Raw genomic sequence first — 61,089 nt, 5'->3', positions numbered from 1 at the left:
CTCTCTTCTGTCACCCTTCCCTAATCAGGCCCCCTCATCATCCTCATGACAGGTCAGAGCAGAGCAGACTGAGCCACCCAGAATTGCCACCTTGTGGTGGACCAGCCCCCTCTGGATTCACAGATATCTAGGTCTGGAAGGAACTTTATGCTGGCCCATGAGCTGGCTTTCCAGCCTCTCTCTCCAACAGCCTCAGTGGCCAGCAGTCACTACACTCCAACACATCTTATTTTATCTTTGGACAGTTCTTACTCAGAAAGTTCTTCCTTAGATTGCCTTGCTTTGACACCTAGTTCCCAGCAACATCTGTCCACTAGTGTGTGGGTGAGAGGGAGGGTTCTACACTGTCTTAAGTACCTTTATGGTAGCAGTATCGCTCAGGTCTCTTGTCTCTGGGTCTCAAGTCTCACCTCCCTTAACACAAACCCAGACTCTGTACCTTGAGGACCACAGTCAGTTCTGTGTCTTAGCCCTTTGCTCCTCAGGAATGATTGCAGGGTTCCTGAATATGATTTTGTTTTTATTGTCTGGTCCCCACTCCTCCGCCCCCAGCCCCCAGCTGAGTTCCTGGCACAGAAAAGGGCCTCAGTAAGGGAATGAATGGGTGGAAGGGAAGTGAGCAGGAAGGGGAGAGGGGAAACAGCTTTGCCAGTAGGAGAGCTGAATGTGTTCTACAGGAATTTCCCCCAGCCAGGGACCTCCACAGCCACATTTGGCACTGGCCCAACTTCTGTTCCCAGCCAAGTGTTCACCAGTGCCCTCTTTCCAGCCTGGGTCAGGACTGCCGGTTGAATTTGCCATCACACCCTGCATTTTTGTCCAGCCCATGGGACAGAGAGAGGGTTCCCAGGGAGGGGAAGCAGGATGGCCACTTCTCTTCCCTTCCTGAGTCTTTTCCATCCTAGCTTCCAGCACCTGTGTTGGCTTTCCTGCCCTGTCAGCAGAAGCTCAGGTCATCAGTGGAAACCTTATTTTCAAGGAAATACACACAACTTCTCTGTATGTTCTGAATTATTGGACAGATTTGGTTTGTTCCTGCTTGGGCTGGCAATCAACACCCTGAAACTGTGACTGGGCCCTTTATTAAATGTTGCCATGCTTTGAGATCTTCTAATGAAAAGGGCTACCGCAGTATGACATAGTATGTTTTATTACAGTTAATAAACTAAGAAACATCAGAACAGGAAGTGATGAAGAGTCCTTTGAAGAACCTTGGGAAAATGTCCCTTATCAAAAGATAAACTTTTGCCTCTTATACTATTTTGTCCAATCCCAACCGCACTAAAGTTAATGCAGAGGAATATTTCCTTAATACTTAAAAAATGAGATATTAGTTTGGCTGTAAGATTGTGAGTGCCGGTACTGCTTTTCCTTATATTTTAGAATAGTTGAACCACTTTATTCTTCACCATGGCCCAAAGATTTCCAAATGCCTCTAAGCAGAGCTCTCCTATGCCTCTGCTGAGATTTGCTCTTGTCGGCAGTCATCTGGACCAAACAGCCTGAGCACTGAATTTGGCTGTATTTATGTCATATTTCCTGCATGTTTAGGGTTTGGCTACCAAGACCTGGGTTGTGAATAAGACCTTCTATTCTGATTTCAGTTTTTGGAAGTAACTATTGAGCTGAAGGCAAATCATGTATTTAAAAATATATACATGTTAAGGAATATCTGGCAATTGTTTCTGTCCTCTTTTTGAAGATTTTATTCATCATGGTTGCCTGATCCAACCTAACATTTGGGAGGGGAAGAGAAGACACTTTTAATGTACCTCCCTATGTGGCTGAGCCAATTTGCTCTCTGTTCATTGGAATAACTACTAAGGCCACGCCACTGGGTTTCCCTTGAGAACAGAATTCCAAAGCTAGCAGTAGCTTCCATTGGCTGGTTCCACTCAGTCTGCCTAAGTAATCAACCAGGTTCCCAAAATAATGGGTAATGCTCCCACACCAACCTCTGGAAAAGCACCTAAGGGTTGTGACGTCATGTGACCACTGAGTCAGCAGCCACTCTTTCTTGCCAAGAATAGCATATTCTTTTTCTTTTCAGGTAATCCCTCCATGGGACAGAAAGATTACAGATTTTGTACTACACAGTAGAAATTCATGGTACAGAGCAAGATTATTTAAACAATGCAAAAAGTATGAGACAGAGAACTAAAATGATCATTTTCTGCTTAAAAAATGGCTTTGATTTGCAACCATGGAACACTCCACTGTTTCTCTTCTCTTCAAAAACATCTATGAAAAGGATTCCTTAACCTCACTACAAAAGCCTCCAACTGACCAAAATGTTTTTCTGAGAAGACTCACAGCATATGCACCCCTCTGATACACAAAGGTTTTGTTAGTTCTTGGATGTTTCTTGACCCTTTAAAAACTAGTTAAATCCAGAGAATCTAGACAAGTACTGTTTAAAAAACCTGTGAGACACAAACTAGAGAAAAAGAAGGCAGATCACTAGTATGATAAGGCTTTAAATGGTAAGTAAGAAATATGAATTATTTTCTTAGCTAAGCCATGACTGTATCTTGTGCCTGCCAGAAATCACTCAGTTTTTCATGACTATAAAATTTCCATTAAGTATTAACTGGTTTTGTTTGTAAATTGCTGCAAGAAGTAAGCAAGCAATGGAATATTTTGTAATTTCTTTGTGTCAGTTTTGCCAAATTCTATTGCATCTTATAATTCTATGAACTCATGATGGCATAAGGCATGTAGACTTTGATTCAGAATACATGTGATATTGGTATGAACACTTCAAACCAAAATATATTTAGAGTTCATGGAGAAGTCTAAGTAGTCAAAAATCACAACAGGAAGCCTTTTCTTTTGAACTTTAATACTGTATTTATGCTCATCAGAACTTGTCCTAGTTTCAAATTTCTGAACTATATAATTTTATCACTTTTCTTTGTTGTGACAATCTCCGGATTGGTCTACAGACCTCCATTTTCCTCACTATCCATTCATCTTAATACTGTTCTTATATTTTAAAAAATGGGCTATGCAATGATCCTTAATTTATAAATTCAACTCTGCTTTCTCACTCACAGTGTTAGGCATGAGGCAAATAATAGACCCCTTTTGTTGTTTTTTACTGAAGGAACTCAGTCTGCAGTGACTGCTCTTGCATAGGACAAAGTTCAGTTTCTGCAGACCTTCACAATCGGGCCCCATCTGTTGTTCTAGGCTCCTTTTCTCTTCATGTCCACTTCCTTTCCCATGTTCTTCACACCAGCCACACTGTTCTTCTGATGGTGCCAGCACCCTTCCTTTTTTGTACCTTTACTAATCTGTGTGAAATACTGTCCCTATTTTTCCCCTTACATGACCCTAATTCAAAGGCCACCTCCTTTTCTGACTCCACATAGGCAGAGCTGATCTTCGCCTCCCTGAGATCTCACACAACTGTTTGCATTTCTCTGTCTTATAGCATCATCATTCTCTGTCTGTGACCCCCACTGTGGCCTCTTTGGGAGCAGGCACAAGTCTTTCTCCTCTTACAACAGCATAGCTTAATGAATGCGGTGTCTGCCATAAGAAGCCTTCGATAAGTGCTGGCTGTATCAATGAATAAATGAATAAACTCTTTGGAAATCCCCCCTTCCTTCATAATGGTGCCCATAAAAATATCAATGTTGGACAGCAGTCTGATTATCTATCTTGCTCTACATGGCAGAGTGAGGTTATCAACAGCTATAATTCTGGAAAAGAAATAATAGAGACCACGAAGACTGCTGAGTAGAGAGAGAAGGCATTAGAAGGAGGATGCTGTCCTGTCAACAGTCAGAAATTTCCATTGAGGGCTGTTATGTGCCAGGCCCTTTTCTATTGTTTATTTATTTATTCATTTTGCGGGGTATGCCCTGCCCAGTCATACAGAACCAGGCCCTTTATCTAAGTACTGTCTATTGCTTGCCTTATTAAACCACGTTTGGGGTAGTATTTCTCTTCATTTTAGGTTCAAAACCCTTTCTTAAAAACATTCTTCATTATTAGACCCCCACTCCCACACCCACTCACGGATACACACACACCCTAGCTTTCTGTGTCTCCCCCACCGCTGGTGCTGTGTTCCGGGAGAGCACAGATGTTGCTTTCACCAAGTGTATCTTCCTCTCTGTGCCAGTCAGGGGTCCTTACCAAGTGTCCTGTGTTCTAGCTGTGATTCAAGATCCTCTGAGTTTTCCTGTGGCTAAGACAGTGGTGGGAGAGAGCCCTCAATAGGAACCACAGAGCTCTTGCTAGAGAAACTGGTGTCTAGTTGCTTTCTTCCCCAGAGACTCTGCGGGAAGGAATTAGTGCTGAGGGGGACTGCGGAGGAAGGCTCAGGCTTGGGAAACCAGCAGTCGGGACCACACAGGCTGGTGGTTTCTGTGCACACGTCTGATCTGTCACACACAAAGCAAGAAGTGCTGGAGGCTTCCAGTACTCCTTTATTATATCTCCTACCAAGAACGTTCTAGGGCACAGAAGAGTTTGCATTCCCTATTACTCATTTATAGAGATTTTCTAGCCAGTGCCTTGAATATAATTCAACAAAAAAAAATGAAGCCAAAGCAAAAACTAGCTTTGTTCCTATATTCTTTTTTTTTTTTTTACTGTGGCATCTATACTATTACCTATCTAGAATATTCTAACTGCCTATCACTAATGGTTCACCTCCTTGGAAGCCCAGCTCTGTCCAAGACAGACCTAATCAAGACTAATTTTATCTTAATTTTATGAAAGTCTACTGTACTCCTAAAATTCTGACATTTTAAATACACGGCTCAGCTGTGCTTTCCAAATACAATTTCTTTTTCGATTTTCTTTTTTTGTGCACCAAAACCACACACTTTTTATTTTTATTTATTTGATTTAGTTTTTTGTCAGAGGCAATTCTATCTGCCACATTTCAGAAGAGAATCAGAGCGTGTTTGACTCTGTTAAGAAGGCCTACAGGAGGAAGATTGTGGAGCTGAAACTCACTTTGATCTTGCTAGATTCTTCCATAAAAGAAACAGTTAACTAAGGTTGCAGAGTAAGTGACCTTGGGGTTTTTCAAGGTCAAAGGGAATGCATAAAAACATTAACTGCTTTTGTTTCGTATTTTTTCTGCCTCCACAGAGGGACATAGAAATCAAGAAAATTTATACAGAGTGAGCAGGAACAAAATCTTCTGGTTAATCAAGTCAGCATACTTATTACGTGTGAGATTATACTTCTTGAAGGAATAGACCATAGTGCAAGTAAGTAAATGCTATAATAGCTCTAAGCAGAATTGAAAACAAATGCTTTTTTGCTCCCCCCACAAGCATTGAACTTTTCTTTCAATTTTTTTAGCTTTGGGATCTGGCCAAGCCCTTTTCTCCTGGGACAGCTGCTTTCAGGAGCCAACTAGGCTAGTCCAGCCAGTTCTCAGGGAATCAGATGGCATGGTGGACAAGCCTTTCACACCCAAGGCCAGTCTGCACTCTGGGCCTCCCATGATTGTCATCGCCAGTCTCCTAGATGTGTAGCCTGTTTCCCTACTGTCACATTCAGACATCTCAGCCCAACTTCCCCTCCACAGCCCAGTGGCCGGGCACTCCAGCTTCCATTCCACACAAAAGAACTCCTTACATTCAGAGGGATGTTCAAAATAACATAAATGGTAACAAAAATGGTGTGGGCTGGTCCCCCTAAACAGAAAGGAAAATGGCCACCGTGCAGGCATGGTTTTATGGAATTCATAGAGGCCTCTGTTGTACCACGTGTTACTTCTTCCACTTATTGGGGAGAACCAGGGCTGGTCGCACTTACTGGGAATTAGGACCTCAATGTGTCTTTCAGGGGACACCGTTCAACTCATACCAACTGGATAGGAAGGAACGCAAAGGAGCAAGCAGGGAAGGCTAGCTAGACAGACTTGGTGAGCCGGCCAGGTAGCGCGGGGGAGGAGAGCAGTGTCGCGTCATCTGGCACGATGTGTCCAAACAACTGAGGCCTGAGAGCATGACGCCTCTGGAAACTGAAAGCAATTCAATCTGTCAGGCATCCAGGGTCCACACCGGGGTGCAGCAGCAGCCAGGCCATGCGTCTGGCCATCTCCGCACACAAACATGCCTGCACTCCCTTCCTCCCCCTTGTAGGCTGACAGCAAGCAGACATCTTAGACCGCTATGTTCCCATCACTTCCCACACCCAAATGGTCCCTAAATGCCCATAATTCTGCCTCCTAAAACTGTCCTAAATCTACCTTCACCTTTCTAGCCTCTCTGCCTAGTTCAGGCCCCCATCATCACACACATTAGTACACCATTGCCCCAGGGGTCTTCCTACTTTCAGGCCCACCCATCCCTAAAGCATCTTCCTCAGCTTCCAGAGCCATCGCTCAATACTCAGGACAGTGCCCTTCCCTGGGAGGAGGTGCCAGGCAGGTGGTAAGGGAATCCCCATCATGTCAGGAGTGAAGTTGCTGCCTGTGTATCACTAGCCCCTTCCTCATCAGACCCTGGCAAGGTAGAGCATTTGCTTCCCAGAGGACTCTAGCCTCTGTTCTTTAGGGACTTACTCTCCATCGTGAATTACTAAATTGGTATTCTGATTTCATTTTTTAAATGCGAGTTAAGGGCCAGGCCCAGTGGTTCATACGTACAATCCTGGCACTCTGAGAGACGAGGTGGGAGGATAGTTTGAACTCAGGAAGTCAAGACCAGCCTCAGCAAGAGTGAGACTCAGTCTCTATGAAAAATAGGAAAACTTGTTAGGAATTTGGGAATTGTGCTGCTTACTTATAGTCGCAGTTACTCAGGAAACTGAGGCAGGAGGATCGCTTGAGCCCAGGAGTTTGAGGGTGTTGCACTGGTGCTCTGAGCTATGGTGATGCCACAGTACTCTTCCCAGAGCAACAGAGTGAGACTCTGTCTCAAAAAAGCGAGAGAGAGAGAGAGAAAAGAGAAAGCGAGAAAGAAAAAGAAAAATCCCAGATTACCAGCTCCTTATCATGGTTTGCAAAACTGTCAGTGACTGACCTTGGACCACCCATCTAGCCTCATATTCTGCTGCTCTGCCACAGGACCCTGGACCCTAAATGCTACTGAATTATTTGAGTTCCTACTGGGGCAGTCCTCCCCCTGGGATGTTTTCTCCCCTCCCCTCCAGCCCTTCCTATTTCTGGCTAACTCCAGCTTGTTTTTCCTAATGCAGCTCAGGATTTGCTCCTGAATGAAGCCTTCCCCACATCTTCCAGGTGGGGTCAGGTAGCCCCCCACCCCACCCCGTGACCCCTAATCCCCATTCCATCCTGATGACAGCTTCCTACTCCTATGTGATCTCTAAATCTAAACGGTTAGTTTTCTTGTTAATCTTTCCCTCAAGAATGAGAGCAACTCCAGCAGGCTCTAGGCCAGTTTTGCCCAAAATAGTGTAGTGAAATCACTGTTTAATCACTGTGTTTTGGCATCTGTGCCTTTTTTTTTTTTAATTTTTGCCTAATTTTGGGCATTTTTATTTTGCTTTTGCTCTATGAAATTGCTGGATTTCTACAGACATTGGTTGTGGACTCTAAGGCACCCCCCCTTCAAGAGACAGTGTTTGTACCTATAATGGTTGCTGAGCCACAAAGACTGAACGGGGCAGTGAGCGGGCAGCTGGGTGCGCTGCTGTGGGTGAGATCTGAGGTTATGCTGAGAATCTCAAAACCAGTCTCTGGGCAGGTTCTCAACTGCAAATGCTTGAAATAAGCTGCTATCAGCCACCCAAAATATTGAGTACAAATTAGGATTTATAATTTATAGTATTTATAATTAATGTTTCAGAATTAGCATATTATTTTGTGATTTTTGAGATTTTGATTAACAAATAAAATAACACCCTCAAGGGGGCTAAACAACATCATCATTCATAATACGTTGCAAATCTGTTATGAACTAATTTGAAATATGACATCTGAGGTACTTTGCATCAAATTATTTTTTTTCTTTTTTTTAATTGTTAAATCATAGCTGTGTACATTAGTGCAATGCATCAAATTATTTTTAACCCTCTTTGAAATACCAAAAAGATAGTAACAGAGACAATAATGTATTAAAAAAAAAGTACTCAAAATAGGGTTAAATAAGCCAAGCCCCACCCCCAACTGGGTTTTAATTTCATTTGTATATTAACTTCATTCTTCTGTATAGAAGTAGGGAATACAAAGATAAGTGACATAGATTCCTACCCACCACCTAGTGGGAGAGACAGGCTGGCAACCCAACAGTTAAGAATCAAGAAGGTAATGTAGGTAAATAATTTAGAGTTGATGAGTTGGATTTATTTTTGGAAGCAGTAATTCTAAGAACAAGAACTAGCTGCCTTCTTGCCAAAGCTAGTATGTGAGGGCTGGAGTTCTTAGGCATAATCCAAATAATGAGTCAAGGCTGGGCGCAGTGATTCAGGCCTATAATCCCAGCATCTTGGGCAGCCCAGGTGGGAGGATGGCTTGAGGCCCAGAGCTCGGGACCAGCCTGGGCAACATAGTGAGATCCTATCACTACAGAAAATTAAAAAATTAACCAAGTGTGGTGGCATATTGCCTATGGTCCCAGCTACTTGGGAGGTTGAGGCAAGGAGGCTTGCTTGAGCCCAGGAGTTTGAAGCTTCAGTGAGCTATAATTGGGCCACTGTACTCTAGCCTGGGTGACAAAGAAAAGACCCTGTCTCAGAAAACGTCTCCCAAGACCCCCAAAACACATAATGAGTCAAACCAGTCCTCAAAGCAAATAATGAAAACATTGCACAGGCTACCAATCTTTGTCCCTTGGGCAGAAAGTTCCCATATTTTTCCCCCCTGCTGGTATTGGATTTGGAGAGCTACTGTAAATATTCTTTGTGATGTTCTATGGGTTCTGTTTCTAGAGAGCTGCTCTGTTACCTGAATAGTTTCCTTTGAATTTTCTTTTATTGTTCACACATAATTATTCTTCATTTTGAATTATTTTGCTCCATCTTTTTTAGTTTGGTGTTAAACTTCTAGGTTGCCATCATTCTGTGTTGAAATTGTCTCTTGGGAAATCACCCATTGTTTGCTCTTTGTGACTTTAAAGGGAGATGCTTTTCTAGGTGTTGGTGTGTTGCTACTATACTAGATCCAATTAATGAATAATAATAAAGAGGTTTATTTATTTTTTTTTTTTTGGCCGGGGCTGGGTTTGAACCCGCCACCTCCGGCATATGGGACCAGCGCCCTACTCCTTGAGCCACAGGCGCCACCCATAAAGAGGTTTATTTTAAAGCTGGGAAAGAGTCTCTAAGGTTATTCTTTGGTAAACAATTCATCTTCATAGATTCCCCCCCTTGCTGTGGGTAATTCTTTTGCTATTGGTCAGCAATGAACTTACTTATGAGAAGATACGATACCTCAGGGCTTTTACTTGTTTGAAATAAAAAGAATTATTTCTCCTTTCAAAACCCGTTTTGGCACTCAAAACAGGTTTCAGAATGTTTGAAATGAAAAAAAAAAATTCTTTCTCCTTTCAATAACATGACAGTGGCACTCAAAACAGGTTTCCGAATGGGGAACATTTTCAAAGAGAAAGAAGTGAGAAAGGATGAATGAATGAGCTGGGGTGCACTTTCTATAACACACAAAGGGAAAGTGATAACTGAACATAGACAAAATATTCACACTTATTGAGAAAATAATATTTTTCAATTCTTATATTAAATGCTATCAGTGTTTGCATCTCAAATCAGAGAGAGGCAGCATAGTCTCATGTGAGGAGGGGGAAGTAGACGTTCAGAGCTTCTATTCTTCATGCTTCCTGTCCTGTCCTTGTCCAGGAGCTGGGGAGGTTTCATGAAGTCATTCAGTTCCCCTGCTTCCTGGAGGAGTTTATCCCTTAACCACGTGAAACAATATCTCTCTTATGCTAAAAATAACCAGCGTCTGAGTCCAAGACTTCCATGCTGACTATCTCATGTACTTGGGGAGCAGGATGTTCTCATAATGACAGAATACCATCAAGACTAGCCAAAGTTACTTCCTTAATAATTAGTCCTGGAATAGAACCACCTAGGTAGTGGTTATTGACTTGGCAGATGTCACACTGACTTTACACCATAGTCTTTTATTTTTTGTAGAGATGGGGGTCTTGCTGTGTTGCCCAGGCTGGGCTTGAACTACTGGCCTCAAGTGATCCTCCAAACTCAAAATGTTGGGATTACAGGTGTAAGCCACTACACCCAGCCTTATACCGTAGTCAATTTTTTGTCTCCTGGAAACAAAAACACTTTTCTCATAGGATGTGTTTTGTTTTGTTTATAGAAGAACGGAACAAAATGAGGTAAAACCCCAAATCATCCAGTGTGCTAATACTTCTCTGATAGAAATCAGGGTCTTTAGTTCAACTAGCTTTGTAGTTTTGTTCAAGTATGGCTCCCCTTTGCTGGGCTTCAGTTCCCCCATTTGGAAAATGAATATGCACAGAAGGGGGATGATATTCCAGTGGGAAGTTGTGGGAACATACCAGACACAGCAGATTGGGAAGCAATCGTAGCCAAATATGTTGAAGCACATGAATATAAGAAACTTATACCTGGGTTCTGTTTTCACTTCTATGACCAATTCCTTCTGGGTCCTGGGACATTTTCTTATCCTCTGCATTTATTCATTTGTTCATTCATTCATTCATTTATTCAAAAAGTATTTATTGTCTCAATATGTGCCAGACACTGTCCTCAACTCTGAGGATACAAGAGTATACACTAAGGGCAGGATTCTCGCTTTCGGAGAACCTACATTCTAGTGGGAGAGAGGGATAATAACATGTAAGCAAACAAATAAAATCATCGCAGATTATGAAAAGAGATCAGAAAGAAAGAAAAAGGTGACATGATGGAAGGTAACTGAGGCATTCAGTTTTATATAGATGCCTCTAGAGATGCCCTCTGAGCTGAGACTTGACAAATGAAATGCCAACAACCTCAGGTTATAAACCTGCCAAGAAAGGTTCTTCTTCTTTTTTTTTTTTTTTGCAGTTTTTGGCCATGGCCAGGTTTGAACCTGCCACCTCTGGCATATGGGGCCGGTGCCCTACTCCTTTGAGCCACAGGCACCAGCCAAAAGGTTATTCTTATTAATAATTTGTAGATGCAAAATGACCCATCTAGACTGTTCCCAATGCACAATGTATTTTATTGAGCAAAATGTCACAGATGTCAACTTCATTGTGGTGGCTTTCCAGAGCATCTTCCAGTCAGATAGATCCTAATAATTATCAGCCACTCTCTCACTTGGGGAGGGAGGACGCGGGGAGTCCTCTGCCTCTGTGGCATGGACATCAGCTCTCACCAGTCCCACTCAGACTAGGCTACAGGCAAAGAACAAACATCCACTTAATCACAGCTGAACTGTGCCGACAAGGGAGTGGCCACCTGCTTCCTCCAGCCCTGCCCATGCCAACTAGGAGTTCCTGAACCCATTTGTTACCTCCTGGGGACAGAGCTGACTCACAGAGCACTGGCAGCAATTTTGGCTTGGGAGGGGTGGGGCATTCCATTAAAAGCAGGTGGGGCTGGTGGCTGCCTTGGTAACATGACTGGAATTTTTCTTCACTGACCTGTCCACAATACTTGAAATTCCACTGCTAGAGGTTAGCATCCAATCCACTCAGTTTTGAAAGTTTTTTATTTGGTTTTTGATCTTCAAGCTTCCCATTAATGTGAATTTTTGGAGGAAAGACACTCTTTAAACATAACTTGACATCTTAAAAAAGACAAAAAATTCTAAAAATGGCAAGAGTCAACTTATAGTTGCCATGCCCTGAGTCTCATCCAGAATTGCTGCCTGTCCGAAATGACAAATATATACACCCTGTTCTTGAGGCATGACTCCTTGTCTTCTAACCTTCCCATGGAGTTACCCTCACTGCATCGTTCTTCAGACTCCTGCAAACCTCTTGCTCACAGTGTGTGATTGATGTAAGACCCATTCATAGAGAACTGTGACTTTGGGTACAGGGCCATATTGATGGGTACAGGGGTGTGTGTGTGTGGGTGTGCAATTTCTCATTCATACTATCTATAAATTTTTGAAATTATGACAAGTCCATGGGTAATCAATATATAGAGCTTGTTTGGTGAATCTTCATTCTTATGTTTTCTGCACAACTGCACATGGGTACAGGATGGAACAGTCCTTATTCGTTTGGCCTACACTGTCAGTGTGCACATCTGGAGCCCTCATCTCCTTCATAGCAGAGTTCTGGATCTCTCCAAGGGCCTGAGAAGCACAGTTCTTGAAGCCCCCTTCGTGGATGCAGGTGTGAGTGTTGATGGCATAGTCTCAGGCCACCACCTCGTTGATGGCAGAATGGCCCTCTCTTCTGGCCACACTATTTGCAGAGGCCATTCTACCAGGCCCAAATTGGAAGCCCATAATTGCTATTACCTACCATTCACCCTAAGAAATGAAACATTGCTGGGTGTGATGACTCATGCCTGTAATCCTAGCACTCTGGGAGGCCAGGGTGGGTGAATTGCTTGAGCTCATGAGTTCAAGACCAGCCTGAGCAAGAGCAAGACCCCATGTCTAAAAATAGCTGAGCATTGAGGCGGGTACCTGTAATCCCAGCTACTTGGGAGGCTAAGGCAAGAGAATCACCTGAGCCCAAGAGTTTGAGGTTGCTGTGAACTGTGATGCCATGGCACTCTACCGAGGGTGATAAAGTGAGACTCTATCTCAAAGAAAAAAAAAAAAAAAGAAAAGAAAAAAATGAAACATTATTGGGATACACTGAAAAATATCCCTCTGCATATATCAGGTCCTGATCCCAGAAACCTATAAATGGTAAATTTGGAAAAAGGGTCTTTGGACATGGGATTAAGTTAAATATCTTGAGATGGTGAGATTAACCTTGATTATCCAGGTGGACCCTGAAGGCAATCACATGTATCTGGTATAAAAGGGAGGCAGGAGGGTGGAGCCTGTGGCTCAGTGAGTAGGGTGCTGGACCAACATGCCGAGGGTGGTGGGTTCAAACTCAGCCCTGGCCAAACTGCAACAAGCAATAGCTGGGTGTTGTGGCGGGCACCTGTAGTCCTAGCTACTCAGGAGGCTGAGGCAAGAGAATCGCCTAAGCCCAAGAGCTGGAGGTTGCTGTGAGCTGTGACACCAGAGCACTCTACTGAGGGCAACGAAATGAGACTCTGTCTCTAAAAAAAAAAAAAGGGAGGCAGGAGATTACATACACACACATGCACACACACATATGCACATGCACATACACATGTACACACACCCCATACACATGCACATACATGCATATACACATACATGCAAACACCACACACAGGCACACACATGCATGTGCACAGACATAGGCACACACATGCACAAGTGCATACACATCACATACACATACACTGCACACACACGCACTTATATACATGCATCTGCACACACATGCACTTACACACATACATGCACACACACATCTGCACACAGACACCTGCACATACACATACACACTCACCTGCACACACATATACATGCATGTGCACACACGCATACACAATCACATGCACTTACATATACGCGCACACACATGGGAGAAGGACCTGTGAAGACAGTACAGATTTAAATATTGGAATGATGTGGCCATAAACCAAGGAATGCTGGCAGCCACCATAACTGGAAGAGCTAAGGAACAGTTTCTCCCAAGAGCCTCCAGAGGCAGCATGGCCCTATTTCCCCCTTCATTTTGTCCCAATGATATTGATTTTGGACTTCTGGCCTCCAGAACCATGAGAGAATAAATTTCTGGTCTTCTAAGTCACCAACTTTGTGGTAGTCTGTAACAGCAGCCACAGAAACTAATACAATTGCCAAAGCAATGAAAGCCTCCTGTGTTCCCCTACCCAGTTGCAACCCTCTCCCTCTACTCTTTGGAGGTAACTAGGACCTTGAATTTGGTGTTTATTATTCCCCAAATTTCATTTTACTTTTAGCACATATGCATGTATTCTGAAATAATATAATTATATATATATCACACTGTTTCCTTCTATATATTGCTTTTTGCTCAACATACTTTATATATATATTGATATATGTAGCTCTAGTTTTCACTGTCACATAGTATTCCTCTTTGTGTATGTATGTGTGTGCACATGCGTGTGCATTTTACCACAATTTTTAAATACATTCTTCTATTGATGGAAATTTAGATTATTTCGGTTTTTCAGTCTTTCAAACAGTGCTACAAAGAACATTTTTGTTTGCATCTCCTTGTGCTCATGTGCAGAAGTGTTTTTAGAATATCTACCAGAGGAGAGAATTACCAGATCATTGTCAATTTTACTAGATATTGCCAAATTGCTCTGCAAAAGAACTGATGGCTTGGTAGGTCAGATTTTGACAGAGGAACATTTCAATTTAAGAAGAATGATGTGTACTAAAGGGACAGAGAGGGGAGACATGGGAAGTGGTAAACAGCCAGCTCTCTTTGAAAAAGCAATGGGTCTCAGTCAAGGCATGGAAGCAAATATGAATCATTTGGGGGATTTTTCTGCAATCTTTTGCCCTCTCTTTCCCTATTCTGGGATGTCTTACCAAGGAACCAATACGTTTCCCCGAGGTGACCATGACACACCTTGGTTGAGAACCAGTAGGCTTCATGCATGAGAAGGAACCGAGGGAGAAGAGGCAGGCGAGCTGGGCTGGGAGGATGTTTGGCCAGGTGGGCACATGCTGGCCAGGGCCACAGAAAGTCTCTGAGAAGCTGAGCACCTTCCCCATCACAGAACTCCAGAGGCATCAGTAAGGCTGCAGTAGCCGTAGATGAAGGGATTTGGGGTAACATTTGTGTTTTTGGCCACATGTGTCCAGCTTTAGCCTCTGACAGCTCTTGTCTCAAGTCTCCTTCCAACCTTATTCACTGAGTCATTTTATAATTCAATTAGCTGTTGCTCCTCCTGGGTATCTGTGTGTACTGAAGATGCCAGTGGTTGGCATTTTTATATTTTAATTATAATTAGCAGACTAAAAAGATTCAGAAGAAAAATGTAGTTCTTCCAATACATTTATAGAACATAACATGTAATATGAGTAAAATGTATGCATCCCCATGAAACAATATATACATAAAAGTAATTAAGTGGGGGTATCAATCAAGGATAGAGCATTTGATTGCAAAATAACATATACATTGATCAGGTTTATAAGACACAAAATGGGCTAGATGAAACAGCCCATGACTATAATCCTAGTACTCTGGAAGGCCAAGGCAGGAGGATCGAGACCAGCCTGAGCAAAAGCAAGACCCCTGTCTCTATTATAGAAAAATTGAGTGTTGTGACTCATGCCTGTGGTCTCAGCTACTTGGAAGGCTGAGGCAGGAGGCTTGCTTGAGCCCAGGAGTTTGAGCAGTGAGCTAGGATGAACCACTGCACTCTAGCCTGGACAACAGAGAGAGACCCTATCTCAAAAAAATAATAAGGATAATAAAAATGAAAAAGACAACAAAACAATATAAAGGGACCTTGTTGTCCCCACAAAAGGTTTAGATACTCCTTCCTTCTGAGCAGAAGTTCACTTTATTATTTGTGTACAAAATCATAACACTATAAATATTTGGCTTGTTTGCAGCAGTTCTCAACCTGTGGGTCGCGACCCCTTTGGGGGTCAAATGATTGTTTCACAGGGGTTGCCTAAAACCATCACATACACCCTGTACAAATACAGGTGTATGTAAATAATTTTATGGTTGTGGGTCACCACAACATGAGGAACTGTATTAAAGGGTCGCAGCAGTAGGAAGGTTGAGAACCGCTGTGTCAGAGTCCTTAGAAAGATCTCCTAGCGTGGAGTGCCTGACAGGGATCAGGACTAAGCTGGTCCTTCTCAGGGCTCCCCACACACTATTTAGCATTTCCCTTCTTCTGCTGGAGAACATTAGGGGACTCTTTAGTCTATTTGAATTTCATATTCAGTCCAAATATTGATTTTAGCATTAAAGTTCACTCTACTTAACAAATATTAAAATGTCGTTAGTTTCTCATTATCAAGGTAAAAATGGTTGCTTTTGTGAGAAAATCGGTTATGAAATAAAACAATGCTTAGACAATTGTGAAAATAAAAACTTGCTAAATTACTTGATGGCTCCCTTCATGTCCCCTGGAAAATTATACAAGGATCTCATTGGTAGTAAATAAAGACGGCTTCAATAGAGGAGCTTTAAACTACAACTACAAGCTTAAAACTACAACACCTCCTGTGTTCTGCCAGTGTGCCAGATGTATTATGGACATTGTGGGATAGGAGAATAATCCAGAAAGGTCTCAAAGTCTGGGGTAGTTACTGGGAGAAGAGACCCATTTCTTTGGGGCTTGGCATTAGATTTACCAGAGGGTCAGGTTAAACCAGAAGGAAGTTTTAGGGTCTGAAGTTTTAAGGTTTCCACTACAAACATCAGTAGCAAAAATAAGAACAGAAAAGAAAATCACACGTAATTCCACCGCGCTGACACATTAATTGCCTTCATTTTCTCTGTTCACATTTAGTCCTTGATTTTATGCCATCATTTGATGTAGCTATAAATACAGGCTAGTTAAAATGCTGCATTCTTCTTTTCACTCAACATTACATTGTGAACACTTTTGTCTTAGGACTATTTTGGTTACAAGGAACACTTAGTCAAGTTAAATTATCTCAGAAAAAAAGGTGTGTGACTGTGTGCATGTGCATATGCGTTTGTGTGTGTGCCCATATGTGTGTGCACATCTAATCTTACAGAAATCCAAGGACAGGAAATCAAGGCAGCTCAACTTATAGAAATTGGGGCTTGGACTTGGAAACCCATCAGCTACTGAAGCTGCTTTGTCAGGGGCTTAGCATGGGTGGGTGGGATCTCCGCTTATTTCTGCATTTCTGCTCTGCCCTTACAACTTCAGCTGTGTATTGCCAATGACAGCCATCACAAACCACCCGATTTTAATAGTTTCAGCATTTTCTTTCTAGATTGCCTAATGCAATACTGATTGCAGTACAATACAGTATTGCCTAGTGCAATACTGATTTTTTAAAGACAGTCTTTCTCTGTCATCTAGGCCAGGGGGCCGTGGTGCAGTTATTACTCATTGCAGCCTCGATCTCCTGGGCTCAAGCATTCTTCCTGCCTCAGCCTCCCAGGTAGCTGGGACTAAAGGTGCCACTACCACACCCAGCTAATTCAAATACAGATTTGATCCTTCCAGTTTATCTTTTCCATTCAGTAAGGCAACAAAGGTCACTAGTTGGCTATCACTAGTTGAGGTGCACACACCTTGGTCTAATCAGGTGTAGCTAGGAAGGCAGAGTCCCTGAGGGGTAGAGGCCAGTAGGAATGTGTGCTGGGACTGTTTCAGTAGTGAGTGTGGCTTCACAGTCCTCACAACTGCAAAGTTGAATGAATGCATCACATTACCTAAAGCTATTTCATAATTTATAACACATACTGTTAATTTTGGTTTAGCGTCTTTCAATTTGGGGGCTGCTACAAGTGAAACTATGAATATTTTTGTGCATATATCATCCCTTTCATCTGGATCGGTGATTTTCAACAAGTGAGCCATGAGAGGATGTTAGGGTGTGCCATGAAAATTTTTAAAGATCATTAATTACATTATTTTCGAAAGAAGTTCAAAGCACAGTAAGTATATTCTTTCCTTTTGCCTTTTTTTTTAGTCAATGTAGTTTATTTTATTTATTTATTCATTTATTTATTTTTGAGACAGAGTCTTACTCTGTTACCCTCAGTAGAGTGCAGTGGCATCATAACTCACAGCAACCTCAAACTCAGGCTTGGTGCCTGTAGCACAGTGGTTACGGTGCCAGCTATATACAATGAAGGTGGCGGGCTTGAACCTGGCCTGGGCCAGCTAACCAACAATGACCACTGTAACAAAAAATAGCCAGGTGTTATGGGGGGGTGGGGCGCCTCTAGTCCTAGCTACTTGGGAGGCTGAGGCAAGAGAATCACTTAGCCCAAGAGTTTGAGTTTCCTGTGAGCTGTGACACCATGGCACTCTACCGAGGGTGAAATAGTGAGATTCTTGTCTCAAAAACAAAAACAAACAAACAAAAAAATACCTCGAACTCAAGCAATCCTCTCACTTCTGATCAACACAATATAAGGGTGCCACAGAAGTGTAACTTTAAGTTCAAGTGTGCTGTGAGATTAAAAGGTTAAACAACATTGGTAGACACTCTTTACCCACATGCTGCCCTCTGGATTTCCAAAGATTTCTCTGAGGTTTGATTACCCCTGATACCTGCTTTATTCATTCCTTTTGCTTTTTTATATTAAAACTCAAGTCCATCCATCTATCTGTCCAGACAGTAATTAATTCACATAAGAAATAAATTGAGCCTATGTTGAGTAGGGCACTAAAAATCATGCAAAGTGTAGTCACTTTCATTCTTTCAGATCTTACCAGACAGCTGTTAAGAGGAACAGAATCATACCTTGATACCAAGAGATGAAAGACAGCCAGCCAGGCCTGGCACAGTAGCTCACGCCTGTAATCCTAGCACTCTGGGAGGCTGAAGTGGATGAGTCCAGGAGTTTGACTGCTTGAGTCCAGGAGTTTGAAACCAGTCTGAGCAAGAGTGACATCCCATTTTTAAAAATAGCTGGGTGTTGTGGCTGGCGCCTGTAATCCCACCTACTCGGGAGGCTGAGGCAAGAGGATCGCTTGAGCCCAGGAGTGTGAGGTGGCTGTGAGCTAGGCCACCACCGCACTCTAGCCTGGGGTAACAAAGCAAGACTTTATCTCAAAAAAAAAAAAAGAAAGAAAAGAAAACAGACAGCTTAACACCCTCAGGAATAATCGTATTTTAGCAAAGGAGCCACAAGTTGTTCAGTGGTGTGGGCAGCGTGACGGGACACAAAGTGCCACAGCAGGCCTGGCCCGGGAATGCCTCTTCTTCAGAGAGAAGGAGAACTCCTTTTTGCCTAGCAGTTTTCAGCCTTTTAGAATTTCCAACCGGAAGCTGCATTCTGAGGGCATATTTATTGTGTTAAATGAAAATTGTATATATTAAGATACTTAGAATTTAGGCTGGGCGTGGTGGCTCATGGTTGTAATCCTAGCACTCTGGGAGGCTGAAGGGGATTGATTGCCTGAGCTCAAAAGTTCTAGCCTTGCCTGAGCAAGAGTAAGACCCCCATCTCTAAAAATAGTTGGGTGTTGTGGTAGGCAACTATAGTCTCAGCCACTTGGGAGGCTGAGGCAAGGGGATCGCTTGAGCCCAAGAGTTGGAGGTCGTTGTGAGCTATGATGCCAAGGCACTCTAACAAGAGTGACAAAGTAAGACTCTGTCTCAAAAAAAAAAAAAAGGAAAGGAAAAAAAGTAATGTTTGTGACTTTGAATAGAAAGCATTAAAGAGTCCCAGATGCACAAGGAAATTAAAATTTTATATTTATGCTTTAAAAAGCAAAAATATAATCAAATAGCTTAGTTTTCTATTCATTTCCCAAAGCATTAGTAAATTATAAATGTTTATGTAAACTAAGTGAAATGGAAAAGGGATGATTTTGAGGTCTCTCTCAATACAAAAAACAAAACAAACAAACAAACAAACACAAAACCCCTACTGGACTCAAGGTTCTTGGCTCTCTGTTGGGATGGGGAAGTTAGAACACCCAGAGGTGTAACTGCCTGGGCCTTGTGCTTGCCTGTGTTTGGCAGGGAGTAGGACTTTCTCAGAGTTCCCACAGCACATCCCTGCACCTCTACTGTTGCCTGTCCCATCTTGGATCGTAGTTGCATCTTTACTTGTTTGTCTCCCTCAGGAGACTGTGAGCTTCTGTGGAAACAGGGATTCTGTATTTTTCAATGTCTGAAATGCAGCCGGACTTCACTAACTATCCATTGAAAAAAGGACACATACACACATCTTCTGCCTCATGGATTCTCTTCTTCCTTGCACAGACCCCAGGATGGTCTTTAGTCTGACTCTAAAGATTTCTGATAATAAAGCAAAAGTTTCAAGGAAACTGCCCAACAGATACTTGAAAATCACAAATAATTCCCCGTTAAGGAGAATCTACTGGAATGGGGGCACCAGGATTCAGGTCACTGAAACTATGTCTTCGCTATCAGTTTTCTCCTTCTAGAAACAGGATTGTTACCTTTAAACTAGAACAGTTTAGTGCTTAGTTTTTTTCAACATAACAGCTTAAGGATTTTTAAGCATAAGCTTATAATGAAAAAAAAAACCCACAATAATTGATCCAATTTGGAATCTACTGTGAGCCCAGCAGGTTAGCGACACGTTTATTATTGGGCTAGCACGGTAACAGGGTAGGGCATGACTGTGTTGGGCCAACATTCCTCCAGCTCCCCTCCACGGGCTTCTGTGGTCCCATCTCCCTCTGGTATTTGGGATGGTTTGTTGCGTTTGGTGGGTTTGTCTTTATGAGGTTGGGTGGGGGAAAGCAAAGCAGAAGAAATAACATGGAGTGGATGCAGCCTGCTTACAGGAAATCAGGGCAGTTCACCTGGTCTGTGACAGTCATTTTCTCATTCTCGATGTTATTGGAAGTCAAGATATCCTTTAGATAGGTCACCGTTTCTGGGGGGAGATAAGGGTTTCTTCCCAAGATCCAGGCATGGTCCATGTGAAAAAGCCAGATAATCGTGGTGCAGGAGTACACAAGGGCATAGTTCTCGTAGTCAGTGGCCAGGACCCAGTATGGTGCTGATGGCATCCCTGAGGGGCAAAGGAAGGCAGCATTAGGAGGGACCAGGGCAAGAGAAAACTCACTTGTGGATCAGTGGTTCTCAACTTTAGCTTCACATGGGAAGCATACAGAGGCTTTGAAAAACATTAGGCCCCCTTCTCCTCACTCTCCCCTAGATTGGAATTTGGAGGTGGTTAGTACTTTTCTAAGCTCCCTAGTGATTCTAATACATGACCAGAGTTCAGAGCCATCATTATAGTCCTCCTCCCTGGTAGCAGGTGGTCTCCTGGGCTAACTGGGGGGTTTTGCTGGCCCCCCTGGACTGACAGGTTGCACTTAACACCAAAGCACATGGAGGTACCACTGAGCTAAGTGGAGGCAAGAACATAGGGTCAGGTGCCCCCAGCTTTCCAAGACTATTCCACCCAACTTCTTTTAGACTTTGCCTAAGGTAGGAGGCAGAGACCAACTTATTTTTGTTTTTGTATTTTTCTTCCTGTATGATCTTCAAAAATTCTTCTACTTTTAAAAATATGGTAAGCCAGTCGGTAACAGGTGGTAAGTGTTTCCTCACAAAGTGCCTATAAAGATTCATTGATTGATATCTATAAAGTGTAGAAAACCCAAGATTAAAGGGGTCCTTAAGAGAAGGGATAGAAGATTTACTCTCTTCCTGTGGATTTAGAAATTTCTTCTGTGAATTTGACCTCCACACTCAAGGCCCAAGCCAAGGAAAACTCATAGCCCAGCTCATTACAGTTAAGTGGAAGATGGACCCAAGTGGAAGAAAACTGGGTACTGACCCCACTTGGACACATATTCAGTCAGGGGTGATTTGCTTTCCTGGGTCTCAAGCACTCCATTTCTTCCCCTCAAAACTAATCCTGGGAGGGGCAGGCATAGTGGCTCACACCTGTAATCCCGATCCTTGGGGAGGCCTATGTGGGCAGATTCCTTGAGCCCAAGAATTTGAGGCTGCAGTGAGCTGTAATTGTGCCACTGTACTCCTGCCTGAGCAACAGAGCAAGATCCTATCTCTAAAAAAATTAAAAATAAATTAAAAATCATCCCGTGTGCCAAATCGAAAATCAGAAAATCAGAACTCAGGACACCAAGAGTGCCCCGAGACACTATTGGACAAAGGAGAAGAACCCAAGAGGGCTGGTCCAGATGACCACCCACCAAGTCCCCACTACCTCGACTTTGTTAATGAAGCTGGAAGCAGAAGAACCCCTGGAAGAAGTCTGGAGGGAAGCCTAGACTGAGTGTTGTTTCTGACTTACCTTTCTAGCACTGTTGTTGCCCTGCCTGCCTGCCTCACTCATCCCGGGGGTGTGAGTGGGACTGTCCTCATCCATCTGCTCTCTGTACATTTCGCCTGCTCTGCATACACCTAGACAGACTGACCACTCTTCAGCAGAAAATAAGTTTCCTGCCTCTTCTGGTGGCCGCAGCATGTCCCACCTGCACACATGCAGGCATCCACATTCTGTCTCCCTCTCACGGGGTCTAGCTCTTTAATTAATTAAATAATTAATTTACCCAGATATTTCCTCTTAGTACAGAAAATTTCCATCTTTCTCTCCTTATTAGAAAACTTGGACAATCTCTTATTGCTTACAGAAGAAACTCCAAAACAAACACAGAATCCCTCCAACCAGAATAAATCTCTCCCTCTTCACCTTCCCCAGGCTGCAGCTCCTGCTTCTCTTGGCTCTTGCCTCAGGTTTCCTTAGGAAGATTGTGCTCATAATATTTAACCTTCACTCCCATCCCTATCCCTGATCTGTGTTCTGGGAAAAATACTCAGTTGAGAGTCTGGAGATCTAAGATTAGGTCCCCAGCTTTCTCTCTAATTAGTTCAGCGACTGCCTACATCACCCAGGCCTCCTGCACTTCAGTTTCCTTCTTTGTACAAATAACAAGAGAAATTAACATGTACAAAGCCCTTTGCAGTTATAGAGCATGTGTTATCTAGTTTATCTTTCTAATGCTGGCTGTTATCTCCGGTTTGTACCTATAGTTATATGCGTGGGAAGAGCTGTTTTCTCCTCCCAGCATTCCTTTCTTAGTCTGTGAAGTAAGAATTTCTCTTTGCCCCACTCTAGGGACTGACTGGTATGGGGTGGAGGACTGACCAAGGTAGGGGAATAACGATATGTTTGGCAACTACTGACTTTAGTGTCTGCCCTCCAGGTGGGGAGAGGGGCACTCACGCACTTTCAGTGCTAGGAAGCCTCACAGTTCTGAGCTGAATTCTCAGAAATTATCTACATCACATCTAGATAAAAATAAATAAATAAATAGAAATCAGCAAATAAAACTAACATTTGCTGATTTCTCTGCTGACTGTGTCCATTCTTCAGTTAGTTGAGAACTCAGAGGGCAAGTGTCTGTGATTAAATATCTCAAGGTTCATAACAATGTGGCTAGAAAGTGGCTGAGCCCAGACTTGAACTCAGAAGCCTGGACGCTTGCCGTCTCACACTTCCAAGCTTTCACACATCCAGCTAGTTGCTATGCTAACATCTGCTAATTTGGGGGGCCTCAGTTTCCTCTGGGAAAAAAAACTGGATTGGGTTTTCTATGGCTCATGGCCTATGTGCTCCTATTGTGCTTTACCTATTGAAACCCTGCCTGGAGTTTCATAGACAATTGCCTGGTTGCTTGTCAGTATCCACAGGAACTGTAAGCTCCCCGAGAACAAAGGCCAGCTCTGTTTTGCCCTCCATTGCAGCCCAGTGCGTGGCATGTCCTAATTATGTATTCGACCATTACAGAGACATTCCTATGTGACAGCAGTATCCCAGTCCAGGGCTCTTGCCTTCAGTTTTTATATTCCCTGTCCCTGAATCCTTGTGAGACAAGTGAACACTTACACCAGAAAAACTTCACCCCCAGCTTGGCGGGCTCTGTGAGGTTAACCTGGGTGGCTTCACCTTCAATTTGATTCACGGTTCCATCCTGTCTGCAGTGAGTAACACAAAAAAAGGAAAAAAACAAAACAGAGAAGAGAAATAAAAACAACTGATTCAAAGCCAAAAATCAAAGGAAATCAAGATTTGTGGCACTAAGGACCAGTGGCCAACACTGATTTCTGATGAGAGGCTCTTAAAGGCAGGCCAGACCCTAGCTCTGCTCCCTGCCCTTCCTATCGTGACTGTCTTGGAGAACAAGCTAAGGAAGTCAGCTGCAAGGGGATGAGAAGCAGCCACTGAAATGCTCCAGGGTTGGATAAGATTCTAGGCCCTGCACTTCAACACTGTTTCCGGGGATATCTGTAGTTCCCTGAATGGCCATTTCCTGCTCCTAAGTTCCAAAGAGAGAGGGAGGAAAAGAGAAGGGAAAAAACAAATGAGACAACCCAACACACAAAGAAGATTCACTTCTTTAAAAATGAGAAGGGACAAAAGGAACAAAGAAGGATGGACTTGATCATTGAAAAGGATGCAAAGCAGGGAGTCTGGAGACCTGAAAGGTTCTCCCTTCTTTGGGCCTCAGTGACACTGTGTGACTTCATCTGTCTCTTTAAGGGGCCTGAGCCCTGAGACACCTTCCAGTTCAGCAAAAGTCTGAGTCTGATTTTGACATAGGCCAGGTAAAAGCATGCAGTGAGGGGAAATTTACCTATCAGCGATTCTCAGGTATGCCTACATCTCAGAGACAGTAAATGTGAAGGAATGCACCTCTTACAATTGATGCCACCTGACCATTATAATTAGCAGTACCAATTCTTTCTTAGTAGCATATAAAATACTGGTATGTCCTAAAAGTGGTGGTCTTAGATTGGATACTAAGAACGTAATACTTTCACCCCCTTGAACAGGCCTGGCCCCATTTCTGGATAACTCCCAATGACCCATGAACGAGGGAGGAAGGGAAAGGCCTGGGGAGGGAGGCACCAAAGGGTTGATGCTCCAGTATCAGGGTGCTCCACTTGGGAAACCAACAAAGGAGCTGTTTGTCCCTCAGTCCTCAAGGGGGCAGGCAAACTAAAAGTAAAGGAACAGTATATGTTGGCAAGTCAGTAGGTTAATGCTATGGTTGTTGGTGATAGATTTCCTAGAAACCAGACAATAAGCAAAATGTCCTCTGATGATCCCAGTTACATCCTCTATTTATCACTGTGGAGGGCTAGAGACTCTGCACTCTTACCTGGATCCCAGACCGCAGGGGAAGATGGCCTGTTTCTATCTGCACACATTAACTTAGCAACAAACCAATCTCTTCTCAACAGATTCTTCATTCTCACCAGCATTAGCATTTTTCCCCAGAACAGTTTTCAAAACATCAGTCTCTGACCATGAATTTACAGCATGTTCACAGGAAAAATGCATTTGTATTTTCAAGGGTAGCAGCAGGTTAACAATGGTAGATAATATTTATTAAATCATCTCTACATGCCAAACCTCATTTAAGGCCCAGACAGCCCTGGGGAGGTAGGTTCTATTATTATCGCCAGTTTTACAGGTGAAGAAACTGAGGCTTACAGAGTTATAATAACTAACCTAAGATCACTTGGTAAGTGGTAGACCAGGATATGAAACCAGGCAGCCTAAGTCCAAAGCCTGAGCCCTTCAGCTCACAGCCCTCTGTTAGCTGTTTTGCTCTCAAATTCTCTGGTGTTGGATGAGAGTAATCTCCTTGTCCGACTCCCTGCTGTCCCGCTCTCCACCCAGTCTTCCTGAAGGGAGGAACTATACCATTTTCCTGAATTAACAAATGTTTTTCTCTGTTATTGTGTCTTAAACAGGTGTACTCCTAGAGAGAGGCAGAGCCACCTAAAAATACTCAAAATGCAGTTAACGCATTGCCGACTGGTCACAAGTTCCCCGGTAACATGGATAGCGTCTGTGTAAAGTTGCCAGTCAACAATGTGTTAACATAGCAGCTGTTCCCTGATTCATTTCTCTCCCTCTCAATACCCAGTTGTCCCAAATTCAGCTGATTTTATTCTTTCTGCCTGCCTCATCTCTCAGCTGTTTATAATATAGAATCACTTAGGGCCTCAAACATCTTAACACATTGTTGACTGGCAATTTTATGCAGAGCTGTCCCATGCTACCAGTCAGCAATGTGTTAAAGGCAGCTCCTGGCCAACTCCAAAGGAGGGGCAGGAGAATCTCCTGGGTTTTAGGATCTGTGCCATTGATTCTCGGTCATAGAATGGGACAAAATAGTTGAAATGAGGTTATTACAACTTTGGGGCCTCCAAAATTCCTGTGAGATCTGGGTGTCTGGACCTCAATTCCTAGAGCTTTTCTCTGGGGTTCTGAAATGAACTGGATTTTTCTTTAGAGACCTTGAAGATTCTTGTTTTGTTTTTCTGGCTTATCCAGGGCCAGGGAGTCTACCCACTGGGTTTTGACCCACAGAAACATTAATCGATGTTGGGCTAACCCTAGAAAGCCCCTCTGTAGTTGTTTTCTTGGAATTGAATAGTTCCCACATCCTGTAGGGAACAGAAGGACAGCCCTTTACCTTTCAGTAACCCCAGTTTCTTCATTAAAAACGATGTTAATAATAGTACCGAGCTCAAGGTTCTTATGGGAGTTAAATGCATGCATATTGATTTACATGTGTATACACATATGTGTATATATGTATACACATGTATATGCTCACATATATTGAATAGTGCCCTGCACATAGAAAATGTGTAATAAATATTAGTTACTGTTGTTTGTTGCTGCTGTTACCTTTGTCCATGGAGGGCGAATAGGAAGGAGCTCTTCCTGGAGCTTTCTTTATGTTTGCTTTCCAAAGTGTAAATTTTTGGATCAAATATCAATATTAGAAGCCTGCAGTAATAGGAATGTATACTTCTATAGGATATCCTGTTAACATAACCCAGAGTGTTTTTGATCTTGCTTAAAAATAAAGAGTTTTCTAATAGGTGAAGCTGCCTGGACATGGGATAGACCATCATGGAAGGCAATGTGCCCCCAGTTCCCGACAGTGTTCAAGTGAAGCAGATGGAGGCAAAGGGGCTTCTCTCTCTTGGTTTCCAGGCCAGACAAGAGGTCCCCAGTGTCCTTTGCAATGAAGACAAGAACCCTGTCAGTTTGGGTTCCTGTTGAGGCCCTACTGCCTTCCACAGGGTCTGGTATACAATAGGTGCTCAGCAAGTAGTTATGGAAATACCTGTGTATGTTCTCTCCTTGCCAGCCCTGCCTGCCACAAGCTTTCCTCTCGGTCCTGCGGTGAGCAGGCAGTCCAGACAGGCAGCCGTGTTCCCCTCCTCCCGAGACTGGCTGCCAGGCACTCAGCAGGCCTGGCCCCGGATGGGCATGGCCACTCACCTCATCTCCTTATTTATCACTTTGATGTTTCCATTTTCCATTAGCGAGTAGTTGGCCTGGATGCAGCTTCCTTTCTCAAAGCTCACTGGGATCTTCTCAATTTCATACCATCTTCCCAGATACTGCAGAGACAAAAACAAGCAGAGCAGAACCCTGCGGTTCTCTAGGGACCTGCGAAATCTTCCCCATGTCTTTCAGAAGCAGAGCCCTTTCCTGGGGAAATCGTGCAGAATGGGCCTCATTGTCCCCACTGGCCACTGAGCGAGATACTGATTCCAGTGAGAATAAGTGCACTGGACGTGCAGGCACCGGTGAGGGCTACATTCTACTCCTAACGTGCTCTTTATTTAGACAGGCTCTCAGCATCCTCTCTAGCCAGAAGCTCTGCAAAATTCTAGACCTTTAAAAGGAGGCGGTGATGTAAAGGACCTTTCATCTCAAATATTTTACCAGTCGACAAGGCATCTTTGAGTCTTGTGCAAAGTCAGATATGTTCACTGTGAAGGGCTAGGACTCCAGAGTGGGTTGGACTTTCCTCACATGACCCGGCACGGGAAACTGGTCACAAAGGCTTTGGGAGGTGATCAGGATTTAGAGACTTGTACCATTCTTTCCCTAGAAGCTGGCCCATGCTCCATACTTCTGGTGTATAGCGTCAACTTTTAAGGAAGCTGTCACTGTGCGGGTAAGGGTGAGGGGGACATAGGCCCTCTCAGACTTCTAAATACACCTCACATATGGCTGGGTGTGGTGGCTCATGCCTGTAATCCTAGCACTCTGCGAGGCCGAGGCCGGTGGATTGCCCTGAGCTCAGAGGTTCAAGACTAGCCTGAGCCAGAGCGAGACCCCCATCTCTACAAAAAAAAAAAAAAAAAGGCCGGGCATTGTGGTGGGCACCTGTAGTCCCAGCTACTTGGAAGGCTGAGGCAAGAAAATTGCTTAAGCCCAAGAGTTGGAGGTTACTATGAGCTATGACATCATGGCACTCTACTGAAGGCCACAAGTGAGACTCCGTCTCAATAAAAATAAATAAATAAATAAATAAATAAATACACTTCACATGAACACCAGACTAGTTTACAGCCTCCGTGGAGGGCAGCTGGACACTATCTAGCAAAGCTAAAATTATATATGCTTTTTGGCTCTGGTAATACAGCCTCCTGACAGAAGAAATAGTGTATGTATAAGGGTATTCATTGCAGGCTCGGCGCCTGTAGCTCAAGCGGCTAAGGCACCAGCCACATGCACTTAAGCTGGAGGGTTCAGCCCATGCCTGCCAAACAACAATGACGGCTGCAACCAAAATAGCCAGGCGCTGTGGCAGGTGCCTGTAGTCCCAGCTACTTGGGAGGCGGAGGCAGGAGACTCACTTGAACCCAGGAGTTGGAGGTTGCTGTGAGCTGTGATGCCACGGCACTCTACCCAGGGTGACAGCTTGAGGGTATTCGTTGCAGTATTTTTTAATATACTAATAATAAAAGATAGGAAAAAACCTAAGTGAATGTTATTAATAAGGGGCTGGGTAAATAAATGACAGCACATCCATGCAAGGGAATTTTGTGCTTCCTCTTTGAAAAGAGTGTCATGCAATTATCTGCAAGATATAGTTAATGAAAAAACAGCCAGGTACAAAACAGAATATATATTAAGCTCCCTTTTGTGTTTCCCTGGGAAAATGGTTATTATGTTGGCTTTCTGTTGCTGTTATAACAACTCACCACAAGCTTAAAAGAGCACAGATTTACTAGCTTGCAGTTCTGTAAGTTTGAAGTCCAACCTGGGTCTCACTAAGCTAAAATCAAGTATTGGTAACATTCCTTTCTGGAAGCTCTGGGGGAGAATCTGTTTTCTTGTCTTTTCCATGTTTTAGAGGCCACCTGTATTCCTTGGCTAGGGACCCCCTTCCTTCATTTTCAAAGCCAGCAAAAGAGAGCTGAATCCTTCTCACATTGCATTTGTCTCTCTGGTTTTTGTTTTTTTTTTGTAGAGACAGAGTCTCACTTTATGGCCCTCGGTAGAGTGTCGTGGCCTCACACAGCTCACAGCAACCTCCAACTCTTGGGCTTAAGCAATTCTCTTGCCAGCCTCCCGAGCAGCTGGGACTACAGGCGCCCGCCACAACACCCGGCTATTTTTTGGTTGCAGTTTGGCCGGGGCCGGGTTTGAACCCACCACCCTCAGGTATATGGGGCCGGCGCCTTACCAACTGAGCCACGGGCACCGCCCTGCATCTGTCTCTTATCTCGTCATCAAACCTCTCTCTCTGACCCAAGCGGGTGGGAAAAAATCTTTGCTTTTAAGGTCTTGTAGGATTAGATTGAGGCCACCTGAATAATCCAGAGACTCCAGGCTAATCTGGCCAACTCAAGGGTCCATAGTTTAACTACATCTGCAAAATCCCTTTTTCATGTAAAGTAATGTTCACAGGTCCCACGGATTAGGGCATGGTAACTTTGGAAGCCATTATTCTGCTTACCACAGTTATATATGTATTTGCTCGCATATGTACACGTTATCTCTCAAAAAGATACACAATAACCCTTTTTACTAGTTACCACTGGGGATGGAGACTGAGGCCCAGAGGTAGAAGCGAAACTTTTCATTGTATATTCTTTTGTCCCTCTAGAATGTTGAACCATGTGACCATATTTACCTTGTCAAATTATTAATTGAAATTATCTTAGAAATTTAAAAATGTATTTCTCAACAATATAGAGATGCACTCACTTTCAAAGAGTTAGAACTTGGAAGGAGAGCGTACTGCAAACAGGTGGTAGTATTGCTTCAGTCGTATGGCTCCCTGCCCAAATGTACGCCCACATTTATGACCAGAAATTTTGCACTCATTTATTAAAGCACAACTTTCAGTTAAAACCAGTGAGCTTAATAGTCATTTAAAGCACCAAAAATAAGATGAGGCCCGGCATGATGGCTCACTCCTGTAATCCTAGCACTCTGGGAGGCTGAGACGGGTGGATTGCTTGAACCCAGGAGCTGGAGGCCAGCCTGAGCAAGAGGGAGACCTCCTCTCTAAAAATAGCCAGGCCTTGTGGCGGGCGCCTGAAGTCCCAGCTACTCAGGAGGTTGAGGCAAGAGAATCACTTGAGCCCAAGAGTTTGAGGTTGCTGTGAGCTTTGATGATGCCTCAGCACTCTACCCAGGGCAACAGACTGACACTGCGTCTCAAAAAAATAACAAAATAAAAAAAAAAGAGTAAGGTTAAAGGCTAACTGGTTTCATAGACATCCTCAGAAAAAGCTCCATTTAATATAGCACATTTAACGTAGTTCTATTATTGTTTAAATGACTTCAGTGCTCCACAATTAAAACTCAGGAAGCTTAATTTTCCAAAAAAGAGGAAAATCATAGGTAGAAGATTGATTTTCATGTCATGTTCCCTCATGATTTCATTATTTTTATGAAGGTCTCTTAATCTTCTCAGGTCTCAATTTCTCTATATTAAGAGAATTCAATGTTTAAAAAGAGTCCTAAAAAGGAAGAGATAACACTATTAATATATCTCTTTGCACTATTAATATATATCTTTGCAGATGACATAAAATATCCTGAGGACTCTAAAATGAAAACAAAAACTATTAGGTCTAATGAGTGTAGCAAGGTTAAAATATACAAGATTAATATACAAAAATCAAAGGTATTTCTATACTTACAATGAACAATTTGCAAATGAAATTAAGAAAATTCCATTTACAATAGCATCAAAAGAAGAACATATGTAGGAATAAATTTAACTGAAAAAATGTAAAACTGAAACTCTGAAAACTACAAAATATTGTTGGAAAAAAATTAAAGGAGACCTAAGTAAATAGAAAAATATCCTATGTTAACAAATTAGAAACAATATTGCTAAGATGGCAGTCTGCTTAATTGAGCATCAGATTCAATTCAAACTCTATCAAAATTCTAACTGTTTTTTTTGCAGAAATTGACAAGCTCATCCTATAATTCATCCAAGAATATAATGGATATAGGATAGCCAGAAGAATAAATTTGGGGTACTCATACATTCTGATTTCAAAACTTGCCTCAAAGCTATAGTAGTCAAGAATGTAATACTGGCATCAGTATAGATGTATAGATCAATAGAATGGAGTTGAGAGTCCAGAAAGAGACTCTCATGTATGCAGTCAATTGATTTTCAATAAGAATGCCAAGACTATTCAATGAGGAAAGGACTATCTTTTCAACAAATGGTACTGGATATCCACATGCAAAAGAATGATGCTTATATACACAATTTAATTTGAAAGAGATCAAACACTTAAGTGTAAGAAATGAAAATATGAAACTCTTCAAAGAAAATATAGGAGTCAATCGGGCAGTGCCTGTGGCTCAGTGGGTAGGGCGCCGGCCCCGTATACTGAGGGTGGCAGGTTAGAACCCGGCCCAAGCCAAACTGCAACAAAAAAATAGCCAGGTGTTGTGGCCAGTGCCTGTAGTCCCAGCTACTTGGGAGGCTGAGGCAAGAGAATCACTTAAGCCTAGGAGTTGGAGGTTGCTGTGAGCTGCGACACCACAGCACTCTACCAAGGGCGATAAAGTGAGACTGTCTCTAAAAAAAAAAAAAATATATATATATACATACATGAGCAAATCTGTCTAATATTGGATTAGGCAATATTTTTTGTTTTAAGTATGCCACCAAAAACACAAGCAACAACTAGAAAAAGTTGACAAATTGAACTTCATCAATATTAAAAACTTGTGCTTCAAAGGGCACATCAATAAAGTGAAAAAAAAATCCCACAAAATGGGAGAAAATAACTGCAAATCATATATCTGTAAGGGACTTGTGTCAGAATATAGAAAGAACTCTTACATTCCAATAATTTAAAAAACCTCAGTTTAAAAGTAGGCAAGAGATTTGAATAGAAGACATACAAATGACCAATAAACACATGAAAAAAGATAAATATCATAGCCATTCGGGAAATACAAATAAAAATCGCAGAGCCAAGGACAGCTCCTGTGGCTCAAAGGGGTAGGGCGCTGGCCCTATATGCCGGAGGTGGCAGGTTCAAACCCAGCCCTGGCCAAAACTGCAAAAAAAAAAAAAAAAAAATAATAATAATAATAATAAAAAAAATCACAGGGCTCGGTGCAATGACTCCTGTCTGTAATCCGAGCACTTCAGAAGGCCAAGGGAGGAGGATTCCTTTGAGACCACTCTGGGCAACATAGAGAAACTCTGATTCTACAGAAAATTAAAAAATTAGCTGAGAGTGGTGGTGAATGCCTGTAATCCCAGCCGCTCAAGAGGCTGAGACAAGAGGATTGCTTGAGCCCTAAGTTTGAAGCTGTAGTGAGCTATGATCATGCTATTGCACTCTAGCCTGGGCAATAGAGCAAGATCCTGTCTTGAAAACAAAATTAAAAAAAATTCCAAATAGTCCCATGAGCATTAAAAAAAAAAAACAACTCACAACGAGATACCACTTGGCATGCACTAGAAATGGCTATAATAAAAAAGACAACAATAACAAGTTTGGGTAAACGTATGGAGAAATTGGAATTGGACAGTGCTGGTGGGCATGTAAGTGGTACAGCTCTTTTGGAAGCTTCCTGAGACCCTGTTCTCTCCTCTCCCTGGGTGCTCCCATGGCCTGCTGTCATCCAGCTGTGGGACAATCTGGGGCACATTCATGCCTTTCCTCAGAGGACCACATCAGGATTGAACCCCCTTGTTGGTGGGGTAAACTCCTCATGAACACACCCTTTATTGCTTCTCTGTCTCCTTGGTCTCATTTTCCCACATGCCCATTTGTGCTTTCTGGGATCATTTTCCAAAAACTCGCTGTCCCTGTCCTTGTCTCAGAGTATATTAATACTTTGGGGAAACCTCGTATAAGGTAAGTAACTATCCCAAGGCTTGCTGTGGAGAGGTAAGAGAATATTAAAACTGAACCTTGTAGAGTGCTTATTCAAACCATGTCCAGCTAAACTAATGGGAGTTTAGCTTTTACCACACCTTATTCACATCAAAATTCTCCTGCACAGATGGAGTCGGGCATTGTCCGAGATGAAAAGCTTGTCCCTCTGCTGCGGCAACCAGGGCCAGCATGGAAAGCAGCAACAGCATCATCGCCATCCACAGGTGGCTGTAGAGGGGACCTGGAGCTGCGAGAAACAAAGCAGCTGTGGTCATAGCTGAGCCTGGTAAAGACACAAAATCAAAGGGCAAGATTCCCGCGCTGGCGGGGTCCTCTGCAGGCTGTATGGACCCCTCATCCTTCAGTGGACATCTGATTGCCAGTGCTGCTGTGAGCCCTTCCTCCTCGGAGCCATTGTGTGTCTGTTGGGCACCCTCTGCCTGATATTAGAGTCTCTTCGATTGATTTTGCACCGCAGCCTGCACCTACTTTTGCATTTTCCAAGGGTGGGCACCGTCTCCTCGGATCACCCCCAGGACCTCCAAGTGTCAGATTCAGTAGATAACTTGTCAAATGAACAGAAACAATGTGGAGGGAGCCAAAGTGGGAGAGTGAAGCCTTGAGCAAACTATGAAAGGAAAAAACAAAACAAAACAAAACCAAAACCATGTACACCATTTAATGTTCCCTGAGATTCACAAGGGAAGTGCTCCCTCTTGCTGGGCCTGAAAAACTTAGCTTGCTGGCCACTGTAGGGTTACCCCAACTGAGTTTGAATTCTGGCTCTGCCCCATATAAGGTAGGAGAATTAAGTTTGTGAGCTAATCCTAGAAAAATTGCTACACACCTAATTGCTGAATGTTGCTACAGTCACCTTTGAAGGACTCCCCTTGGGAAGCTATGCACTGATGCCAGTGTCTAGTCCACCCTTTGAAGCAATTTTAGAACTCTTTTTTTAGAAAGATCATCAGCGCTATTGTCCTGTGATGGTCAGACAATTAAGGTCACAAACTCATCCTAGCAAAAACTACATTCCTAATGATATTTAGCAATGAAGTATGTAGCATTTTTTCTAGGATGAGTTTGTGAACTTAATTGTCTGACCTTGTACTAAGTACAGCTGGGTCTAATTTATGCCTTAGTTTCTTTGTCATTAAGTGGGAATAATAATCACCCACATCTCATAAATCTTTAAGAGAATTAAATGAGATAATACAGAGAGTACTTAAGAGCAGTGTCTGACACAGAGTAAATGCTCAATAAATGCTAGTTATTGTTATAAAAAGCAGAAACAGGTGGCTCAGCGCCCGTAGCACAGTGATTAAGGCCTCAGCCACATGCACAGAGGCTGGTGAGTTTGAACCTGGCCCAGGCCAGCTAAACAACGACAATTGCAACAATGCAATTGCCCTCCGGGCATTGCGGAGGGCATCTGTAATCCCAGCTACTTGGGAGGCTGAGGTAGGAGAATTTGTTGGGCCCAAGAGTTTGAGGTTGCTGTGAGCTGTGATGCTACAGCACTCTACCAAGGGTGACATAGTGCGACTCTGTCTCAAAAAAAAAAAAAGCAGAAACAGGTGATTATATCAATATTTTCCGGATTTCTGTTTACTGATAATGTGCATTTAACTAGAGAAGGACTGTCAGCGGATGTATAACTATACAATAAGTATTTCTTCTTTTTTTTTCCTTTTTTTTTTAGACAGAGTCTCAAGCTGTCACCCTGGGTAGAGTGCTGTGGCATCACAGCTCACAGCAACCTCAAACTCTTGGGCTTAAGCGATTCTTTTGCCTCAGCCTCCCAAGTAGCTGGGACTACAGACTATTATTATTATTATTTTTTTTTTGCAGTTGTCATTGTTGTCTTAGCAGGCCCAAGCTGGATTTGAACCTGCCAGCCTCAGTGCATGTGGCCAGTGCCCTATCCACTGAGCTACAGGTACTGCCCCTACAGTAAGCATTTCAATCCCGAGGGCCCTTTGGCAGCAGAAGCTGGCCTGGGAGGGCAATCCGTGAAGGTGGCGGTGGGAGGCTGTGCTGCGTGCAGGTCCTGGGTGCTCTGGTCTCCCCCTGCTTCTTTCACTGACTTGTTTTTAGCACATTCCTTTCCTTGTGACTCTTGCCTGCTGCTTCACATGAGCTATTTCCAGCTCCTTGCCTTTCTCCCTGTGATAAAGATGACTGATGTGATACAAGCAAAATGTTCTCAGATCTGAGCCCTTAAAAGGATGTGTCATTATAGGAATAATTATAACGCTTTATTATGAGTCTCTAAGCCTCTAAGTAACTTTTAATAATCAAGAGCTATTCTTCTGGAGGTTTCATTGCCTGGTTTTCAAAAGAACAGTTATATAATGAGTGAAAGCTACCGGCTGGGTTGGCTGAGGGAGGGTATGGTTCTGAGCCCCTGATGGTCTATGGTGGGACCACCTTCCTTAGTTGTTGAGCCTCCATTTTCCATCAGCATTTCCACCATGTAAACAGTTTGTTTGTTTTTGAGACAGAATCTCACTCTGTGCCTTGGGTAGAGTGCCAGGGTGTCATGGCTCACAGCAACCTCAAACTCCTATATTCAAGCGATCCTCCTGTGTCAGCCTCCTGAGCAGTGGGACTGCAGGAACCTGCCACGATCCCTGGCTAGTTTTTCTATTTTTAGTAGAGATGGAGTCTCCCTCTTGCTCAGGCTGATATCCGACTCCTGAGTTGAAGCAATCCACCCACTTAGGCCTCCCAGAGTGCTAGGATTGCTGGTATGAGCCACTGTGCCCAACCACAACACTTGTTTTCTAACCTTTTAGGGGATGATGGATTTGTTGAAATCCAGCCTAAACCTACAAACATTTGCATCTATTTTCAAGAGATTCTTAGAACCTGTGGAGCCCTACTCAGTAGGCCCAAACTAAGTGCCTTGCCCAGAGGATGTAACCTCAAAGAACGGCTTGTGTAATGCACATTCCACAAGGTCTCTGAACCTGGAACAGACCTTAGAGGTCATCTGTCCAAACCTATTCCCCGGGTGTACCGATGGGGAAGCTGAGGCCCAGAAGGGAGCAGAGAATGGGCCTTGGCCCATCCCTAGCTCCCCATCTGCGGCACTCTGAGCTGTGCTTCTCCTGTGCACCCCTTGGTTGCCTGCAAATACACACCTGCCTCTGTGACTGGGAGAGGTTCACTTTACCCATAACAGGTACGACAAAAGTCAGTTCCACATAGTGCCCTGATGAAAGTCTTATTACAAAGCATTCTCTTGTGTGCTGAAATGTATTTTTTAGTCTGTGGGAGGATTTCAGAACGAGATTAATTTCACCTGATTGCATCTCTTCCGAAGATGCTTCTTTGCTGCAGTAGTTTTATTCTTATGGTTTAAGTTCCCTGTGTGAGAAGGGGTAGATGGCATCCATAGTATCTTCCAATGCCCCTTCGATTCTGACTTACCCAACACTTACCGAGCACATTATTGACATGTACTTATGAACCCGGGTAAAATATAAATTATGTATGACATATATTTCTGCATCTTTTTGATACCAATAGGAAGATTGTACTAGTGAAGAGTTTAAATACTTTAGAAGAAAATATGACTTAAATATTATTTTAACTGAATATTAAATAACTTAAACGTAACCCTACTATGACAGGGCATCCTTCCTGGGCCAGGTGCTGACTGCAACTCACTGCTCACACTCACTCATCGAGCTCCCGCACAGAGAACTCCTGGCCTCACAATTTTAAGTGTGTTGTTCACTCAGTCCCCACAGCATCTCATCTGGAAGGGACAATGCTGACATTTTGTACTCAGTGAAGTTAATTCACCCGTGTTACTTCCTGGTAAGAATTTAATCCCAGGTCTCCCAACAGCCTGTGCTCTCGGTGTCTGGGTGCCTCTGTGGACACAGTCCCTGACATCAAGTAGCTGCAGACTATTAAGGATTAGATTTCAAGATTTCACGTGATAAAATAAAATATGTTTCTAAAATAGGTTTTAAATATCCATTTAGCTATTGAATATAACAGGAAACTTATCTTCTGAAGACAATAGTTTTATGCCATATTATTAAACCTACTTTCTATTCTTATGATTACATCCAGTTTTCAGACAATTTTCCTGTAATGCACAATTGGATAACTCCATGAGAATTTATCTAGTGCAATATTGGTACATAGACAATTTCCTCATCTTATTTAGTAAGGGGAGGAAATAGTTTAAGCAAAAGTCTTTGGGATGAGTCTTCATTGGGTTCAATTTTATCATAGGCCTGCTGCTTAGAGTCTCTGAACCTGTTTTCTCACCTGAAGAATGGCTCTGATAATGCCTATCTTGTAAATTTGTTGAGGATAAATGAGACCAAGTCTGTAAATCCACCAGCACAATCCCTCAAACAGTGGCAGTTGTTATATTTAGCTGACAAGAAGTAATGGCAAGTCAAGATTGCCTCTATTTTAAGCATTACTTACTATAAGTGAATATTAAAACTACAGTACATACCTTGTTTTTATCAAGACGAAAGCAGTTTCCACATGCAAAATCATCCAATTTGAGATGCCTTAGTGACTGGCTTCTCCCAAGTTACTTTATAAGCTCCATCAGGTCATTGATGATTAATTTTCATGTATGCCACACCCCTCCAGTTCAGGAAGGCTGGTCTGAAAGTTCAGCTCTGTACCAAACACAAAGATGGAATGTTGTGTCCATCCTCCTCCCCCCCCCAATTTCCTTCACAGCTGCTGCCTAAAGAAGAAACAACGAGATATTGTTGTGTGTGTGTGAGAGAGAGAGACAGAGTCCATTTTCATTCAAAACATCTTTTTTGCTATGTGGATTTTCTAATTTAATTTTTTAGTTAGAATGCACTGTTTAGTTCCAGCGAGATGTGTTGCAATATGTTTTCTAACATCTGGTATTTATTTTTCATTTTTGTGTAAATGAAAAATCAACAAGCCCATTTCCTGAAATGGAGCATAGGCTTTGCCCCATGTGTCTCTGGCCTAGCATCGACTCAGGGATCAGAGTTGGCTTTCTCCGTGATCCTGGGCAGGGCCTCCCTTCTCTGAACCTCAGTATTCCCATTAGGAAGTAGAATGCCATTTCTGTTTCCACCAGAGCTGGATGTGTAAGGGAAATACCAGTTGTGTAACAGTGGCGGCTAAAAGGTGATAATGCCAGCCGTGTCCTCTGCAGCCTCCCCTCTGTTTCCTGTGACCCTCCCAGCTACATCTTCTAGGTCACCTGTTACTGCTTGGTGGTGGGAGAATGGGGTGTGGATTTAAACCCATGGGCACTTCTTCTGGTCCAGCCTCCTCTCTGCTTGTGGAATGAACAACTTTAATTCTTGTGAATGGGATCTTATACCTTTGCGGTAGGCCAGGAGGCATTTTTTTTTATTTTAGCAGCATTTAAGTAAGGTGGTACCTTTGTAATAGATTTAGATCCCTAAATGAAATTTATTACCAAATGTGTATGTAATAGAGAGAAGTTCATGGCACTGGGCCTTATAAACATTAAAACAACAACAGTGAATTGTTAATATACCAAATATTGAGAGCTCTGTCTTTGGGATGTTCTTTACCTTGTCAGAAAAATAAGGAATTCACATTCCTGCTCGGGGCTGCAGGAATGCCCTCCCCTTGAAACTGTACATGGCTCCCACCCGGTTCCAGATCCCTGCTCAAGTGGCACTTTTCCTTAAGAGGCTTTCCTGATATTTCAAAAACAGCACTCTTCTCTCGTCACTGTCACCTTCCCTGCTTCTTTAGGTCCTCATTATTATATATACTATACACCTGAAATTGTATCCTTTTAAAATAGATTTTCTTGCCTAGTGTGTTTTTCTCACCAGGACATAAGCTTCATGGGTTTAAGAAACTGTCTCACTGACTCATTGCTGTACCAAGTGGCTATGGCACATAATAAGTGCTCAGTAAATGCTTGTAGGCTCAGCACCTGTAGCTCAGCTGCTAGGGTGCCGGCCACATAACCCCACAGCTGGCGGGTTCGAATCCAGCCTGGGCCTGCCAAACAACAATGACAACCACAACCAAAAAATAGCCGGGTGTTGTGGCAGGTGCCTGTAGTCCCAGCTACTTGGTAAGCTGAGGCAAGAGAATCGCTTAAGCCCCTGAGTTTGAGATTGCTGTGAGCTGTGGCACCATGGCACTCTACCCAAGGTGACAAAGTGAGACTCTATCTAAAAAAAAAAAAAATTCCATGATCTTTCTAGGTCTCAGTTCATGTTTTCCTGTAAATCTTAGCAAATGATCTAATTAGGGAAATCCTCTCTTCATATGTTTCTGGAACATAGAGCCAATCACAAGTTCTTGAGCATCATAAAACAATCAGACCTGTGTTCCAAGCAAGTCTTCATTTTAAAAATTCCAATATAATGCATGATTTTCCTAAACAAAATAGTATTAAAAATTTAAGACTCATAATCCCACAAAATAGTACCAAAAATTTAGGACTCATAATTCCACATCTCAGAGATAACCATTGCTATGTTTGTATTTATTCTTCTAGATATTTAGGGAAATATATATCCTATATATTTCATATTTTAGCTAAAAATAAATTCATCCTATATAGATTTCATATACTATAAATTAGTATATAGATCCTAACGTACTAATAATAACAATACCCATTGCCTGGAAACTTGCTTTTTTCATCTAACAATGTATCTGTCTATATCAATATACACAGTGTACCTCATTCTTTCACCTGCTGCAAAACCTTGCTTTTATCTGACAGCAATTTCTTAAGGAGGCTGTCTGTGATTTTACAGGCAAGCATTTCTTTGGTTGGGTGATCTTCCCCCATATGGGTGACTGCCTCAGAGGTTTCACTATAAGATCTGCAGGGAAGATGAAACTATTTTGATGACTCTCTGTGGCAAGAAATAGAGAATTATGTCATCTCTTGAAAAAAAAAGAAGTGTTCCTGATGAAAATTATTTCTTAGTAAGTAGTTCTTTCAATTACCAGAATCATCCTATACGCTTTTCTAAAGTGATTTCTTTTCTTTTGTCAGTTAAAATAAAGGGGGAACACAACTGTACTTTTCACATGAAAACCCACCTTCCCTGCTTCAGGGAATGCACGTGTACTCTTTAAGACTCAGCTCAGATGTCCCACTCTCTGGGTTGTCTTCCTGATTCTTCGCCACCCCAAGTGGCGTTCTTCACTTTCTGGTTTGTGTTTTCACAGCGCACATGTTACTCTGTTCTCAGCTCATCACACTCTGTTAATGCCGCCATCTCCTTCTGGAGACTGTTAAATCCGTAAGAGTAGGTTTGTCCTTTTATCCCTGGCATCTGGGATAATGCCTGACACATAACAAGTGTTTACTAGATGTTATTGTGAGGGTGGTTGAATGCATAATAGAATGATTGATTCTCAGTACTTCCAGGGGTTATTGTATACTTCACGATTCATTCAGATTCTCTCTCTGTCTCCTTCCCACCCCCTTGTGACCATTTCAATTATCACTAGGAGCTGGAACCAATTGAGGGTTGAATGCTGCCAACCATCTGGAGAACAGGAAGAAAGCAATCAAACTGGTGAAAACGGCAAGTTGATACGGCATTTGGGAAAGGTCATGGAACTGGACGGCAGGAGGCCTAGGATCTGGTCCTAGCTCTGTTACTCACCCATTTGTTCACCTCGGTACAGCACACAGCGACACAGCATACACACATTAGAATATGTATATGTTGGGTGCTATTCTAAGTCCTGCAGCTGTCTTGGTGAAGAAGAAAAACATTGTCTCAGCTCTTGTAGCACTTACCCTTCTAGAGAAAAGTCACAGAGCCAGGGGAAGAAATTGATTCAAGTAGGAAAGAACGATCAACCTTTGCTGAAAGGTAGAGGAAAATATGAACAAAGATGTGACCACTGGACTTAGCAGCAACCTGGAGGGCATTGGTGACTTTGACAGCAGCAGGCTCTGCAGAGTAGTGGGGATAGAGGCCCAATTTGAGTGAGCTGGTGAGGGGAAGAGGAGGCAGCAGGACTCTTTAAATTTGAAGGAAAGCAGAGAAATTAGCAGCTGAAGGGAGACATGGAGGTAAGGGACGTGCTCTTAGCACATACACAGAGGGACGATTGGTAAAGGAGAAATACTGATTGTGCAGGAGAGGGGGGTGCAGACGGCAAGAGCAGCCTGGTGGCAGGTGGGTGGGATCCACAGCACAGGTGCAGGCGCTGGCTTTTCAGAGGAGCAAAAGTTCTCTCTCTGTAGAAGCCAGAAGAAGGCAGCGTGTAGGCACCCAGATGTGGGGAGCCTGGATTTGATGGTAAAACAAGGCAGGATTTTCTCTTTGAGTGACTGTGATTAAGTCACTTTCCTTGCTGAGGTGTGTGGAACAGATTTGCTGTGATCACCGTGGAGGGGCTTCTGTGAACACGTCAACTCAGCTGATTGTACCTATCTTAACCTCAGCGTTATGTGATAAGGGATACAGTGGGGAAGGTGCAGGGTTCAAGCCAGACTGACAAGAATAATGGCTCCTGACCACAGAGCACTGAACATCGGGTCCTCCGCGGGTGCTTTCTGTATCTAGCTCTATCGCCACCACGCCCTGAAAGGCAGGTCTTGCTACTATTCCCATTAGAAAGATGATGTCTTTTGCGATGGTAAAAACCCAAAACAAACAACAACAACAACAAAACCCAAATCCGTGGAGGAGGGGAGCTGGTCACGCTCCTTTTGTGAAGTGATGAAATGAGAGATTAAACCCTGATCCAAACCCATACTTTTAACCATTATGTTCTCTCACCCAGCAGGAAGAGAAAGGGGTGAGAGGGCTGGAGATGGGCCAGGGGTTAATGTCTTCAGGTTAAATATTTGCCAACCTTCTCAGCAGAGCATGAAGGACACCACCTGCTCACTACCTCCTAGGAAGGAGGCCTCTGTGTCTTCATAAGAACTGACCTTGCTTTATACAGAAACTCAGAGCCTGAGTTGGGACATCTGCAACCAGTTACCAGTGCACTGGCCAAATCTCCAGTCAAGTTACTGTAGCCTTAAGCTTTTCCAGATGTTTACCGGGAAATAAGCTTTGTCTGGTTTTGCAATCCTATATAAAGCAAGGTCAGTTCTTATGAAGACACAGAAGGCCAACAGGGCTACCTCCACACCCTCACACTTGGACAAAATTCAGGTGTTTTCAATGTAGAAGCAGAAAGATTTAATTTATTTTTCTTAATTTTCTAGACTAATAAATCAGTGGAAAAAGCAAAGGTCTGGGAACAGGGAGACAGGGTTCTTGTCCTGGCTCTTTCACTTCTTAGCTGGGAGACCTTGACCAGGCTTTCAGCGAGAGGTTTGGCTAATTAGGTGTTTATGATCTGGAATTGTCAGTTCTGGCTTGAACCCTGCACCTTGGGAAGTTGGATAGAATTATATTTTAGTATAATTGAATTCCTTTGTGATCCTATGTCTTTTGTTTTATGTAGATAGATATTTTTTCCAAACTGTCAAAGAGGCCTGTGGTACAGAAATGGTAGGTACCCTACCATAGGGTCTCTGGAGTCTGATTGATTTGACATTCTGTAATTTCTGTTAATGTGCCTTCTGGGATCTGGCCTTCTTTTAACCAAGTCCATTTGAGTCTGGAGGAGTCAGGGGAAGTTTCTCAATGCTGGGTCAAAGAGGTCGATAAACAGGAGGTAATGGAACCATCACATATGGGCTGGGGCCCAGGCCAGCAGTGGGAGAGACCCGAGCTCTTGAGTCTTGAATGCTTCCATCATCCGGTAGGGGAGCTGCAGCTTCCACACACTTGTATGTGGATTTGGGGGCCACTTCTGAGAGGCAGAGCATCCTGCAGCCTGAGATGACTCAGAAGCCCTGTGCTGCCTTGAGAGAGAAAGGAGAGGGAAAGATAGCAGGAGAACTGTGACCTGGACCACCTACCTCCCATGTCACTTCCTCTCCTGTAACACAGTTTCTGAGAGTGAAGTGTAATGTTACCATAGATCTTGGTTAAAAGAGGGATCACAGATTGAGCAGCCAGCCAGCAGATACTGACACTTAACTGTGCTGGGTACTTTACACAGATTGTCTCTTTTAACCTGATGGAAACCATGGAAGGGTAGATGTGATTGTAGCCATCTCACAGGGCAGAGAACAGGCTCACGGAGGTTAACCATCTTGCCTCTTATGGGCAAGGGATTTGTATCTAGATCTCTGTGGCTCCAAAATGCATGTGTCCCTGTTAGTAAAGCACTTGAAAAAGCATTTCCACATTTGCCTTCTTGTGAACAGGAGCTTCCAGCTGGCCTCTTGGCCCCGTATAGACCCTCCCCCTTTCCGACTAGGCCACACCCAACTTTGAAGAACATGATTTCTATGTCTTAATGTTTATTGCAGCTCAATTCATAACTGCCAAGTCATAGAAGCAATCTAAGTGCCCATCAACCCATGAATGGATCAACAACTTTGGTATATGTATGCCAGGAAATACTTTTCAGCTTTTAAAAAAGATGGAGACTTGACAGCTTTTACATTTACCTGAATGGAGTTGAAATACATCCAAGTCTTAGTAAAGTACCATAGGAATGGAAAAATAAATATCCAATATATTCCATACTAACATGAAACCAATATATAAACAATTACATGCTCATATGAACAATCAACTACAAATATTGTCTAGTTGGGAGAGGAGGAAAGTGGGAGGGAGGGGGGGAAGGGGAGAGGACATTTGGCAGAAGGAGAGAGGGCGTGAGACGGGAATCTCACCTAATGTGCATGTAGTGAGGGAGAATAGCACGGGTGCAGAGCTCTTTTACAACTAGAACTTTACCCTAGAAGTGAGAACAATGTAGCCTAAAAATGCATACCCTCATATTAATTTGAAATAAAAAGAAAAATATTTCCATGCCTTCATCGAAGTTGCTAGGATAATCGCTAAGTTTTATGTATGTATTTATATATATAGTATTTAGTATTTACTTTGTCAAATGCAATATTGTACTGTGTCTGGAGTTTTGTGTTTGGCCTGGAAACCTTTTCAGTTTTCTGAAATTACTATTTCAAGTGGATCCTCACTGGAGTTATGTAGAGAGTATTATTGGATTTGAGAACCACAGACCACCCCATTAAGAATGGTAAGTGGTTTTTCACAGGCTACGCTTCCTGGAGGGAGTTGAGAGTGGGCCTAAAATATGGTAAGATGGAAGAGAGGTGATAGAGAACCATGGATTTCACCAATTTCCAGATTTGAATGGGAGCCAACAGAGTAGAACCACTTCAGACACAAGAACAGAGTGATGCGTCCCTGGCCCCCATGGCTAGCACGGGGTCTAAGAGCTAATGTTTCAAATTTTTGGTGCAATGAGATGTTACAGTGATCTTTGTGCTTTTCTTTTCCAGACTTGAGTTAATGACCTTTACTCAGAACAGTTGTCCTTAACTCTGACTACACAGTCCTGATGTTAAACAATAAACTTAAGGGCTTTAAAAAAAATTTTTTTTCTTTAGACAAAGTCTCTTTCTGTCACCTGGGCTAGAGTGCAGTGGCATCATCATAGCTCACAGCAACCTCAAACTTCGGGGCTCAAGTGATCCTCTTGCCTCAGCCTCCTGAGTAGCTGGGTGTGGAGGCACCTGCCACAACCTCCAGCTAGTTTTCCTATTTCTGTAGAGATGGGGTCTTGCTCTACCTATTGCTCAGGCTGGTCTTAAACACCTGGCCCCAAGCAATTCTCCTGTGCCTCAGCCTCCCAACGCAGTAGGATTATAGGCATGAGCCACCATGTCCAGCCAGCACATTAAAATTTTAAAGGATTTACTTGAGCAGACAGGAATTCCTGAATCTGTTAGCTCCAGAGCACAAGTAGTTCAGGGCCCCGCTGAGAAGGCACAAGGTGCACACTTTTTTTTTTTTGCAGTTTTTGGCTGGGGCTGGACTTGAACCCATCACCTCAGGCATATTGGGCCGGCGCCTTACTCCTTTGAGGCACCGGCCGCCCAGGAGGGCACACTTTTATAAGGTGTTCTTGGAAGCAAGACAAAGAAAATATTTGATTGATTAAAGTGGAAGCCACCGGTTGGAGGTTACCCCGTTTCCCTGAAAATAAGACAATGTCTTATTTTAAGGCGTGTTCCCAAAGATGCGCTAGGTCTTATTTTCAGGGGACTTATCTTTCCTGTAAGTAGGTCTTATTTTCGGGAAAACAGGGTAGTTAGTGGATTCTGATTAGTTAATCTTAAGATCCATTTTTCCCAGGCTATAAACATTCATTCTGAGTTGGATTTCAGTTGCTTACACAGGAACTCAAGGCACTGGAGCTGTCTCCATCTACTGGCCTCCCAATTAATTCTTTTAACAATACTGATTCTTAGGTAAGATGTGTGCGAGGGCCTGGCTATGGGTAACTGTTATAAGCTCGAGCTTCAGCATGACTGGGGATGAGAAACACTGAGCTATAGTCTCACTTGCCTTGGCCGTCCCACCTGCTGCTCCCTCTCCCGGAATGCCTCTCTGCCCTGTTCAGCTGGCCAACTCTTACCAGTCCTCAAGGAAGTCTTCTCTCAAACCCTGGCTGGCTTTATGGCCCTTCTTTTTTTTTTTTTCAGGTTTTGGCCAGGGCTGGGCTTGAACCCTTCACCTCCGGCATATGGTGCTAGCGCCTCACTCCTTTGAGCCACAGGGGCGCCCTCTGTGGCCCTTCTTTGTGCTGCAGGGCTGCCTGCGGCAACTTGTCCTGATATATCACACACTTGCAGTCCTTTGGTTGTCCACCTTCCCTGCAAGGCTGTGGGAAGAAATGTGGACTTAACCTTTATCGAAGCCCCACTTCCCAGCACACTGCCCGGCACAGAGTAGGAGCTCAGTAAACGTTTGTTTGACAAATGAAGATATCTGTGGGTAAAAGAATCAGGACCCTGAACACAGCCCTGGCAGGCTCGGTAGGAGTGTCTGGGGAGATACACTTGAGTGTGAACCTGAATACTGGAACTTTATTTGTTCAGTTTTTTGAAGGGTCTTTCATTTGTTATCACAACCTATACCACAACAAGCATCCGTGTCTTGGAGACTGCAGCCCCAGCTGCCATAGCACAGCCATCACCAGGCTGTAACGTCTGCTCAGCTTAGGAATCAGCCGCCGCTTTGTCCCCCAAAGAGATGATGTTTTTGTCTCAGAGGAACAAAGAAGACATTCTGGCCATGAGAGAATGGCTTTCAGGGTTCTCCTGAGGCTGCAATACAGAGAAGACACTTTTATTTCTGTCTGTTCAGTGGGAACCAGCAGAGGCAGGGGCACGTCCAAGGCCTTCATTGTGAGATTCACATAAAGACACTGGTAGCAGAGCCTCCCTGGGAAGGGCATTCGGAAGTTTTCAGGAAGGATATGTCTACCTTTAATGAGAATGGAAAGGGAAGAGGAGGAGGAAGAAAACGGCTTCCTTTAAAAACCTAGCTGGGCAACAGAGTGAGACCCTATTGCTACAAAAAATGAAAACAGTTAGCTGGGAATGATGTCTCAAGATTGTACACCCAGCTACTCAGGTGGCTGAGAGGATTGCTTGAGCCCAGACGCTGGATGCTGCAGTGAGCTATGATTGTGCCATGGCACTTAGTCTGGGCAACAGAGCAAGACCCCATTTCTAGAAAATAAAATGAAATTAAAAAACCCCCAAACCTACCACATGGCACTCATGTCCTGTCCAGGCACGATGTGTGCTAATTCACTACTCCTTACAGCAACCCCGTGAAGTGGGTGCTGTCCCTTGATTATATTTATTTTAATCCACTTCCCTTCAACATCTGCACACTTTTCTTTTTTCCATCTTCTGTCCATCCAGCCTCGTCAATCTCTGCTCCATCCCTTCTCCCCTTTCCTGTGTCAATGACTCGACTCCGGCTACCATGTAACTGGCCGTAAGCAGGTAGGAGTGTCACTGAGCTCACATTATATGTCATATAGTGGGAACTGCATTTGGACCGGAATCTTGAATGAAAGGAAATTTCTCTATTAATTCATGATTCTGAGACTCACTGAGGTTTTCCTTAGACTTCTTTTGGTCTTCCCCACTCCCTAAATCTTTGACCAATTCTTAGAAATCTATCTTGTATGAATTTAACAAATATTTAATGAGCATTTTCTAAGGATCAGGCATTTTGCAAGACACCAGGAAAATGTGATGTGCAAAATAAATTCCTTGCCCTTGGGAGTTTGCTATTTCAGTTTTCTAGTCCCTTCTTCCTCCAAATAGTTCTTCAATCTCCTGCCTACAGCCTGGGTGATAATTCCTCTCTCCCCTGAAGCAGAGGACTGCCAAGTTGTCTTTATACCAGAAGACAGACAAGACTAGTAACCAGAAAAACTCCTAAAGATTCAGGAATTCCGCATCACCCTGATTGGCCCCGGACAACTCTGTTCTTCCCAACCAGGGGCACCCAATGGTCTGTGTGTTTCCCCTGCCATAACCACCTTCACTCAAGAGAAGGACAGAGGTCAGGGGCTTAGCTCAGCCATGCAATGTACCAAGTCTGGGTGCCCTGGAACCACAGGGGGACCCTAGACAACAGGAAAAAAAGCTGTGGACCAGGGTGGCTTTTTGTGTCTAAGCCCCGAAGTAGACATAACTTAATATACATTTTGCCTTTAACAATCAAGTGTCTGCTTCTGTGGTACGTTCCGTTTCTTCAAACTGGGCTATTTTGATACGGTTAGAAATAACAAAACTTTAGGAAAACAAAATAACAACTTTTTTTTTTTTTTTTTTTGTAGAGACAGAGTTTCACTTTATGGCCCTTGGTAGAGTGCCAGGGCGTCACACAGCTCACAGCAACCTCCAACTCCTGGGCTTAAGCAATTCTCTTGCCTCAGCCTCCCGAGTAGCTGGGACTACAGGCGCCCACCACGACACACGGCTATTTTTTTTGTTGTTGCAGTTCAGCCGGGGCCAGGTTTGAACCCGCCACCCTCGGTATATGGGGCCGGCGCCTTACCGACTGAGCCACAGGTGCCGCCCAATAACAACTTTTAAAGTCAGGAATCGTGAAAGAAAGATTTGGCCTAGGAAATGCACTTCAAATAGGAAAATTTCAATCATGCATGAAAGGCCTGTGAGTAATAAGAGCCAAGGGAATAATCTGAAGAAAAGCTCTTGGGACATTCATAGCTCTAAAAACATGAATACACACTTTGCCTTTTTTCTCTATAATTTGCTCTGAGATGATCTTCCTGCTATTATAGGTTCCAAGCTGAGAATTTCCCTTACTTGAGATTTATCCTAACTCACTTAAAAGGACCCAGATGATGGATGATGGCCTGAGACTTTGGTATCAAGTTAATTTGCCCCTTTCCTGCCCTGCCCCTTAACCAAAGATCAGGGCTGTGAAAGTTCCTAGAGGCTGGTGCCTCCATTCAAGGGGAAGTGACTAGATTTCCCGGGACCCTCTGCTTTAGGAGGGTCATTTGGAGGGATGTCCATGACCTGCCTAGGGAGTAATTACCAGTTCTGTGGCAGGAATGTGCTTTGGCAGGCTGGCTTCAAATGAGGTCCAGGGACTAGGCTTCAAATGGGGGAGAAGGAAAAGTTAAAACACACACACACACACACACACACACACACAAAACCAAACAATGGTACAAAAGAAGCACTGTCCCTGTGAACACGTGGAGTGGTGGTGTCAGCCCACCCCAGGTCACTGTACCAGGCCTCACATGGCATCCGTGTTGGGAAGGGAGGAACCTCTGGTCCAGAGACATCATGAACCTAGGAAGGCCCTAATTTAATGACCACATTAGGATGCCCTACAGAGCAGAGGGATAGCTGCAGGATTTAAGACTTGAACTTGGATGAATGGAGGATAGTTTCCTGTTCTGCTGTAGAAGCCCTGCAGTGGAGACTGCTAAATGGACTAATTCAAGTGGCATAGTGAAGTTCCATCTTGAATTATAAAGATTCACTTCTTTTGTTTGTTTGTTTGGTTTGGAGATTGCCCCAGGATAGAGTGCCATGGCGTTGGCCTAGCTCACAGCAACCTTAAACTCCTGGGTTCAAGTGATCTGTAAGGTAGCAGTTGACTCAAATCAAAGCCAGATGTAGAGCAATAGTTAAAATTTATTTGGCATCTTGGTGAAGATGGGCTGAGACTCAAATAGGCGTCAGCCCCAAAGAGCAAGAGTGCTTATCTTTTAAAGGTTTGGGATAGGTTAGGAGGGGAAGAGTATTACTTTGGTGTGCTAATAACTGTTGCCAGGTAGGTTCCAGCTGGCTTCCCTTTGTGTTCACAAGTTCCTCATTTCTTCTGGCTGGGTCCCAGAAGGGGATGGTTTCAGCAAAAGTCACTGAACAGCCAAGGTGGAGTTCCTTATGCTGAAAATGGAGTGGCCTATCCTTGCTGTTTTTGGAGTTCCTCTGAACCTATCACGATCCTCCTTTCTCAGACTCCTGAGTAGCTGGGACTACAAATACCCACCATTATGCCCAACTAACATTTCTATTTTTAGTAGATATGGGGTCTCACTCTTGCTCAGGCTGGTCTTGAACTCCTGAACTCAGGGCATCCTCCCGCCTCAGCCTCCCAGAGTGCTAGGATTACAGGTGTGAGCCACCACACCCACTCCAGATTAACCTCTAATTTGTTAAATTAACCAATCAGGTAACTACCAAATGTTCATATCTCACTGTGATCTGCAGACACAGTTTAGGTTTAAATATCAGGAGACCACCTCAGACATGTATCTGCTCCTAACATGTATGATGTTGCACACACCCAGTAGTTGGGTTGACTACATGCTCTTTAAGGCCCTTTCCTTTTCTGAGCATCTGTGGTTAAACAGAGATCCAAAGCTAAAGACTGTCAGGGACAAATCGTGCTGTGAGTGGTCACTGGAGGGACAGCAGAAGAAGTAGGAACTCATATGGCTGAACGTATCCACTATGGTGTGAGACCCTACTCAGAGCCCTGGGACTCTTTTTTTTTTTTTTGTAGAGACAGAGTCTCACTTTACTGCCCTCAGTAGAGTGCCGTGGTGTCACACGGCTCACAGCAACCTCCAGCTCTTGGGCTTATGTGATTCTCTTGCCTCAGCCTCCCGAGCAGCTGGGACTACAGGCGCCCGCCACGACGCCCGGCTATTTTTGTTGTTGTTGTTGCAGTTTGGCAGGGGCTGGGTTTGAACCCACCACCCTCGGCATATGGGGCCAGCACCCTACTCACTGAGCCACAGGTGCCGCCCACCCTGGGACTCTTGGGCAAGAGGCAGTTTGTAGTCTCCTGACATTGAAATCAGAGCCAACTAAGTTATGTCCTATTTTGTCTCATTTAAATTTTGGTGTCTTGACAGGTCATTATTATTTGAGGGATTGAATCTGTGAGAATCTCATTACAGCTCAGTTAAAGAATCTTCCTCATGTGGCTTATGGAAAGGGCACAGGTCTGTGAATCACCAACTTGCCACTGACCTTGGCAACACGCTTCCTACACTCACATCAAAATTTCATTCTTTCTTGCACCTTTAACATCCTGTGACTATGATTGGGTACCCAGTGTGGAAGAAGAACAGGGCCCCACACAGGTCAGTGGAGTCAGAATGGGAAGTTAGGGGAAGATGATGTTGGCTCGGGGACCATTAAAGGTGTGGGTCCCTGTATAGCTCTGCTTGCGTCTGTAGGTGTTTGGTGTCCACTGGCCGCTCTCTACCTCCTAAACTGTCAGCTCTCACCAAGGCCTAGGGGGCCTCGGGCAGCACCCGGGCTCACAGGGCCCTCATTTATTCTCCACCAATACTTTTACCAGGGTGAAGGAGAGCCAGAGAGACAGAGGATGGGGTGAGGACGAAGGGCTCATGGAGAGTGCAGTTGGGGAAGATGCTTCTGTTTTGAAATAGTTTGCTACAGGCCCAACCAGCCTGAGTACAGGAGAGGACTACGCTCCTGGGTATACAACATCTGCTATTCTCTTCAGATGAAATTGTTGATCTGAAACAGGAAATGCAAGACACAGGTCCTGTTTTTCTGCACCACATTACTCTGATGGGAATGATAATAGTTGTGCAACCTGGGGTGTGATTAATAAACCTATCTTACGGTCACAGAAAAGCTGTGAGGAAGCCAAGACCCACAGACTCCCCAAGGCAGGATCTGGAGGTTTTGTAGATTCCAAACCATTTTCCTGATGAACTATAATAACCCACCATGAGGCAGAGGAGATGGAATCAGACTCCAAGTGTGTCTTGTTCTCATGGAGTTTGTTTTGACCCAAGAAGAATTTTATCCGTGTGTTATTCTCAATATCTAACCCCATGAGCTTGTCTGCCACTCAATGTAGTGGACACCAGTGAATATAAATGCTTCTCCTTAGGACAAAATAACTGGTTGAGGATGGGAACATTCCTTAATTCCATGGAGTAGTTTATTTGCATGATCCAAATGGTCTGATTAATTTTTGCACCAAATGAGGGTGTACTTGTGTGTGTGTGTTTGAGGATGGGACACTGATCAGCTGAGAACTGAAGCCCTTGGGCTCCAGGAGAAAGGCAGCCTTTTATGCTAAGCCTTAGTGAGACTCTAATGAGAGGCTGAGACGATCTAGAGAGGGCAGACAGGAGTGCCTGGAGGATTTGGATGGGCTATTTTTGTGGGAAAAAGAAGTGACTGTCATGTAGTGCAAAGCAGACCCGAAGCCAGACACATTCCCACAGTGTTCCTGTTACTCTTCTCTTACAAGCAAGGGTCCCTTCCCGGCTGCCCCTTTGTTGCCATCCACCCCTCTCCAAGGCTGCCCTCAATGCTCATCCCACCTACTTTTGCCTAAGTGCAAATGACAGAAGAGGACAGTGAGCCTGTCCCCACACCTGGCCTCAACCATTATGCAGTGTCTGAGACTTGCAGAGCTGAACCAGCAGAACTTGGATATAAATAAGAAAGAAACTTGAGAAAAGAGGAGAAGCAGAGGAAGACCAGTTGTGACTTGGGGACAGAAATGAACTTGCCTCTTGCTGACTGCACTACTTTGTTTGGGAAGCTTCACTTTGGCTATTCTGTGAAAAGCTGCCCAGTCCATGCAGTCAGGCAGACTGGCTGTGCCCCCTACCCTCACTACAGGGGGCAGGCACGTGACCCTGGACACTTGGAGTATTCCCCCAGGAAGGCCCCTCTATCCAGACCTGGATGTCTGCTGAATGTGTCAGGAATTATTCTCTTTTTCTTTATTAAGTACTAACATTAAGGATGATGTAAATCCAGAACTTCCAGGGACCATCTTAGCATCACATTTTAGGTAATTGTTTTTTGAGAATGAAACAAAGCAGAGGAACTTGGATCTACCATTTGAACCTTGGTCCATCTGTGCCTCAGACCCAACTGCCAGCTACTAATGCAGATAAAAGAAAGAACAGAGGTGAATTCATATGGTGATGCTGGCGATAACTAAAGAACACCCGAGCTGGGGGACCAGGGAAGCCAGTGGTATAATTCAGTCCAAGTTGGAAGGCTTAAAAATCTGTAGCTTTGAGTATCGCAGGTCAAGAAGAGAAAACGTGCCGATGGATGATGCCTATCCACACGGGTGAGGGCCTCTTTACTCAGTCTTCTAATTCAAATGCTAATCTCAGTTTAGTGCATGGCTCACACCTGTAATCCCAGCATTTTTCGAGACCAAAAGTGAGGAATCCCTTGAGGCCAGGGTTAGAGATCAGCCTGGGCAACATAGAAAGACCCCCATCTCCATAAAACAAAATAAGATAAATTGACTGGGCATGGTGGTATACATCTGCAGTCCAGGAGGCAAAGGCAAGAGAATCACTTGAGCGCAGGAGATTGAGACTGCAGTGAGCTACGATCATACCACTCTAGGTGACAGAGGAAGAACTTGTCTCTCTAAAAAAAAAAAAATACTAATCTCTTCCAGAAACACCCTCATAGACACATTCCGAAATAATGATTTGCCAGCTATCTGGGCATCCTCTAGCCTAGCTGACACATAAAATTAACTGTCACAGTGGATATGGACGATCTCATTCTAGACTTTGGAGAGCTAAATTTTATTTTATAAGTTTCTACCTGCCCTAATTCTTAGTAGAGATGAAAAAGGTCACTAATGACATGTAAAAATAATTAAGGAAAAAAATGTTAGCTTTGTGAGATTATGTCCTTTATGTTTAGTCTTGAATTTTGTGTTCCTTAGAAGAGTATGGGGGAAAAAAGGAAGGACCTTATCTGCACCCAAAATTCCAATTACTTCTGGAAAGGGAAGCTCTTCCCATAGGGTACCTCAGCTGTTCTTAAGAAAGTAAGGAGTAGGCCAGACGTGGTGGCTCACGCCTGTAGTCCCAGCTCTGTGGGAGGCCGAGGCAGGTGGATTGTCTGAACTCAGAGGTTCAAGACCAGTATGAGCAGCAGTGAGCCAGAGTAAGACCCCATCTCTACTAACAACATCAAAAACAGCCAGCACTGCCAGAGGAAGAAGAAAATGAACAAAAAAGAAGAATGAACAAACAAAGAAGAATGAACAAGCAAACTGAAATTAAAAATAAAAATTAAAAAAAAGAGAAAGTAAGGAGTAGCTGTGGAAGAATTTACTGAAATTATATTTACATTTTGTTTTTAATTTTCTAAAAGTTTTATTGTGGCCAGAAGTGGTGGCTCACGCCTTTAATCCTAGCACTATGGGAGGATCAAGCAGGAGGGTCCCTTAGGGTCAAGAGTTTGAGTCCAGTCTGGGGAACCTATTTTTTTGTCTCTAAAAAAAATTATTTTGAATTGAAAACTAATAATTTTATATACTAATGGGGTATCATGTAATGTTTTGTTATTCCTATGTTTGTAATGTGGAATGATTATATCAGGCTAATTAACAAATCTATCCCCTCACATATTTATCTTTTTTCTTATGAAAACGTTTGAACTCTCATTAGCAATTGTGAAATAGACACTGCATTATTATTTACTATAGCGACCATAAAGCCCATCCTTCCCGTCTAACTTAAACTTTGTACCTGTTGGGGACCACTTCCTCTTTCCTTGTCTACCTCATCCTGAAGTTTTATTCAATTGAACTGTATTATATTGATTTTATCAGAATTAATTGCTACCTTTGGAGAAGGTAGCAATTAATATTCCAATGGATATTCCTAAAATTATGGAGAGGTAGAGGGACCAAAAAAATGAAAGAAATGCTGTAATTGCATCAGAATTTGTGCAAGACCTTCTGATGGAGAAGGGGAAGATTTGAGCTACCTGGGCCCTGAGCCCTCCCAAGAGTTTGAAGAGTGTGGCCTGGTTTTCATTTAACTGTCTTCTGATCTGGGGTGTTGGTAGCCTGTCCAGTCACCACAGCAGATCAGGGCCCCATTGGGATCTTCTCTGTTTCGTGGCTCCCTCATGGACCTTGAGGAAGGTGATGAATAAAATGCCTCCAAGAGACTTTTCCCCTCCCCTCTGGGTTTATTTCTGTGTTTGTTTACTTGATGTTTGGGCCTGTCCTCCCTTGTTGGGACTGTAAGCTCCACTAAAGCAGAAACCATGTCTATTCTGTTCTCCATCATCCCCCCAGCACCTAGCAGAGTGTGTGCCATAGGAGACTCTTGTCTAAACATTTGTTGAATGAATGAATAAAGTAGAATGTTTATAATAAGTGCTACAGAATAGTCTCCTTGGCTAATTAAAGTGAAAAGCAAGGTACAGCAGGGTGGGGGATGAGCAATGCCAAATATGTGAGAATTGGGTTTGGGGTTTGGTTTTTGTTTGTTTGCTTGTTTTTGAGGACTGCAAGAGTTAAAGTTAGGAAGCCATTCTTTTACAAGTGTTCATCCAGGCTGGGCACCGTGGCACTCTGGGAGGCTGAAGTGGGTGGAGCTTATGGGTTCAAGACCAGCCTGAGCAAAAGCAAGACCCCATCTCTACTAAAAATAGAAAAATTGAAGCAAGGGGATGGCTTGTGCCCAAGAGTTGGAGGTCGCTGTGAGCTACCATGCCTTGGCACTCTACCCAGGGCAACAGCTTGAGACGCTGTCTCAAAAAAAAAAAAAAAAAGAAAAGAAAGAAAAGAAGTGTTCATCCATTTGAAAAATACTCTGTATAGAAGTTAAATGGCTTAAAATATGAGCAGAGGTTGAAAGCTAGCAGCCTGAGAGACCTATGCTCTGAGGGGAAGAGCCAATCTTACAAGATTTTGTGAGGAGAATGGGATGTTTTTTTCTTTCCTGTTGTTTCAATGTTGAAGGGAGAAATGCATGGAAAGTAGATCTTTTATTCTTTTTTTTTTTTGCAGTTTCTGATTGGGGCTGGGTTTGAACCCACCACCTCCAGCATGTAAGGCCAGCGCCCTACCCCTTTGAGCCACAGGCTCTGCCCTATCTTTTATTCTAATGGAGACAAATGTATTATGAATTATTTACTAAGCCTAGACTGACTCGAAACCTCTTTATTAAGGTAGCAGTCAGGTGAAGGGACAGGATACAGGATGGGTCCTGAGGGGACGCGCAGGACATGGTTGGGACAAACAACTGCGTGTGTGCACATGTACACGTGTGCACATGTGTGTGCTCAAGAAAGCCTACTAGACTAACCCATTCTGGTGAAATGACTAAGTTTATGGCTATTTTCTCTGACATTGCCCTGGAACCCAGGGTGAAGCCCCCAGACTGGCCATGAGTATTCCCTGAGAACCCAGTTGGAACTGCTCCCCAGTTAATAGTCAATTCCCTGATCTTGGAATAGTTCACATCTGTCATGAGCCTGTAAGGACCTTTTGTGTCCCCTCATAATGCCAAGCAAAGCAAGAGAACTGGTACTTATTTAGCTTTATACAAAAGTTTGCCCCTCGTACAAGGCCGGCTTTTAAAGTTTTTTAAGGTTGGGGCCTGTAGTATAAACTCAGGTCACAGAGACCCCAGCAGGGAGCTGGTGATCTTTTTCTAATGCTTCTTGTGATGGGTCCAGGTACAGTTACAGGTGTTGGATCCAGAGGAAATATGCTCCTCATGTTTGGAATTCTAAGATTAGAAGAAGAAATTGAAGCCATAAAAGTGGCCTACAAGGTAGAGTGTGAGAAGCTAAGCTGAAGCAGCACAGCTGACCCGGTCTGCTCAGCCCACATTCTTTCACACACCACCGCACCTCCGCCTCCACCCCCAGCCCGTGATTATCTGGTTAAGGTTTCACCATGATTGTGAGTTCACAGTGATTGGGAGGATGTTTTTGGAGAGGTCATCACACATAGACAATAAGAATTGATATTATGAGAGTAACAGTTACTTTGATGTTATATTGTTTTCTTTGATGATTCTGTTAGATATTTTGTTATTTAACCTTTAAAAATAAAGGTTTTTATTGCTATATTGTTAGAATAAAGGTTACTTTTATGTTGTTTAAACATTTTGCCTTGTTAGAGTGAAGACTACTTTGATTTTGTTTTCTGTCAAATAAAGTTAAATTTTTCTAGGTTTCCTTATATTAGCATTATAAAAACTATCAGAATCGTAACTGAGGCAGAACAGAATTGAGAGGGCACTCTTATTGTTCTCCAGATTGCAAGCCTTCTGACAGTAAAGCTTGGAGGACCTAATCCCCGACTCTGCAATTGGCTGACCATGACAGGCAACCAGACTCTCTTCGTCTGATTACAAAATCAAACAAATTAAAGCCCTTTGCTTCTCAAATGAGGACATTGTCTTCAAAACAAGGATGAATGTTCTATTTTGGAAATTTCAAGTTCTTGTGGCTGTTTTTCTCTTGGGAAAATTTCAGTAAGTAAGATCCAAGTCTTATTCATTTGTTTCTCCATTATGCGTTAAGTGCCTTTAGCTAGGTGCCAGCACATTGATAGGTTGTGAAGAAAACACAGGAAGAGAAATCCAGCATAAAAATTTTATTTGAAACTTAATGACTTGGCCTAGAATTTGAAATTCTCTTCTTGAGTCAGAATGCTTAGAGTTTCCGTGGTTCATTCACCTCAGAGGTACTAAATATCAACTGAAAATGTGGCTTTGCTAAAATAACAGAAAAATACCAATAACTGAAAAATTATCTAACCTATAGTTTCTCAGTAAAGGCTAAGGATCAATATGAGCATGTGCTCTCTCTCTTTCCCCTCTCAGAGGCACCCACGGAGGTTCTGTTTTCACAAAATCTGAAGATAGCTAAACAGATAGGAATGGAGGGGAGTGCCTTTTAGAACTTGGTTTTTACAGCTCGAAAAATGAGAGTGGGGCTATACTATAATTCTGTAGTGATCAAACAGCATGGTACTGGCACAAAAACAGAGAGGTAGATTTATGGAACAGAATAGAGAACCAAGAGATGAACCCAGCTACTTATCATCATTTGATCTTTGACAAGCCTATCAAAAACATTCAGTGAGGGAAAGACTCCCTATTTAATAAATGGTGCTGGGCGAACTGACTGGCAACCTGTAGAAGACTGAAACTGGACCTCCACCTTTCACCATTAACACAAATTGATGCTCACTGGATAAAAGATTTAAACTTAAGACATGAAACTATAAAAATACTAGAAGAGAGTGCAGGGAAAACACTTGAAGAAATTGGCCTGGGAGAATAATTTATGAGGAGGAACCCCCTGGGCAATTGAAGCAACACCAAAAATACATTACTGAGATCTGGTCAAACTAAAAAGCTTTTGTACAGCCAAGAGCACAGTAAGTAAAGCAAACAACCTTCAGAATGGGAGAATATTTTTGTAGGTTATGCTTCTGACAAAGGTCTGATAACTCGAATCCACAGAGAACACAAACTAATCAATAAGAACAAATAACCCCGTTTCTTTTTTTTTTTTTTTTTTGTGGAGACAGAGTCTCACTGTACCGCCCTCCGGTAGAGTGCCGTGGCGTCACACGGTTCACAGCAACCTCTAACTCTTGGGCTTATGCGATTCTCTTGCCTCAGCCTCCCGAGCAGCTGGGACTACAGGCGCCCGCCACAACGCCCGGCTATTTTTTTGTTGCAGTTTGGCCGGGGCTGGGTTTGAACCCACCACCCTCGGCATATGGGGCCGGCGCCCTACTCACTGAGCCACAGGCGCCGCCCAATAACCCCGTTTCTATGTGGGCAACAGACTTGAACAGAAACTTCTCTGAAGAAGACAGGCACATGTCCTACTAACACATAAAAAAATGCTCATCATCTTAAATCATCAGAGAAATGCAAATTAAAACCACTTTGAGATATCATCTAACTCCAGTAAGATTAGTACACACAATCCCAAAATAACAAAATCCCAAAAATACAGATGTTGGCATGGATGGGGAGAGAAGGGAACAATTCTGCACTGCTGATGGGAATGCAAGCTAATATGACCTTTTTGGAAAGAAGTTTGGACAACACTCAAGGAACTAAAAGTAGATCTACCATTCAAGATCCTGCAATTCTTCTACTAGGTATATACCCAGATGATCAAAAATCATTTTACAGCAACCACATTTGTACCGGAACGTTTATTGCAGCTCAATTCATAATAGCCAAGACATGGAAACAGCCCAAGTGCCCATTGACCCATGAATGGATTAACAAATTGTGGTATATGTACACCATGGAATACTATGCAGTCATAAAAAAGATGGAGACATCCATCTGTTTACCTGGATGGAGCTAGAACATATTCTTCTTAGTAAAGTATCTCAAGGATGGAAAAAAAAGTATCCAATGTATTCAATATTACATGAAATCAATATATAATCACCTTCACATTCATATGAATGGTAAAACATAACTATAGTCCAGAAAGTAGAAGGGAAGAAGAGAGAGAGGGGAGGGGCAGGAGGGTATTTGGGGGGACCTGACCTAATGTGCATGATGCAATGGTACATTTCAAAACTATTAAGAAATGAGTATAATTGTGATGAATGTGTTAATCAGTGCAATGTAAGCATTTCACATGGTATATCAAATCAGTACACTGAACGGCATAAATGCATCAATGTATACAGTTACGATTTAATAAAAACAAACAAAAAAATATTTTTAAAAAAAGAAAAAGAAAAATGGGAGTGGGTATGAGCTACAGACCTCAGTTCCTGCCCCAAACCCTATCAGAATCACTGACAAGATCACAATCACCAGTGATAAGCTGGGCTCCCAAGGGAAGACCACACGTTCTGTTATCGGCCTAAGGAGAGAGGAGGATGCAGCAGGTTTACGGTTATTTTGGCTATAGCCATAAACTTTCTTCGCCTCCTTTACAACTCCTGAATAAAGAGCCTGAACACGGCCAACACTCTCTCCGTCTCTTTGGTGTTGGCCCTTTTCCATCTGGAAAAGTAAAATAAGCTTGTCTTCTTTCTATCCTAAATTCCGCATGAAAATTTTATGTACACACATTGTGAGCTCCTCATAAATCTCCACCCTAACACCAACATTTCACAGATTTCTGTTACTAATATTTTTACAAACAGCTCATGCCTACAGGATCACTAACACTTTGGGAGGCTGAGGCAGGTGAACTGCTTGAGCTCAGAAGTTCGAGACCAGCCTGAGCAAGAGTGAGACCCCTGTCTCTAGTAAAAATAAAAAAAACTAGCCAGGCATCAGTCCCAGCTACATGGGAGGCTGAGGTAAGAGGACCTCTTGAGCCCAAGAGTTGGAAGTTGCAGGTGAGCTATGACACCATAGCAAGCACTCTACCCAGGGCAACAGAGCAAGACTGTCTAAAAAAAAAAAAAGAAGAAGAAAGAAAAGGTATTTTACAAACACAGACCATGCAAAAGGCTCTGTTACCACCTTTAACAACAACAGTGTTCCTCAGCATTGTAGTGTGGCCACAGTCAGCAGAGACCTAATTATCATGGCCTCCAGTGTGAACTTGTCACAACTTGGCTATTAATGGTTTCTGCTAAACATAAAGCAAATTATCTGTCATGAATCAGGTGAGCAAAAGAAATCATAGAAATTCAAGCGAAAGGGAAAAAAGCACAAAGACCACATAGTCTAAAGCTCTTGGCCAGAAACCATGTCAGAATCTTTACTCCTGAGAAGCATTACTGGGTGGAAAACACACTAAGAATCATCAGTAAAGTCCACCCAAGTGCAGCCTTCCTACAGTTCCAGTGGAGAAGTGACAGCTGGGATCCCACCTCCAGAACTAGGACATGCTTTTGGCATAGCTTCCATCCTGGACTCAGAGGCTGGGGCTTGGAACAACTGGGATTCACCATTGTGCACCCTTAGCAGGAGTTCAAGAAGGTTTATCTCAATGTTTATTGCATGAAGCCCTTTAAAAGGTCTTTGTTATCAAAAGCCTTTGCCTAGAGCCTTAGAGGATTACAAAGGAATGCTTTCTCCTTTCTGCTTATTTCTCAGGAAATTACCTCCAGATCTGCCCAAGTCACAAAGGCTGCAAGATCTCGTTGGTGCATTTATACCAGAACATTTGGATATCCCTCATGATTTTTTTCTACTCCCATTTCCTGAGGAGAAAACAGAAGATCTGGGAAAGGGAGATGGCCTGCCCCTGGTGTTTTGGCTGCCCTGGTGGAAAGACTCCAAGTCACAGTACCAGGAACAAGGCCTGGAACTATTAGCAGACTCATAACTTCTTGCTTTCACCTTCTAACTTTGCACTGGGTGGCCCTTCATCAGGAGAGGTTGACAGTTCTTCTGTTCAGGTGCTTTGCATTCAATCTTGTTTGGCTAACGCATTTTTTCTTTTTTCCTGTCTTCCATCTATTCATCCATAAATCCACTTGGTATTCACCTATCCACTCATCCATCCATCCATTCTTCCATGCATTCATCTAAAATTAATCACTTACTGAATGCCAAACTCTGGACTGGAAACTGACTCTAAAGATGAACAAGAACAGTCTTTGCTCCCAATCTTGTGGGGGAGGCACACACATGCATGAATAACTATAATGTAGTACAGAGGTTGCTATGTCCATAAGACCAGGGGACTTTGGGTGTTCAGAACAGAAGCATCCCTTGTAGCAGGAGCTTAAGGAGCACATATGATTCATGCCTCCTGGTGTTCACACCCCTGTACCTCAGCCCTTTCATAAGGCACTAATACCACTCACACCCCATGTTTAAGAATATGGCAAAAGTGACATTATGTGCATGATTATGCTATCACATTCCATAAAATTGTAGCACCCCTCTTGCTGGAGTTTCTCTGTCTCCCTTGTTGGGTTTTAAGGAAGCCAGTGGCCAGGGTGGAGAATCCTACTTAGCAAGGAACTATAGACAAGATCTAGGAGCTGAAGGAAGCCTCCAACTTACAGCCAGGAAGAAACAGAAGCTCTCAGACATAG

General features: G+C 43.2%; 1 protein-coding gene across 1 annotated transcript; it reads right to left on the bottom strand.

Moving 5' to 3' along the window:
- Positions 1-19,351: 19,351 nt before the first annotated feature.
- On the bottom strand, positions 19,352-37,494 carry APOD (apolipoprotein D). The gene is made up of 5 exons (XM_053565820.1): positions 37,353-37,494; positions 32,965-33,113; positions 26,976-27,097; positions 23,553-23,641; positions 19,352-20,702 (listed from the first exon to the last, which is right to left on the bottom strand). Exons 2-5 carry the CDS (start codon positions 33,082-33,084, stop codon positions 20,467-20,469), a joined length of 567 nt encoding a protein of 188 aa, XP_053421795.1. The 5' UTR covers positions 33,085-33,113; positions 37,353-37,494; the 3' UTR covers positions 19,352-20,466.
- Positions 37,495-61,089: the final 23,595 nt, after the last annotated feature.

Source organism: Nycticebus coucang, chromosome 16 (genome assembly GCF_027406575.1).
Source record: "Nycticebus coucang isolate mNycCou1 chromosome 16, mNycCou1.pri, whole genome shotgun sequence".
NCBI classification, from domain to species: Eukaryota; Metazoa; Chordata; class Mammalia; order Primates; family Lorisidae; genus Nycticebus; species Nycticebus coucang.
This window is presented reverse-complemented; position numbering and strand designations above follow the sequence as displayed.

Bases quoted from the DNA above. Each gene is read 5' to 3' on its own strand.
- APOD (XM_053565820.1), bottom strand. From the start codon at position 33,084: ATGGCGATGATGCTGTTGCTGCTTTCCATGCTGGCCCTGGTTGCCGCA. The intron at 23,642-26,975 runs GTGAGTGGCCAT...TACTCACTGCAG, and splicing joins GTGATAAATAAGGAGATGAG to ACAGGATGGAACCGTGAATC. The intron at 20,703-23,552 runs GTAAGTGTTCAC...TTTGCCCCTCAG, and splicing joins GGGGGTGAAGTTTTTCTGGT to GGATGCCATCAGCACCATAC.